The sequence below is a fragment of the Osmerus eperlanus genome, chromosome 8, assembly GCF_963692335.1.
Source record: "Osmerus eperlanus chromosome 8, fOsmEpe2.1, whole genome shotgun sequence".
Lineage (NCBI taxonomy): Eukaryota > Metazoa > Chordata > Actinopteri > Osmeriformes > Osmeridae > Osmerus > Osmerus eperlanus.
Window position 1 is genome coordinate 19,957,204 of NC_085025.1, and position 72,089 is coordinate 20,029,292.

Here is a 72,089-nt window from a genome sequence, read left to right on the forward strand (position 1 = left end):
GTTCCTCTCAAATGCCAGCATGGGATATGAGTAGGAGGTAGCTCAATCTGAATTTTAAAAACTCTGTTTCACCCAATATAAGAAAAGACAGTCAGGGAGTGCACTGCAGTAAATAGAGTAAGCGTTTGACATGAATAGAAATAAGCTGTCCATGGTATTTTAAGGTGCCGGCAGACATACATTTCTGTCACAGGAAATTGAGATTGAGCAGGCAATCCTGCTGAGATGTAAAAGTGCAAGTGCATGAATATACCATTCCATGCGCACACATTGGGAAAGGATGAATAGGGGAGCATCTAGAGCTTCTAGCATGAGGCCCAGTTGTAAGGGTGAACTGTCCCCATCTGGAGGGGACATGTCTCTGTGACTCCTATCTGCTTAAGGGACAGATTGTGTGTAATGGAAGAATTCAAGTGGCACTGTGTGTAGATCTGAATAGTCAAGATGGCGGTTTCAATACAATTAATTTAGTTTGTACAACTTAAGAATACTCTGGACCCGTCATAGCGAAAGGCATGCAGATGTAACCTACAGGTTGTTCGAGAGAGTGGTGGAGAACAACCATAAAGTCCTGCCTTATATAAACTTAGAACATAGGATCTTCAAGATGTTCAATCAATCAATATAGCAGTCTCTGTGATTGGCCAGCACCACTCAGTGACAGTTTGACTCCACATCAAGTGTCCCACAGTTCTTTGATGTCCCAGCTCCTTCTCTAAATAAGGATAGTAAAGATACCCTTAATGAAACACAAACAAGACACAGGACACAATCTCCTTGGCCAAAAGGTCAGAGCTGCTAGATCAACTGATCCATCTACCCTTCTCCCTTTAGGCCATGGGAACTCAAGAATCCCCCAACCTCTGTGCCCCTGGCTTCTTAATTAGGCATCATAAAACAACACCATAAAGACCAACTGCTACATCCATTCTACAGAGCTTGCATCCTTCAAAGTCCCAATTCATTACATTACATATATATAAAACACATACATTGGAACTATATTCTAAATTTCCACCACAGTGTGTGTGTGTGCTGTATGTGTATACATTTCATGTATGTGAACGCTTATGGTATTTTATGTGTGTCTTTAGTAATCTTTACTTGTATGTTTGGTGTGTGTGCGTGTGTGTATGTGTGTGTGTTTGAGAGAAAAAAGGCCTTAACCATAATGCTTAAGCAATGCAGGTCCATCTCTAATAATTGAAAAAAGGTACTCTGTCTCAGCTCATCCCCCACACAGTTTGTCTGTGTGATCACTGCTGTACCTGTGGACGCAAATTAGGTGGGAGGAAAAATATTTTCACAAGTGGCTCGTCTGTTAAACTGGTTTAAGGAAATGTCAGTTATTGCCTGCATGCATAGACACCAGATAAACATATGAAAATGGTTTTTGAACTGCTGAGTCTAATGTATAATTATTGTTTAATTCAGTAGGTTCTAACTCTTGCCAACCTGTCTCTTTGATCTGTTTGGCAGGATCAACACAGGTAGACAAGTCATTCATTCTTCAGGGCACACAACTTAGCTGAGCCCAGTGTGAAATACACCCCAAGCCACTCTCTGTGTCGAATCCACATTACACATGAGAAGTTGTGAACACAGACAAACAATGAAAAAAATATATATCGGCAAAACCTCCCTAAAAGTCCCCAGAAATGGTGGTAAACATCAAAAAAAGAGGTAAGAGCAAACACTTTGAAAGCCATGCACTATCCACTCACAGAGGTTGTTCCTTTCACCTCTGAACCATCCATTCAGATGGAGGTGGAGGCCGTCCTCCAAATCTAGTCATCCCACCTCATCATTTCACCATGCTGCCCTTAAATAAAAACACTATAGTCCTATGACTCAGATCCCATTTTGACAAGTCACTAATGTGGGATTTGGATTCCTTTAAGTAGATTACATTATAAACGAATTATATGCTACAAAACAGAAGCTTGTGTTTTTCAGGCCACGCCTGGATGGGTGGGGTGAAAACAATGTTTTCAAGGCATTGTCTGAAAATAAAATCACCTGAGGCAATTGGAGAATAATGTTATCACTCCACTGCGTAGTTTTTGTTTGGTTTGTTTGTTGTTTGTAAATGCTTTTTTGTGTGCATATGTGTCTGGTGGTGATTTTTGTTTGTTGATATGTATTTTAAACGTATCACATTCAAGATTTCCTCCATTATTGCTAAAAAAATACATATAAATGTAAATTGTCTAACAACTCCACGTGTCCACTTAAGTTATTGAAAGGAATCCATTCTCATCTTCCTACATCCTGTTAGACCCTTTCCACAAAATTATCTTGTCATTAAGACAGAGATGAGTGAGAGGATGTCGGATGACCATCTATGTCTCTCTCAGTGCTATCTGCTTTCCACCAGTTGATACTGTCATTACTATTATTCCTCCATCTGTCCATCAGTCTGCTACAGCCACTTCGTAAAAGTTGGGTGCGTTTTCTCTTCTCACACTTGCCCTGCTATCATATCTAGGATATACTGTGTGTCCAGTATACACTATATGTGTTTTAAATCAACCCTGGTTGTCCTGTTTAACTGGATAACATATGGGAAACCACCTTTGTGTTTATCTCCCCATCATCGCATGGCACAATTAGAAAAACAAGATAAATGGATCAATATTCATTTAATCTACATACGTTTGCATACATAAATGATGTGTGGCTTATGTGTGCAGTTCTTTGCAGGAGCAGAAGGAGGATTTGCGAAAGCGGCTGTCCTATACCACCCACAAGCTTGAGCTGCTGGAAAGTGAGTTTGACTCCACACGCCAGTATCTGGAGACAGAGCTCCGCAGGGCCCAGGAAGAGCTTGAAAAGTTTACAGAAAAACTACGCAGGTGTGCCATATCTACTGCATATCACTGACTTCATTTCTGACACATAAATCAAATAAAACCAAATACATGACAGATAGATGCAATCTTAACGTAATTGTCATTTTAATTTCTATGACTGACACGCCAAAGGTTATTATTCAGTTGTATTAGTTAATCACATATTTATGTGTGTGTGTGTATACTGCGCTGTTATTTTTAACACCTCTAAGAATACAAAGCAGCTACTCAGCACTGCAAAGGATCAATCAAGATCTTGAGGAGAGGAATCACAGAAATGTAAGTTATAAAACCCTTGATCCTATAATGTATGTCAGTACAAGTGTTTGTAAGAGTGTGTAAGTGTGCACCAGAATATGTTCATAGGGGATGCAGGAAAGTGATTGTGTTTAGAAAAAGTAGTGAAACCACTGAACGTTTTGGAATTCGAATGCATGGTTGTTGGGGAAGCTGACGTTAATTACAGCCTTTTGCAGTAAACTGTCCTCTTTCCAATAGCAGAATAATGAGCTTGTACACGCCCTGTGCATTTAATCATTTGTCATACACAGCTTTGCTTCAGGAGAGGTACAATTAACCAAACTACCATCAAGAATTGTACGACTGTCTCTTGTCTGAATAGACAACTGATTTTGTCTCAAGGTCATATGACCTTTCCTACTGTAGATTTAAAGAAAATACAACACTAATAATGATAATCAGGGGTATGTAAGGGGCAAAAAGAAAATAGTATTAAGGAATAGTGGGTCTGACTTTCTCTCATCACATTCTTATACCTGATATTTTTCTAATGCAGATTTAAAAACTTGAATCAAAGGCATCTATAATGAGTAATCTATTAATCACAAATGCATGCTTTTTGCAGTGAGTTGAAGAATGAGTACCTCTGTAATCAGTAGCTGATTTTGTCTCATGGTCATAGTAAACTCATACGACTTGTAACCCCATAGACCACCAATTCCAGTTCAGTCAAGACAGTCACGTGTTGATGTGTTGATTACCATAGATATGAGAATAGGTTTGACTTTGGTGGAGTGGTGCAAGGGGAAGCAGTCCCTGCCTCAGAGCACCTGCAAGCAAATACATTCAAAATGAGGCAGGGAGCAAACAGACTATAAAAATATATATCACTTTATTCACTAATGAGTTGCTTTTGTCCTCAGTCACAACACCATGACGACGAGAAGCGAGCCCTTAGCAGAGAGGTTATTGTCCTTAATAACCACTTGACGGAGGCCAAGCTGACCATAGAGAAACTGCAGGAAGACAATGTATGGTCATGTTAAATACCTACAGTATGATGTCTCGGAAACAAAACAATCATTCTTAATGTTGTTCCCATTGTTGTGTAATATTTTGAAACAGGATCTTTATAGAAAGGATTGCAACCTGGCTGCTCAGCTACTCCAGTGCAACAAGTCACACTATAGAACCCAGTTGTCTGAGGTGAATACTCTGCAAATCTATCGAAACCGCTACTATTGTGACACTGCTAAATCTTCCATCCTAAAACTATTTCCAATTAAATGTTGTTTGGTGCAACACTCCAAGACTGTATATTTAATACTTATATTTATAATTTCTGGGGCCGGTTGCACAAAACACCTTAATTTTTTCCTGAATTATGACACTTACGGGTAAATTTCTCCTTAGCTAAGGGATTTACTTGAGAGTGTTGCACAGAATCCTTTAAATGGTTTCCTTAGCTAAGGTGAAACGTTAAGGGATTTACTACATTGAACGTGATTTCACAGCAGTAAAATTCGACCGTTTCCACGGAGACCACGTTTGTTCAGTTGTATCGCTATTGCGTCACCTTACAAAAGCTAGAGCTAGTTAGCTCCAGCTTATAGGCTAGTGACAAATGGTCAAAAAGGGCTTAAGTTTTTGAGATACCCCTACCGGAAGTAGAACTAAACCCAACAATGTTTTTCATTATCTCTAAGGTCTCCCATATATGAAATGGATTCTTGGCTAAAAATATTTTACTGCTAAGATTGTTAAATGGGGGGAGTCAGATGGCTGAGTGGTTAGGGAGTCAGGCTATTAATCAGAAGGTTGTTGGTTCGAGGGTTAGGGTTATGCCAAATGACATTGTGTCCTTGGGCAAGGCACTTTACCCTACTTGCCTCAGGGAGAATGTCCCTGTACTTACTGTAAGTCGCTCTAGATAAGAGCATCTGCTAAATGACTAAATGTAAATGAACAGATATTGTCATTTACATTTAGTAATGTTATACACCCCAAAAAGTACTAAAATATAGCCTGTCTGTATGGGAGCTCTAGCTAGATCTATGGAGAAAAAAAATGAAGAAAAGAAGGCAAGAAAACCAAATTGGTCAGAGGAGGAAAATATTGTACAAAACAAAGCACATACTAAAAAGTACATTTGATCCACAAATAACTGCAAACAAAAAAACTTGCAACAAATTGCAACAAAAATAAACTCAAGGAGTTTGCTGAAGTGGTCTATTCAAGAAATAAAAAATATATATGATAACTTGACTTATGTCCAAAAAAGAGATAACCAATTAGAGGAGGGAGTCCAATAAAACTGGTGATATCAACTTTACTTGTAGGTCTTGTTGCTACACAGTAACGTTTAAGTGAGAGCTACTTCTTCTTACTGTGTAGATCAAAATGAGATCAACAGTTACCCTGCATTTACCGCGGTAGCCGACACTTCAGTCAAGACACTCACGTGATTGATTTCACCATTTATTCATACACATGACAAATGGTTTAACATTGGCGGAATGGATGTACATGGGGAAGCGCTCCCTGCCTTCACTGCAGCATGCATGACATGAGGCAGGGAGCAACAAGTTAAATCCCCCACGGGGAGAACAGATAGACCACATGGGGGAGAAGGGGATGGTGGTGGGTGGCAGCAGCGCAGAACACAAAGGTAATCGAGGACGCGTGTGCGTGCATTTGTGCGACTTTATAGCGCCGCCTATCAAGCCAGGCCTATGGGCTGAGAACACGGCGATGGGTGATATGGCGCGCGCTGCCCGAGTGCCATGCCTGAACTAGCTCCGCTCATATAAATAGCCTTCATGTTTAGACTGCAGCACAATAGCCTAACAGAGTTCTATAGGTGTGGGGTGGGTTAATTTTTCTCCTTAAACTCGGCCATGTTGCGGTAAAGAATAAGTCAGAGGTACCTTAAGTTTTGTTTCTTACTTTGTTTGCTAAGGGCTTTCGTGTAACGTTTTAACAAACTTTAAGGGAATCCTTAAGTATAAGACCAAGATAAGGAGAAAACCATAAATACTTTAGGGAACATTTCAGGAAACCTTAAGGAAAAGACTTAAGGGTGCTTTGTATAACCGATTATATTTTAAGGAAACCTTAACTCTGACTTTAAGGAAAATCTTAACTTAAGGTGTTTTGTGCAACCGGCCCCTGGTACTTAATTATACAAATAATTAGTTTTCTAATTTCTTGTTCCTGTTTATTTCTGTTGATTATGTGCTGCAATAAGTATGTTACTTGTTACTATGGTGAAGCAGATACAGAAGATTAGGGGAGCACTGTCTTTCTTTGTGAAAGATACCCAGAATGGCACAGTTCAAACTCATGATCTTGTCTAAGTTTTCCTGGTCTTCTTCTTGTGATTTTTTTGGCAATACATTAAATGCCAGATAATCTGAGGTTTACTAGTTTAAATTGACATGTCACAGACTGAGGTCAGGTGTGGTAACTTTAATGGTCACCCTTTACTTTCTCTCAGCTGCCTGCCGAATTCCAGGAGCGTGTTACCATGCACATGGAAGGAACTCCTCTCTGCCACACTCCCTACTCAGACTCTGTTTCTGCGTCTGTCATTGCCAAGGTTCTAGAGAAACCGGATGATACATGCAGCAGTCAAGCTTCCAATTCACCTAGCCCCCAACCCCAGGACCAAGGCTTTCTTCTAGATACCATTAGCAGTGGTGAATGCTTAGGCCTTCAGGTGGCCTACAAGTCAGACTTGCACAGTAGTGACACAGCCCTATACTGCCCTGATGATCGACACCGTGAGCGCAGGCCCAGCATGGACCTCCATGGCCAAATAAAGTTCTTGTACGGGCCCCAGAACTCTACAGACAGTAATCCAGAAGAGAGCTCCATAGGACTGAGGCCCAGCTTCTCCCAGGACCATTTTGCTAAGTTTCCTGCCTCACTAGGCGCTGCCTCCAGCTCCTATTCTAGTTTCAGTGGAGGTGGGTCTGAAGACAAGGGCAATGGTCCCCCTAGCAGCACAGCATCCTCCCCCCACCACCATTCCCTCTACATGGACTGGAGAGACGGGGGCGACTATGAAAGGAAGAGTGACTCATCCTGGGAGAGAGACAGTCCTGGTGGTTTCAGCAAGACCCACAGCTTCCAGCAAGCAGAGATGAGCCACCGCCAGAATGACAGCTCGCCTGTCTACAGCCGCACCATGTCCTCTTGCTTCAGTGAGCCCTATGAGCCTCTGCCACCGTCCTCCTCGCCCAGTGTCGCCTATGGAGACAGTCGCCGTGGCAGCATGCTGGTCCCTGAGGAGGAGGAGCTCATTGGGCGCTGGAGGCAACTGAGTGTGGAGGACCTGAGTGCCCACTACCACAGCCCCGGCCGTGCCTCACCTTACAGTTTCTCTGAACAGCATTTCTCAGTGCGACCGGCCAAAATTCACCTGGGGCCCATTTACAGCAGTTTTCAAGAGGGGGCTGACTACTACCACCACACTGGAGCCGTCATGGACCCAGTCTGCTTCTCTAACCCCAGCCCAGAATGCAGCCCGGGGCTGCACCAGTCCCACAGCCCAGCCCACCTGTACCACGCTAAGGAGGACGGTCAGGAGTCTGAGACCAGCATATACCACTCAGGCAGCTCCAAGGACACAGAGGGTAGTATTGCAGCCGGGGGGCATACAAAAGAGTATGTGGACATCAGTCTCAATAGCTCCACAGAATCCCTATCCCAGAGATGTCTGGAGATGGCAGCTGACCATCACTACCAGGCCGAGATGCATAGTTCACCACCCCAGAAGAACCCTCCACTGCCCCCACCTTCACCCCCTCCCCCTCAGTATAAAACATTTGGCACCTTGGGACTTTCTCGAAAGGACAGTCTGACCAAAGCTCAGTTGTATGGTACACTGCTGAACTGATTAAGGCCCCTAATTTGTCAATTTCTCTTTCCCTGCTCTAGTATAGTTGTATATCGTGGAGCTACTCCCCATAGGGAGCTCTTCTCCTTGTGGTTTACCCTTCTGTGTACGTGCAGCCAATCAACTGAAGCTTAACTGTATCCACTGCAGGTGTCCTAATTGAGGGCACCATGCCGCTGCTCATGCTCCCAAAAACGTCAGCACGGGTTGAAATCTGGAAAGAACAATTTAGAAGCTTCAAGACTTGTTTGTGACTGGAGCATCTGCCACTCACTTCGTTGTTGAGATGTCTATCCCGCCACCATCACATGGGGCTTTCTCAGGGCCCATGGCAGGATGTTGCCAATGGGGAACTGCAAAAACAGGTATGTTTTTCTGAGAAGAGGTGTCCTTCTGATGTCTTTAACAGAGACAGCTAAACTGAAGAGACACCTCATATTCCCATAAGAGCAGATATCCCCTGTCCCTGCAGCTACACCTCTTTCAGAGCTGTGCAGATGCCGTCTTGTTAATGGCAGGGGACATTTGCAAAATCGTTCACATGCCTCGTCATTGTAGTTTCTTTATTTACTACCAAAGCATTTATTATTAATACAGTTGAAATTGGGAATTTTTTTGTTGCAGGTCGATTTAAGGTTTGCGCCCCTAAATGTTCTGACTGCCCCTAAAATGTTCATTTAGGGGCTACAGTGCCCCTTGTTAAAAAAGAGTTTGTCTGGAGCCCTGTGTAGTCTTTCTCAACTGTCAGAAAACAGATTACTCTCTTTGTGTGGCTACAGAAACTACACTGCTAACTGCCAGCATAGGCTCCCTTGGTTTTTCCATGGCTGAAGGCCTCTGAGGAAAGAAGAGGCTTACTGGCGGAAGAACTAGAACTAGGATCTTGTAGGGTTGTTTTGGCAGCCCCTTTGTTACTGGTCACCCAGCCACTCGTCTGGGACAGTCGTTGATTTACATGAATGCTAAAATGACAATCACACCTTAATGACCACAACTGGAAAGGTGGTCTCAACAGTTGAAGAGGAAGGTTGACCTAGGAAGACGAAATTATCATTAAAAGTTATAGTAAATATAGTTCTAAACAGCTTTTAATGTCATATTTGATACGATTTTGTTTCTTATTTTACGTATTACATTCTAGTAATAATTGTAATGCTGTAACATGTACATGTACAGGGTTTACAGAGTTTGTGCTTGCAGCAGACCAACATGTGTTTAACATATTCCCTTGTCTTGCAAGGGCACCACTTGGTCTGCTGCAGCCTTGAGTAATGATCCAATTTGAATTTGTTTGCGTCAGACAACTTTTCTGTCATATGGCCGGTGTCCCTATTTTAGTCAGGTTTGGGTGTATATAGGAAGAAGTTTTTACCAATCACTTTGAGTTCTGTTTACGATACAGCTCCAGTGCGTTTAGGCGCCTAGTCTTCATTGGGTGTGCTCAAGCCTTCGGCGAGAGCACAACCTTTGTTCTCTCACATATATATTATTTATTATTGTTTATTTTCGCCCCCCTAAAACTCAGTCAATATTTGGCCTACATACACAACGGCGGTGTCAAAAGGTTCGTCTTGGTAGCGATTGCGTTGCTTCTATTGGAATTTACGTTCCGTTGCATGGTTTGGGCTTAAGTTAAGTTTTTGTGGCGAAAAGTGAAGCTAACGGTGGCTAATTTGCTAGCCACAGTCACTGACGTTACTAACGTCACTACGTCACTAACGTCACGAAAACACGCGTGACTACCTGTAGCAGAACATTCGTTTCGCATCTGTTAACTTGGGGGATAGCTAGGCTAACTATAGCTTTACTGCAAGGCAGCTGCAGGAACGCCACAAGCAAAGAGGCCAGGGTGATAACTATTTACTCATTTTACTTTGTGATATGACACACAATTGTGATGTGTAATGTACAATATAAGCTGATATTATTAAGGAAGTACATCTACTTTCGGAAACAGTAGTCTACTATTTCACTGAAATATTAGCATCATGACATTAGCCTGTGTTGCCCGGGCAACACATACTACAGTGGTCTATGATGTATCTGTTTTCAATCGTTAAAATAAACATTCCTCACATATACATTTTCGTTGTAGGATTTATTATGACATTAGATTACAAGTAAACGATTTGTGGGTGAAATTATCATTACCTGTGGTTTCAATCCAGTGTATCACTGCAACGCTGTAGCCTACGCGAGACACTACAAAAACATTTACACAGCTGTAGGAAGTCAAACGGCGACAGAACATGTTCGGCACTCCCCTTACTTAAATCAAAAGTCTATCTAACTACTAACCTGAACTTCATTGCCACAGCCTAAACTTTGTCAACCTGTTCATGAAAATAATTAATTTCAGCCTAAACCGTACAACGGAACGTTAAATCCAATTCAACCAACGCAATCGCTACCAAGACGAACACAGCAGTAGTCTAGTCTGTACTACTACTGTACCGTAGTAGTACAATTTACCGGGGCAGCTTCTCCACACAGGGCTATATCGCATTTTGCGTTGTTACTGACAATGATCGCTACCAGTGAGCTTTTTATGAATGAGCGATTTTCCACTAAATAAATGTCAAGCTTATTTACGTTTTGGGGGGCATATTTTCAGTTAGCAGATGGTACTGTTTGAATCGCGATTCCATCTTCTACTGCCGGGTAACGTCGTAGAATAATCTTCAAAGGGGGTTCTTTATTAATGAATGAATGCAATGAGTAGGCTAAATGCATGAAAATATCACGAGAAGGGAAAAACTTAAAAGGACGTTTAAGTCATAGAGATTAGGTCAATTTGTACACCGGTCTGCCAAATGTATTCGTTTTGATTCAACGATGAGGCTGCCTCTTGCCTCTTGGGGAAATGAGAAGACATCCATTTCATTCTACACTTCACTCGTATTTTCAGTTGTAAATGAGCAGCAAAAAAAATGCTTTTAAATCTGTCATCTGTCATCATAAATAATAAGTATGCATTTTTATATAAAATACAGAAATATCAGTTGTAAAAATGTCATTAAAAAACGGACCCCTGTCCAACCGACGCAAGCAAGCACACCCTACAATTTCCCCAGAAATTGTACCCTCTCTAGTTGTTAATACCTTTGTTAACCATTGCTCTGAAGGTATGTTTTGTATTTGATGATATTTCACTATCATTGTATTGATTATCTTACTATTTAGATAATAAACTATTATTGTGCATTTTAAGTTACTTGGTCTCCTTGAAACGTATCTATCACGCTACGGCGGTGAAAACTTTGATCTAGTCTGGTTGATGCGGCTAATACTGATTATAAACATAAACTTTTATAAACTTTTAAAGTAGATTTTAACTTAAGGCCTCTCAGTCACTTACAGTGGATCTCCACGCTCCGAAGGAATTTACCAGAGCCTCTGAGTGATCGGTTTACATACTAGGTCGGTGGTTAAATCCATATTATAGTAGAGATAAATGACTGATTAGTGAACACGCATACTTTAGGGTAGATGCTCTGATCAAGCAGACGATTTTTACCTATGCCAGAGTTTCATGTCATTAACTGTTTAGCGCTCAAGGTTACAGGTAACGCACTTGTGCACATTTCTAAAATTGGAGTCAGATATTAACGAGTCAATTATCTCCCTGAACATCTAACCAGAATTGAATTGGGTTTCCCAAGCCAGGGACAAACACCAAGCGTCTCCGGCCTTACGATTCACCACCTACAATCTCTCATTCATTGTATGTTTTTTAATGAATGAACAAAACAATGGTGACTATTCAGTGTCCGGCATTGCACTTGAGACTGCTGTTTCATCCCAGAGGGTTGATATTCAGCGTCTCAATAGTGTTGGTTCAGAGCGCGATGTCTTGACCACAAGCAGCACCGGACAAATAAGATCCCTTCGAGCCAACCCTGCCACCAATTGGTTAGTGTCAACTGAGCATTCAGTGCTTATTACTGTCCCGATGTTACATTGTTCTTCTTTCCTAATGTTTGGTAACCTGGTAGGTTAGTTTTAGTGCGTGAGGTCTCTGGATCGAGCGTAACTAAACCATCAAGCACTGCGCATTTAGCGGAGTCTGGCCCAGCTAAAAGGCATCTGACGGTGTCCCCGGTAAGGGCGGCCCAGTCCAGACCTCCAGCCCCAGCTTGGAGAGATATGCAGCAACTTCAAAGTGTTTATATGACACGAATGTCGCCAGCTTCCACATGTAGAAATGCCAGTACGTAGCAACTTGACAGTGTTGATTTGACACCAATGTCACCAGCATCTGCATCTGAAAATGCTGGCCATCAGCGACTCAATGGTGTTGGTGTAACAACTGAGTCTGCCATGTACGCATCTAAAAATGCCGGCACAAAGCGGTTTGTGACACGAGAATTGCTAGCGTCTGCCAGCACGCAGCACTTTGCTGCGTATGTACGCGTCTTGGCATACCTCAACAACCTGCTGGTTCTAGCCCAGTCTCCGGACAGGTCTTTCCAGAACATGGACTCACTGCTGAATCCCATCACCCAGTTGGAATTCGCTGTCAACTGTAAAAAGAACAAACCGTGGCCAAACTGTTTGCCTGTTTAGGCATACAACTGAACACTGTAGACAAGAGAGAGCCTTTCAGCACCACAGAGGGAGGCACTAGCCCAGGCTCTCCGTGCATTCAGAGTCTCACACGCAGTCACCGCTCTGTCGGTGATGTCCCTGCTGTGGATGATGACTGCAGTAAGTCTACTCTCCACCCACGCTGTTGTTGAAGTGCAAAAGGGAGAGGGGCACAATGACACGGCACATACCCCGTATTTTGAGTTGGATCCCTTTGGATGCCCCAATGAGATTCAGCATTTTAGGACCTGGGGCCTGTTCCACAGAGTGAGTTTACCGAATAAGCCAGGTTTCATGTAAGGGAAAGTAACTGACATAAGCCTGACTTCTTTTGTAAACTCGATTTATGGAACATGTACTTGTACGCTGGGAGTATATCTGGCCTCGCTCGCTCCGCCTAAACCAGTAGGAGCAGAGCTCCCTGTGGGGCAGAGCTCCACAATATAGAACAATGGTTCTATGAGTGGAGCAGACGGCCCATAGGCCTGCTAGCCCAGCTTGCCTTATTTCAACCCAGCTGTTTTTCAATAGTTTTGGTAGAATGAGCAGCAGGCTGGTTCCCTCTTATATAGGGCACCTGCGTTAGACATATTTAAGCTTTGGTTGATTTACTGCATGTACGAAAAGGGATAAACCGCTATAGATCACATATAACTGGAGTTATTGTTGCTTGGGGAAGAGCTTGCCAACCACATGTATAGTTTGATGGGAATCTGAGCATGATGGAGTGTACAGGTGGGAGATTTTAGACAAGCTAGCATCCAGTACAGAACAACTGGCATGAATGAATATGATTGTTTTAGTTAGTTTGAGGCGTTAATTGCCAAATTCATAACTGAAGAAGACTGTGAGGTTGATGTGCTTAGTACAAATGTGAATGTAGTTAAAGGTAGTCTTCAAATATTTACACCTCTTTAATCAGAATAATAACCCTATTAGGATTACTGAATATTTTTATAAAAATATCAGTGATATAATTTGTTCGTAGCATTTCGCTAAATATTTTAATCTGATCATTCATTAATACAAAGATTTATTGAGATGGACTTTGTAAATTTCAGTAAATGTCAAGAGAACAGCTTTCAACATGCAGAGTAAGAAAAGAATACACTGAAGATATTTTTTGCTTTCTTTTTCGAGGCTGAAACTGTGAAGGATTTTAACACAGGAGTGTTCGAGTAAGAAAGCAGAGGCAGTGAATTGTCCTAAAATGACAGTGAATAATGATTTAGTACTTATTATAGTACTGCTTAAATACTTTCACAAACGTTTACTACATTAATATATGCTTGATGTGTAGGCTTATGTTATTAATTACATTTTTTAAGATGTACCCTGAGATGTCTCATCGGATGCCATTATATCTGAATTTCCACTGAAGGGTTCCCTGTTCCCTCCTACCTCAGATCTGGATGCCAACTTGTCACCCTCTTTGACTTAATGATGTATGTTTCTATATTTTAGTTGTTTCCTTTACCTAATAAAGTACAAAAGATGCCAAAACTATTTGAAATGTTCTGGGAAGGATGCATTTTCTTTGGGTGCATGTGTGTGTAAGGAAATTGGAAATACAAGATTGTTGAGGTAAAACTGAATGCATCAAATATTAATCGAACACTCGGGATTGAAGACTACCAAAATACAATGTGTGCAATAAAAATACACATGTTAATGAAGTCTGGAAAATGTACACAATATAAAAGATCTGAATATGAATAGGACAAACTTTAATTAGAATTTGACCTCAACACGTGTGTTAATAAATTGTATACGGGCGGCTGTGGCTCAGGGGGTAGAGAGGGTTGTCTGTTAATCGCAAGGTTGGCGGTTCGATCCCCGACTCCTCCTAGGTCATGTGCCGAAGTATCCTTGAGCAAGACTCTGAACCCCAAGTTGCTCCCGATTGGCAGGCCGGCGCCTTGCATGGTAGCTCGCTGCCGTCGGTATGTGTGAGTGAGAGTATGAATGGGTGAATGAGAGGCAAACATTGTAAAGCGCTTTGAGTGCCGCTAAGGTAGAAAAGCGCTATATAAATGCAGTCCATTTATACACTGTCGACTCGTCAGTACCGGTCCTAGCACATCTGATGCCCTACCACCGCCAGCCTACCACCTTAAAAACTTAAGTTGGCCTAGGCCTACTTCGCTCATGCTAACGCACTGTGTTGAAAAATGAATATGCCTATTATAAGAATCACATCCAAATCGAATGACATTATCTTCTCCGGCCAAGACAACAAAATCTTTCTCTGTTGCACTGTTCCCCACTTGGCTTCTACGTAAGGCCGTGTTCACACTTGACTTATTTTTTCAGAAAAAAGCACTGCCTTCAGCGCCTTTTTACATGCAACCCTATGGGAAAAGGAAAAAGGCGGACGCCTTTTTTAAAAAACTTCTAAAAAAGCGCAGCGCCCGATGCCTTTTTGAGTTCAATTTTCTCAACTTTTCAGAAAAGCGCTGGGTGACGTCAAGCGCCTTTCTGACAACTGACCAGTCAGGACGAGGAGAGTAGGTACCAGGGATGGAAATAAAAAATTTTGTCCACCGGCCACTGTGGCTGGTGGATTTCAAAATCTACCAGCCACTCAATGTTTTTACCAGCCACTTTCTTGTTTTTAACCGACAATGTGTAACTGCATGTGAAAATTAATACTACAAGATCTACAATACTTAACCCTTGTGTTATCTTCGAGTCACCCATCAGTTGTTGTGACCCACCGTCGTATTGCGACAACTTTACCGCATACAAAATCAAAGTGAAGCATTTTCTTTTAACCGTATGGCTGTCTCAGACCCCCCACATTGCGAAGGTTAAAATAAAATTATTTTTATTTGTTTTTGTATTGGGTAAAATTGGGTAAACACAACGATGGTTCGTTATGAACCTTTGGGTCATGTGACCCGAAGGCAGCACAAGGGTTAAGCAGTTTATTTCATCTCAAGTCTCAATGAAACACTGACACTTTCTCTTTCTCTCTTATACATACACAAACCACAAACTGATATACATTTCATTAAATGAGTAGGGCAGATTAAACAACAAACTAACATTCCTCCACCCATCCTCCCCACTGCGTGGGCGTTCCTAAACAGTATTTTCATCTTATCCAACTGGGCCGTCTTCAGGCTGGTAAGTGCCTTCATGGCAGCCGTATTCTCCGGGGCTGCTTTTCCCTGTGCTCTCTTTTTTACCTGGATGCGGCATTTTGATGATTCGTGGTCTTTTATGGCTTCCAGTTTTAGGTTTTTAGTCCCAACAATGAAACTATTAGTTTTGGCATCTTCTGAAGCGTGTTGACGGATACAGAGCAGTACATTATCAGATTTGTCTCGTCGTAAACTAACCAATCGCGGGACTCCCCATTGTCTGCTTTTCTCCATCGTTATTTACATTTACATTTAGTCATTTAGCAGACGCTCTTATCCAGAGCGACTTACAGTAAGTACAGGGACATTCCCCCGAGGCAAGTAGGGTGAAGTGCCTTGCCCAAGGACACAACGTCAGTTGGCATGACCGGGAATCGAACTGGCAACCTTCGGATTACTAGCCCGATTCCCTCACCGCTCAGCCACCTGACTCCCTCATCCCTCATCTTTAAAAAAACGTTTTTTGAATTTCGCCACTGGCTCCTCCTGAGATGTTTTCTCAGCGGACCTCTTAACCCTTGTGTTATCTTCGGGTCATTCTGACCCATCAGTCATTGTGACCCACCGTCGTATTGCGACAACTTTACCGCATACAAAAACAAAGTGAAGCATTTTCTTTTAACCGTTGGGCTGTCTCAGACCCCCCACATTGCGAAGGTTAAAAGAAAATTATTTTTATTTGTTTTTGTATTGGGTAAAATTGGGGAAACACAACGATGGTTCGTTATGAACCTTTGGGTCATGTGACCCGAAGGCAGCACAACGCCTGCGATGTAACGCCACATTTTATTGAAGGTGTGCCGCCTCTAAAGTGTCCGGGTGAAACAGTATGCTATAAAAGCGAGTTTACCCGCCACAACACAAAATCACCCGCATTTGGCTGGTAGCGGGTGCTAATTTCCATCCCTGGTAGGTACGCGTGTACCTTCCCTAGTAACCTTCTACCTTAGTTACCAGGCTATGGCTCCTCAAACGCCAAAGCTAAAGCAAGTAATTGCATTTTATTTGCCATAGTAGCTAGCTGTCAATAAGTAACCAACGGAAAATAACGGATAACAATGTATCGCTAGAATGTATGATTCCCGTTCAGGTTACAGAATTCTCGTCAGAAAGGCGCTTGACGTCACCCAGCACTTTTCTGAAAAGGCAAAAGGCGCTCAAAAGGCGCTGAAGGCAGCACTTTTTTCTAAAAAAAGAAGTCAAGTGTGAACACGGCCTAAGTTCGCATGATGCACGTTTTCAGGCAGTGATCAGCGCGCTCTGATGATTTGCATGTTAAACAAAACAATATTTTAAATTTGTAGTACATTGTAAGAGATAATACATAAATATAGCTGCAAGCAGCGATGCGGGTTCCTCCGCAAAATGGCTAAATATTACAAAAACGTACATTGTAGAAGGTCAAGAGTTGGACAACAAGAGAGCAAAACTACTTCATGTTTGGCCAACAACAATAGGCTGACTGAGAATTTGAACTCATGAGCATAAGGTTACAAGTCAGTCTCTTTATTCTCTCTGCTACACACCAACTGTTGAGATCTTATGAATAGCTTTGGTCAGCTTTGGGACAAAGGTTAAGAAACGGTTGACATTTCAAGGTAAAATTGCATGAAATTGCGCATGGTAAATGAATGTTGTCACCTTGAAGCCAATAAGGTTTGAAAAACCATCAGTCAAAATTATATTTGATTTATTAACACAAAGATATTGAGGCAATGTGGACATTTACATAAATACACCCTTTTCAGACATATTGTATTGCATTCCTTATTCAATTTGACCCTATAGAAAGTCGATTGGATCTATGGTTCATGAGGAGAAGGGTTTTGAAGGTTGTACCAAATTTGGACAGTACAGCAAAATCTATCATGGCGGACCTTATGGGTTCTTGAGGCTTTTTTGTTCCCCATGAGAAATAAGGCATGTGTACCAATTTTCAGGCATTTTGGAATAATGGGGCGCTGGGGAAATCACGTAGACTTTGGGCGTGGCTTATAGCGCCACCTATGGGCGTACATGGGCCATTAGCGGTCTGGGAGTAGTGAGTGACCTGGTGTATCATTGGGCCAAATTTGAAAAAATCGGGTCAAGGACTTTTTGAGCTATTGGGACATTTAGCGGAGAAATATAATAAGAAGAATAAGAATACTAACAAAAACAATAGGTTTCCTCCTACTGGAGGAACCCTAATGAGAAGAATACTAACAAAAACAATAGGTTTCCTCCTACCAAAGGAACCCTAATAATCAATCAGGCATTTTGTATTATATCGGCATACGGTAACAACAGGACTGGAGACACGAGACTTATTATTAGTAATTAGCGTATTTTATTCACCTTATTCCGGAATTCACGATGGGCGCGGCCATCCGCGTATTCTCATTTCCGGTTTAGATACTTTCCGCTTTATAACGGTACTAAAAGAGTGTCTTAAACAGGCTCTGGTACTAATTTAAGGCTAATAGAGATGCCCAGCATCAACTGCAGTTTGTGGCTGCCATAACAGCTGGAGAAAACGGAATCAGACCCTGTATTATCATTGTTTTGACTATGGAAAGAAGAGGTCCGAGTGTTGTGGGCCGACATACTTTGCATCGACCTCCAACCAAAGTTGAGGATCTGCGTCCCTGGCTGAAGGCGCTGAATTTAAAAGACCCACCGAAGTTTCCTTTTGGCTGGTGTGAAGATGTGACAGTGATTCTGCAGCACTGTTCTCCTGACCTGGAATCATTTTTTATTAACTGTAGATCGTTTTACTCGCCACGAGAGTTTGCATCATTCATTGTGTTTGGCGTCTACATGCCTCCGCAGGCTAGCGTCAACGAGGCTCAACGTGTGCTTGCCAGCCAGATACTGAGTGTGGAGCATGAAAATCCGGATTCCTTGGTTATTGTGCTAGGCGACTTTAACAAAGGCAATCTCACTCAAGAACTCCCAAAATATAGACAATTCATCAAATGCCCTACCAGAGAAGGAAACACCTTGGATCACTGCTACTCTACAATCAGCAAAGCATACCATGCGGTCCCCCGAGCAGCACTGGGTCACTCTGACCACGCCATGGTCCACCTGATTCCTGCATACAGGCAGAAGCTAAAGCGCTGTAAGCCTGCTGTGAGGACATCAAAACAATGGACCAGTGAAGCTATGGAGGATCTGCGGGCGTGCTTGGACTGCACTGACTGGGACATGTTCACGACTGTTACCAATAGTCTGGATGAGCTCACAGAGGCTGTGACATCATACATCAGCTTCTGTGAGGACTGCTGTATACCAACACGCACCAGGGTGAGCTACAACAACGACAAACCCTGGTTTACAGCTAAACTCAGAAGGTTGAGGTCAGCGAAAGAGGCCGCGTTTAGGAGTGGGGACAAAGACAGTTTCAAGGAGTCGATGAACAGGTTTAGCAAGGCGGTGAGGGAGGCTAAACGACTGTACTCGGAGAGACTAAAACACCAATTCTCTGCAAACGACTCTGCTTCTGTCTGGAGAGGGCTCAGGCAGATTACCAACTACAAGCCCAGAGCCCCCCACTCCACTAACGACTCCCGCCTGGCCAACGACCTGAATGAGTTCTACTGCAGATTTGAAAGACAATTAGACAGTCCTGAACTACCCCTTCCCACCCAGGAGGCCTCCCACCTCCCCCCCCTCTACAGTGACGACTCTCTACATTCAGGAGGGTGAAGTTAACAGAATTTTCAAGAGGCAGAAACCCCGCAAAGCAGCTGGGCCGGACTCTGTCTCTCCAGCCACCCTCAAGCACTGCGCTGACCAGCTGTCTCCGGTGTTTACCTACATCTTTAACACCTCCCTTGAGACATGCCATGTGCCAGCCTGTCTCAAGTCCTCCACCATCATCCCTGTGCCCAAAAAGCCAAGGCCAACAGGACATAATGACTACAGAGCCGTCGCCCTGACCTCTGTGGTAATGAAGTCTTTCGAGCGCCTGGTGCTGGCACACCTTAAATCCATCACTGACCCTCTACTGGACCCCCTGCAGTTTGCCTACAGAGCCAACAGATCTGTGTACGATGCAGTTAACATGGCCCTCCACTTCACCCTACAGCACCTGGACTCCCCAGCATCCTATGCCAGGATCCTGTTTGTGGACTTCAGCTCTGCCTTCAATACCATCATCCCCGCCCTGCTTCAGGACAAGCTCTCCCAGCTGAACATGCCTGATTCCACCTGCAGGTGGATCACAGACTTCCTGTCTGACAGGAAGCAGTGCGTTAAGCTGGGAACACAAGTCTCTGACTCCCGGTCCATTAGCACCGGATCTCCTCAGGGCTGCGTCCTTTCCCCTCTGCTCTTCTCCCTGTACACCAACAGCTGCACCTCCAGTCATCCGTCCGTCAAACTCCTGAAGTTTGCGGACGACACCACCCTTATTGGGCTCATCTCTGGTGGAGACGAGTCTGATTATAGGTGGGAAGCGGCCAACCTGGTGCAGCCAGAACAACTTAGATCTCAATGCTCTTAAGACAGTGGAGATGGTTGTGGACTTCAGGAAGAACACAGCCCCACTCACCCCCATCACCCTGTGTGACTCCCCAGTCAACACTGTGGAGTCCTTCCGCTTCCTGGGCACTATCCTCTCCCAGGACCTCAAGTGGGAACTGAACATCAGCTCCCTCATCAAGAAAGCACAACAGAGGATGTACTTCCTTCGGCAGCTGAAGAAGTTCAACCTGCCAAAGACAATGATGGTGCACTTCTACTCAGCCATCAGAGTCCATCCTCACCTCCTCCATCACCGTCTGGTACGCTGCTGCCACTGCCAAGGAAAAGAGCAGGCTGCAGCGTATCATCCGCACTGCTGAGAAGGTGATTGGCTGCAAAGATTGTGGCCAACTCCTCCCACCCTGGACACTCCCTGTCTCAGTCACTCCCCTCCGGCAGAAGGCTGCGGTCCATCAGGACCAATACTTCACGCCACAAAAACAGTTTCTTCCCTTCCGCTGTTGGCCTCTTCAACAAGGCCAAGGGACCACACTGACTCTAATGACTTCCTGCTTAAAACACACTGCTTTTTGCACTGCATTACAAAATTGTATCTTGTACATTTGTATTTTTTTTATATTGTAAATTACGGCAACTTATATTTTATTTTATTGTATATTTTATGTAATTCTAATTCCACTTAGTACTGCTAGTTTATGTACCCTTAGTATAGATAGTCCACATATTTAAATTTTAGGTCCCTATATGTTTATTGTATGCACCTTCCTGCCAAAACAAATTCCTTGTCTGTGCAAACTTTCATGGCGAATAAATCCCATTCTGATTCTGATTTTGTCTGCTCGTATCACTTGCAACATCAAGTGTGTAATAAGAGATAAACTAGCTATATTTGGTGGCCAAGCCGCAAAGCGGCAAAGCCACCTTAAGGGTTTCTACTTTTTCTTCTTCTTATTATTATTAATGTAGCTGCAAGCAGCGATGCAGGTTCCTCTGCAAAATGGCAACATATTATAAACATGTACACTGTAGAAGACCGAGACTTGGACAACAAGAGAGCAAAACTACTTCATGTTTGGCCAACAACAATAGGCTGAACGAGGATTTGAACTCATGAGCATAAGGTTACAAGTCAGTCTCTCTATCTGCGCTGCTACACACCAACTGTTGAGATTGTATGAATAGAAAGGGCAGAGTATTAGCTTTGGTCAGCTTTGGGACAAAGGTTAAGAAACAGTTGACATTTAAAGGTGAAATTGCATGAAATTGTGCTTGGTATTTCAGGATGATGTCATCCTGTTTAGCTAAACAGATCAAAATTATGACAGGCCAAAAGATAATGGCTGGATTCCAACCAACTACCTTATACTTTACAGGTCACTATCCCAGCCCATTGAGATATTCTCAGTGTTGAATATTTTCATGTTCAGTTACTGTATAAAAAAGTAAGCACACAGGCTATATCGCATTTTGCGTTGTTACTGACAATGATCGCTACCAGTGACATTTTTATTAATGAGCGATTTTCCACTAAATAAATGTATCAAGCTTATTTACGTTTTTGGGTATTTTCAGTTAGCAGATGGTACTGTTTGAATCGCGATTCCATCTTCTACTGCCGGTAACGTCGTAGAATAATCTTCAAAGGGGGTTCTTTATTAATGAATGAATGCAATATGAGTAGGCTAAATGCCTGAAAATATCACGAGAAGGGAAAACTTAAAAGGACGTTTAAGTCATAGAGATTAGGTAAATTTTTACACCGGTCTGCCAAATTTATTCGTTTTGATTCAGCTATGAGGCTGCCTCTTGCAGGGGAAATGAGAAGACATCTATTTCATTCTACACTTCACTCGTATTTTGAGTTGTAAATGAGCAGCAAAAAAAAAATGCTTTTAAATCTATGTAATCTTTATAAATAATAAGTATGCATTTTTATATAAAATATACAACTGATATATAAATATCAGTTGTAAACATTTCATAAAAAAACGGACCCCCCCCTGTGCAACCGACGCAAGCAAGCACACCCTACAATTTCCCCAGAAATTGTACCCTCTCTAGTTATTGTTGATTTGTATGTCAACATTGTGTAATCAGTAATGGGATATTTTTTTATTTGTGTTTGTTGTCACACCCTAAAAGGGTGTGAAAGGAGGGATTTATTAGAACTTTAAAAATATCCACTTTAAATCCTCGAATGGGTTCTTGATTTCAATATCTGTGTTTAATCATTGGTGTTCGACTGTTCGCATCTCAATTGACTCAGTTACTGCTTGATCATGGGAGATAAGGTGATGCTGGGACTGTAACTCTTTTCTGCTTCAGGACGAGTCAGACCGGCGGGTCTGACTACCTTTGGATATACAACCCCTGTTCTAAGGCCCCATTCCCCTGGAGACCCTGTTCCCCCCCTTTCTCACTGGATAATCTACCCCTTCCCCTTGGAGACCCTGCCCCATCTGCCCTTATGCCTCATCAGACCTAGGAGTGGTCTGCCCCCCCTTCCCCTTGAAGACCCTGTCCCACCTGCCCCAATACATCATCAGATGTTCGGGGAAGCCTGTTGTACATTTATGGACAGGACCATTCAAGGTCATCGAGAGAACCTTGCACGCCCTAAGGGTGCTGGGGAAAGGAAGTACGTGGTACCACTGGAGCATGTGTTGTGCTGCTCCAGAATCCAGTCATACTTTCCAGGAGTTGGTGGAGAAGGGCCAGGAGGGGCAGTGAACCGTTTGCTATTGCTACGAATGTGAGAGTCCGGAAAAGAGGGTTACGACTAGGTCAAGAGTGATACTGCTTGACCACACTATAATTGTACTGGACTAAGAAGGTTTCCGCTATTTTACTTAAGAGTGTGCTATATCAATATCAACATGATTGTTGTTGTATCCCGTGTATCAGGTCCCTGTGCAACCGGATCATTGTCTCGGCTGTGGAGAACCCAAAGACGGGGTTCCAAATGCCGTTGCTGGCTGACCAGGATGAGGAGGCGGTAGCTGGTCCGGGCTATGTTGATTGATCTCTGGTGTTTTCAGAGATCAAAAGAGGGATTAAAGAATATATTGGGCTTATTAAAGTTATGCATTGTGCTTATTAAAGTTATGAACTTAGAAGTGTGCTCAGGCTTAAACATTGGGTCTCACACTGGGTGTGGGAAGCAGGCTGTTCTTTGTGTCTCTATCTCTTCATTTTCAGAAACAACCTTGAAACCGGGTGGAGACGGCACCCGAGCAGGTGGGACGCGTAGGCAAGAACAACTCCCTGATGCACGAGAGAACAAGCTCAACCCTTTTTTCATCTTTGTGTTTTAATTACACTGTATATTATATGCTGGGGCAGGGAAAGATAGCCAGTTGGACTTCGTGAACCAGCCCAAAACTCTGTTGCGGGTAGGGAAACTTAGACAACCCCAGAGCTCTGTACTTGTTGATTTCCAACTGCTGCATTAAAGCTGATATTATTGGACCTCTGCGACTCCAGACCACTCTTTCTAGAACACAGATTTGTGTCATTGAATACCATCATTACATATTGGAATAGACACATACATTTTAAGTCCTTCAAACTGCACATCAATCTATGCGTCGTTGCTAACGTGGTGACGTAGCTAGCACTGAGTACCCTTCGTTGACTAAAGGCACTTTTTGCCACAAAAACGTTGTAACCTCCTAAACCGTGCAACGGAACATAAATAAAAATGCAAGCAACGCAATCGAGACCAAGACGAACATTTTGACACAGGCGTTGTCTATGTAGTCCAAATATTGACTGATCCTTAGGGGGGCGAAAATAAACAAAAATAAATAATAAATATAGCTACAGGCAGCAATGGCGGGTTCCTCCTCAACATTGCAAACCCAGGGCTCTCAAGTTTTAAAGACAGGCAAGAGTGACATTCCCCCCCATACCCCCCCACACCAGGGGGTCAAAATTAATTAATTATAAAATATGACATTATTTTAAAAGTGACCTATAACATCGACTATGCAAAACACATACAATTATTACGCGTATTTGGAAAGAGATGTTTATAATGTGACAATATGTCAGTCATTGTGTGATAACGAAAATATGACTAGGCTTATTATATGTATCAGACGAAATATTGCAAGCTCCGGCAAAGGTATCAGGCCTATGTTCGTCCCGCACTGGGTTTGAACCTGCCACCTCTGACATTCCAAGCACCACCACTACCAACTACGCCAACGAAAAGCTAGCTAACCGTCGTCGCGGGTGGCCTTTTACATACCTGAGGAGTGAGTTTCGCCGAAATATAAATATTTACCTGGCAAGAGTATTTACCTCTAAACTGGTCAATATATACACATCTGACAAAAGACCAGCTCGACCTTTGCCTGTAAACAGTGATTCTGACTGTCAGAGACCTTTAAATAGCCTGACTTACTGAAATTGGCAAAACTAGCCTGGCTAACGTAGGTCGCTTTCTCAGGGCATATGACGAATGAAACAGGCTCGCCTTGAAAAATCAGATATACCGGCTATCTTTAGCAGGCCCTTGTCTACAAAAAGCAGTCCTCCCTGACGTTTTTGGAGTAGAATTGAGTGAAATACAAAATTGTTTACACACTGCCAGTGGGCGAGCCGAGCCTGACTCTGAGGCTAACGTCAAAACAATGTACCCCCGGGATGCAGTATCACTCCAATTGCAAGTCCACAAAACACAAAAATAATCGGAGCATCTGGCTAAAAGCACAATTCCCACAGCTCCTAAAGGCTTCCCTCCTCGACCTTTTTCGTGTAGACGTAACTGTAAAATGGTGAACTTATGAACATGACGCAACGAAAGCATGGCTGCCGCCTAAGCGCCTATGCGGTCTCCCTGCCGCATAGGCTTATTACAAAGACTTTCACGCCCCAAATCAAAATTACGAGCCGACAGGTCTGTGGGGAATTGCTTTTTCTCCTAAAGGCTGCTCTCCTCGACCTTTTTGATGAACAATTTGCCGAGATGCAAAATGACGCACTAATTAAAAACACAGAGGAAAAAAGCTAGAGCTACAGTAGCTACTTTTCGAGTTCGGTTTTCCGTCACTTCAGAATCACGATCTAAAAGGTCTAAAAGTGCTAAAACCTTCACCATAATTCAAGAGTAGTGTACTTTCACAAACCCAATCATTAATTCTAGCTTAAAATGTGTAAAAATAGGACTTACCGAAAGTGGCTGCCTCCAACACGGCTATCACGCGATTCCAGTTGAAAACAACAATGGCCGCCGAAAAAGAATTTAAATTCATAACGGCGAGCTGCGATTGGAAGCGAAATGAAACAGGGGCTAAAAAACGAAGGTGGGGGCTTGGTCAGCACACAATTTCAAGAAAGCATGTGTGTGTCAAGGGAAGGCTGAGTGTGTGAGAATTTGGAGCACGCGAGGGGAGCAATTAGCCAAGCATGCATGTTTCAAATATTCACTAAAAATCGAGTTTTCATCTTACAGTCAACTTTTTCTCAGATTTGTGTACTAAACATTCTCAAGAGTCTTCATATGAACTTGTGATTGAATCAGAGTATCAGTTTTTGACTGGCGGATTTGTAAAGTATTATTTTAGCGTTAGTGATAAATTCGATTTGCTTTATATCAACCATTTTTAGAGATATGAAGTTTCCTTTGCACATGGTAACATCTTGTAGTGTATTCCTTGTGACATACCAAGTTTGGTGTTGATATCTCAAAGATTTGCTGAGATTTGACCCAACTTCCTGTTTGGTTGCTTTGTTGCCGATTTTGATTGGCTGTAACGGCCAAACGGTTTAGAAAATCAAAACGCCATGGGATAACTTTTGTGAGGATTGGTCTGAAGATCATCTCTGGTAATTTTGAAGAAGATATGACAAAAATTGTAGGAGGAGTAGAGAAAAAACGGTTTTCAATGAATTCAAAATGGCGGCCGCATCAATTCGGCTTTTATCACAAGTTATCATGTGTCACATACGGGATGTCCCAAGATATCATGAGACAAAGGAATCACTTAATAAAGGCAAACAAATCAATAGCTATTGGCCAAAACGCATTTTTGCTTCCTGCGGCCACGCCCAGTAATCACATGACACCAAATTGTGTAGACATCCTCAGAAGAGGGTTCCGAGTCATCATACCAAGTTTGGTGTTGATATCTCAAAGATTTGCTGAGATTTGACCTAACTTCCTGTTTGGTCAAACCATTACAAAATTGACATGACACAGACATGTATTTCATACATGTACACAACATTTCAAGACAATTGGATCAATGGCTGATTTTAAGTCATTTTTTGAAATTCTTCACAAATTGTCACTGTAGAGAAATATCCATGCTGCCGACATTATGGGTTCTTGAGACTTATTTGTTCCCCATTGGCAATAAGGCATGCGTACCAACTTTTAGACATGTTGGACTGACAGGGTTAAAATGCCACCCTTTTGAAAGTGACAACTTTGAAGCGTGTTGTGTCAGGCCACCTGTGCTCTGGTCAGGCCCATCATGCAGAGATCCATTCTTTAAAAGCTTTGATTACAACAATAACTTTATGAAAGTGAGGATACACTTCACTAAAGGAAGTGTGTAGGTTATGTACTACTACTGCTTGCTCTGCCCACACACTTTCCCCATCCATGCTGTTTCCCTCTATCCCAGCGCAGGTCATGCCATTAGAAGTAGCCCAAAAAACATACCATACACAGTCACACTGTTTTCAAAACTGAAACTGGTTAGAAGACCATGGCTATTAGAACTCTACCTGAATTGAGCTCTCTCTAGAGTCTCAGTCAAACAACTGTCAAGAGTCATGTAGGGAACTGGACCAAGGTATAGCTAATGTCCAGCTGTTAGCAAGTGTACCTTGTGATGGTACAGCAGCTTAACAATACTTTGTCATGGTCAGACTCTCTGATCCCATTAAACTACACAACATGCACAATCAGGGTGACCAACAGTATTATCTTAAGTAAAAAACAATAACATTACACACATTTAAGTGAACGAACACAACAACTGAAATCCCTTGCACAGCTGTTGTAACCAAACTATTTTCCACAGCTATTTGCGTTTTTGGTGTGCACTGCATGCTGGGTACCCAAGGGCGCTGACGCTACAATATTTATTATCTAGCTGTCTTCCGGCTGTGTAATATGACGAGATGCTAGCGATGCAAACATGAAAGCTTGTCTCGGGGGGTCATGCATGTGATCTCACTACAAGCTTTTGATTACACGTGAGGACTGTTAGCAAAGTATTTCTATTCGTGTTTTGTTAGTGATTGAATGGTAATGTCAGCTAGCTAAAAACAATGTTAGTTAGCTTGGCTAAAATGGTTTTCATAGCAACAGATATCAACAAATCAGATCAATCTAACTTTATTCAGAAGGGGGGGGGGGTGGGAACATATAAACTAGAGGTGAAATGGTAGGCATTGTTCTGCCTTGAAGCTGCGTGCGCATCCTCATTGTTTGTAACCACCAACCCATCTATATGTAAAGATAACATCCAAGCTAGCAATTTCGCCAAATTTGACTGCAGATTTTTTACACCATATGTACTTTGTTATGGTTTTTGAGTCAAACAACTTGCTAAATGATTAAATGTCTGTTAAATGTCAAATCCAACTTTAAATGTATAAAAGAGAGAATTAAACCTAGAGGTTGAAAAGGCTACGTTTGTCTAAACTGACATGCACAAACTCAGAGCACTGAGTTTCAACATCCATGTACACATTTTGTCTCTATTTTTTACTCTACTCTTTAACGCATGACTATGTTTAACTTAATGTCAGCACCTCTCTGTCATCAATTGTCTCTGGAGTGGGGGATGGGGGCTTCTTATCCAACAAATTACATCCCTGAACTTTTAAAACATATCAATGGCCTACTACAATTGTAAACATCCTTTGGCCTTCCCATGCTGGGAAGAAAACTACAGTTTTTCTTTGATTAAACATTGACCTTGAATAAACGCTGCACCAAAAATGAACATTGTGTAATAAATGGCACCTTCGATTAAACGCCTCCCCACAAAAATCAGAAAACGGTTATTTAATTGGTTAAATTAAAACACAGTATTTATTACACAAGTAATTTACAAGTGTAGCATACTATTATCCCATGAAACACTGGCAGGCACAAGTGTCTTTCTTGCTACAGATTTATTTGAAGCTTTTTCTCCAAATCCACCGTTAAAACTAAACTCACGCTGTAATGAGAAAATAAAGACCACATTAGCTTTATATGAACATGCAATGACATGCGCAGCATGTAAATAACATTCACCAAAGTCAAATACAGACACAAAACAACATACTTTGTTGGCTGCATGCTGTAGCCTACACAAGGGAATAGAGGTTTCCTTAGATTGCTAACAACCTCTATAACAACCTTAAACTTATCACTTAGAGTGAATGTGCATAAAGCTCCAGGACCTGACAACATCCCTGGCTGTGTTCTCAAGGCCTGTGCTCCTGAACTGGCAGGTGTTCACTGACATCTTTAACCTCTCCCTGTCGCAGTCTGTCGTCCCCAATAGGTTCAAGGGGGCCACCATCATCCCAGTCTCTAAGAAACCATCAGTGAGCTGTCTCAATGATTACCGCCCTGTTGCCCTGTTGTGATGAAATGCTTTGAGACGTTAGTCAAAGACCACATTACATCCTGCCTGTCACCTGCATTAGACCCACTCCAGTTTGCATATAGGCCGAACAGGTCTACAGATGATGTTGTAGCTTTGGCCTTGAACACTGCTCTCTTTCACTTGGATCAGAACAACATATACGTGCGGATGCTCTTCATCGACTTCAGCTCCGTTTTCAACACCATAGTACCATCCAGGCTCATCATAAAACTACAGGACCGGAACATCAGTCCTTCCATGTGCAGCTGGACAGGACACAGGCAGTAAGGCTAGGTAACATCACCCCACCAGTCTAACACTCAGCACTGGTGCCCCACAGAGTTGTGTGTTAAGCCCACTGTTGTACTCTGTTCACCTATGGTTGTGCAGCCACAAAAAGGTCCAACACTATCATTATGTTTGCTGATGACACCACTATTATCGGCTGCATCAAGAATGGTGATGAGTCTGCCTACAGAGCAGAGGTGGCAACAATGACATCCTGGTGTCAGCATAACAGCCTGTTGCTTAATGTAGCAAAAACCAAGGAGTTGATAGTGGACTACAGGCGGCTGCAGGGAGAACATGCACCCATTCACATCGCGGGCACAGCTGTGGAGAGTCAAAAGTTTCAGATTTTTTGGTATCAACATCAGTGAGGATCTGAGCTGGACCACCATATTGGTGTGGTTACAAGGACAGCGAAACAGAGGCTCTTTTTTCAGCGGCGACTGTGGAAATTTGGCATGGACTGCACTATACTGACCAATTTTTACCGGTGCACCATTGAGAGCATACTGACTGGTGGCATTACAACATGGTTTGGCAACAGCACTGCCCAGGACAGGAAGACACTACAAAGAGTGGTCAAATCTGCACAGCGTATTACAAGGACTGCATTACCATCCATTCAGGACCTTTACAGCCAGCGGTGCAGGAGAAAGGCCAAGTGGATCATTTCTGACCCTAGTCATCCCTGCCACAGTCTTTTCTCCCTCCTGCCTTCTGGAAGGCGATACAAGAGTATAAGGTCCTGTACCAGCAGATACAGGGATAGTTTTCTCACACATGCCATCAGGATGCTGAACTGTCCTTGAAATATCTTTTTGCACTACAATTTTTCTTATTTTTTCTACCCTTTTTCCCCATTCTTTAGTATTTAATTTTTTTATTCTGCAAGTTGAACGGACATTGAGCACAAAGAATTTCATTATTTATAAATGCTGTTTATGAGTATATGATAATAAACTTGAACTTGAAACTTTTATCAGAGCTTTAAATTGTCTGTGCTTCGCTTGCTGTTAGGTTGTCGACTCTCACTCATGAGCGTCCCAAAAGGCCTTCAAAATAAAGTCACGTAATAATTCTGAATACAATTATATAATTCAAAATTAAGACATTGCTTGAAAAAAAATTATACATTACTATAATGCAATTGCGACAATTGCATTCAGGCCTATAGATAGTTATACATATTGTATACAATATGGCGAGGTAGCTGACTTAACCATTCCTGAATGTGCTTTTCATCAACACCAAGTTTGCGTGCTATAGATCTGTTGCTGGTGGTGAGTGCTTTCTGCACAGGTTTCTGTTTGAAAGCTAAAGTGTAAGAATGTTACGGCATGCTGCGTCAGATTTGTACACAAAGTAGAGACACGCGCGGCATACATTTTACACTGGGCTTTTGTTTGACTTCCTTGTCTATTCTGTGTTTGTCTATGGCTGCACTGCAGCTACAATTCACTGAATCTCTCTTACCAATTAAACGTTGCCCTTGAATGAACGCCACCCTCGAATAAACGCTGCACCACTAACTGCTCTATTAAAAGGGTTCACTATGAAGCAAACCATTCTAACAAAATAATAACAACATTTACAATGATTTCAACAAGAAGTCTCTCTGACTTGACAACTCTCTAAACAAGCAACTTTCCAAAGCAATCTCTGAAACAGCTGACCAGTGTGGTAATTTTATGTTGACAACTAAACCGCTGATTGGAAGTGCGCGGCTGATTGCCAATCACGAGATAGGGAGACTGATAGCCAACCGCCAACAAACGCTGACTAGACCATACCTGCATGCAGCGAATAGAAAGAAAGAGGGGAGAAAAGAAAAAACACACAACCACAACTATACAGACTGAATTAGGACATTTTAAACATGGGTCCGTAACAAAGACGTTGTTAAAAATGCTCATTCACATTCATTTTTCTCAATTAATCTTATCACTTAAACACACTGGTTTAGCATTTTCCCCACAAGGAAGTCTAACCTCAACAGTGGATCCTTGGTCCCTGGATCTCTTGCTGGAACATGGCATCTAAAAAACACATAGAAAAACCATCAAAAACTATGAAATGTAACATACCACACTACTGCTTAACAATTTCATAGTCTTACATTATCATAACTTCATACTCAACAGTTCTAGTATACAGACCTTTAAGAAAATATTGAAAGGGTTAGGATTCTCAAAACACCAATCTCTGTACTTAAAAAAAATATTTAGACATCCATTATTTACCTTTATTCAATTTACACTGTCTACATTCAAATTTAAGTCTGTAAAATGTAAACATAGAGAAACGGACTCGACTATAAATACAAATTAAGACCAATTGAGAACAATTTATCTTGCAAATGGTTTTTACTTTAAATTCATGTTTCACCAAAAGAATCATCACAGTTTAACACAAATAACCAAACCTTACTGTTAAAATACTGCCAAGCCACTGACTCACATTAGAAAATTAAAACAAATAAACATAGCCTAGAAGATGTACCTGTAGGTCAATTACATAATCAAGAGCATGGAGTAGGAATGGATGGATGACAAAATACCCCGCCGAGCCCAATCCATTAAATATTTCCTACCCATAAGTTAATTTCCTGAAATGCAATAATTCACCAACATTTTGACAATTTCATGCTCCAAACTTTGTGGGAACAGTTTGGAGATGGCCCCTTCCTGTTCTAACATGACTGTGCAACAGTGCACAAAGCAAGGCCCATAAACACATGGATGAGCGAGATTGGTGTGGACGAACTTGAGTGGCCTGCACACAGTCCTGACCTCAACCCAATACAACACCTTTGGGATGAATTAGAGCAGGGACTGCGAGCCAAACCTTCTTGTTCCACATCAATGTTGGACCTCACAAATGCACTTCTGGAAGAATGGTAAAACATTTCCATAAACCTCTTAAACCTTGTGGAAAGCCTTCCTAGACGAGTTGAAACTATTATAGCTACAAAGGGTGGTCCGACATCATATCCTATGGTTTAAGAATGAGATGTCACTCACGTTCATGAGCGTGTAAAGGCAACCGAGCGAATACTTTGGCAATTTAGTGTATAAAATTGATACAAATATAAAATGTTATCAAGAGATGGGAAATCGTGCAGCATAGTACAACATGCCGATTACAAACGTATTGTAGCTCTATAGGCTTTCAATGGAACTCCTAAACGATCAAACCATGAACCCAAACAAAGCTAGCAAGCAAAACAACCATGGTACCATTGCTACTTGTTTAATGCTAGGTAGCTCTATCTGTGCAGCAAACTAGGCTACCTAGCTACAGTTTGGAAAAGAATAACTTACGATGTGAAGACCGTAGAAATAGAACAACCCAACCGCATAGTTACGCACAGTATACAAATTTCAAACGCGTCTCACAGAAGCAAGTATAATGTTAAAGATTGTACGGCTTGCTAGCCTGTAATACTGCCTGTACAAAGAGAAATCCTTAGCTCAGCTAGCCTAGATAGATTAGCTGCTATCCTGTTTACAACAGTATAAAAGTCTTCAAGTTATCATACGAATACAAACGCTAAAATACATGTTTTGTACTGCCGTTGTAGGCTCTTATTACTCACTGTCAAATGTAACAATGAAAATCTCTGAGGGCTGCAGGAGTCTCGTCAGTCGTTGTCTTCAAGTCTTCTCCAACTATAAAATGGTCTTCTTCTTGTGCGTCATACCAAGCTCGCGCGTGTGTCAAGGGGCTCTGGCCCCTTGTGTGTGTGAGAATGTGGAGCACGCGCGCACAGGAGCAAAGGGAGAGAGGATTTGGGGAAACAGCCCTAGAAATTAGCCAAGCATGCATGTTTCAAATATTCACTAAAAATCGAGTTTTCATGTTACAGTCAACTTTTTCTCAGATTTGTGTACTCAACATTCTCAAGAGTCTTCATATGAACTAGTGATTGAATCAGAGTATCAGTTTTTGGCCGGCGGATGTGTAAAGCATTATTTTAGCATTAGCAATAAATTCAATTTGCTTTATATCAATCATTTTTTGAGGTATGAAGTTGCCTTTGCACATGGTAACATGTTGTAGTGTCTTCCACGTGACATACCAAGTTTGGTGTTGATATCTCAAAGATTTGCTGAGATTTGACCAAACGTCCTGTTTGGTTGCTTTGTTGCAGATTTTGATTGGCTCTACCGGACAAACGGTTTTGAAAATCAGAAATCCCTACGATAACTTTTGTGAGGCTCAGTCTGGATATCATCTATGGCAATTTTGAAGAAAATTCAACCAAAAATGTAGGAGGAGTAGGGAAAAAACGTGTTTCCTTAATCTTTATTGTACAGAAAAATCCAATATGGCGGCCGTTATAGCTTCTTGAGGCTTTTTTATTCCTCATGAGAAATAAGGCATATGTAATGAATTTCAGAATTTTGGGACTTATGGCCTGCAAATGGCATCAATTTGAAAATTGACATATTGGGGCGTGGCCTGTAGCGCCACCTATTGTCTCACATGGCCCATGTTTGGTATGGTAGTTACTAATGGTCTGCAGTTTCAACATGCCAAATTTCACAACTTTTTACGGTACTGGTCTAGGGGCTGCCATTGACTCCCATGGGTAAAACATAATAATAATACCACCAATAACAATAGGGTTCTCCTACCGGAGGAACCCTAACTAGAGAGGGTACAATTTCTGGGGAAATTGTAGGGTGTGCTTGCTTGCGTCGGTTGCACAGGGGTCCGTTTTTTAATGACATTTTTACAACTGATATTTCTGTATATTTTATATAAAAATGCATAGGGCCTACTTATTATTTATAAAGATTACATAGATTTAAAAGCATCTTTTTTTTGCTGCTCATTTACAACTCAAAATACGAGTTAAGTGTAGAATGTAATATGATGTCTTCTCATTTCCCCTGCAAGAGGCAGCCTCATAGCTGAATCAACGAATACATTTGGCAGACCGGTGTAAAAATTGACCTAATCTCTATGACTTAAACGTCCTTTTAAGTTTTCCCTTCTCATGATATTTTCAGGCATTTAGCCTACTCATATTGCATTCATTCATGAATAAAGAACCCCCTTTGAAGATTATTCTACGACGTTACCGGCAGTAGAAGATGGAATTGCGATTCAAACATTACCATCTGCTAACTGAAAAAATGGCCTCAAAAACGTAAATAAGCTTGACATTTATTTAGTGGAAAATCGCTCATTCATAAAAAGCTCACTGGTAGCGATCATTGTCAGTAACAACGCAAAATGCGATATAGCCCTGTGTGGAGAAGCTGCCCCGGTAAATTCTACTACAGTACACTAGACTACTGCTGTGTTCGTCTTGGTAGCGATTGCGTTGGTTGAATTCGATTGAACGTTCCGTTGTACGGTTTAGGCTGAAATTAATTATTTTCATGAACAGATTGACAAAGTTTAGGCTGTGGCAATGAAGTTCAGGTTAGTAGTCAGATAGTTTCACCTATTGAAAGACTTTTGATTTAAGTAAGGGGAGTGCCGAACATGTTCTGTCGCCGTTTGACTTCCTAAACAGCTGTGTAGATGTTTTTGTAGTGTGTCTCGCGTAAGCTACAGCGTTGCAGTGAGCAACACTGGTTTGAAACCACAGGTAATGATAATTCCACCAACAAATCGTTTACTTGTAATGTAATGTCTTAATAAATCCTACAACGAAAATGTATTTGTGAGGAATGTTTATTTTAACGATTGAAAACAGATGCATCATAGACCACTGTAGTAGCTATGTGTTGCCAACAGAGGCTAATGTCATGCTAATGCTTCAGTGAAATAGTAGACTACCGTTTCCGAAAGTAGATGTGGGCCTACCTCCTTAATAATATCAGCTAATATTGTACATTACATTTCACAATTGTGTTTCACATCACAAAGTAAAATGAGTAAATAGTTATCACCCTGGCCTCTTTGCTTGTGGCGTTTCTGCAGCTGCCTTGCAGTAAAGCTATAGTTAGCCTAGCTATCCCCCAAGTTAACAGATGCGAAACGAATGTTCTGCTACAGGTAGTCACGCGTGTTTTCGTGACGTAAGTAATGTCAGTGACTGTGGCTAGCAAATTAGCCACCGTTAGCTTCACTTTTCACCACAAAAACGCAATTTCTACTTAAACCATGCAACGGAACGTAAATAAAAATACAACCAGCGCAATCGCTAACAAGACGAACCTTTTGACACCGCCGTTGTGTATGTAGTCCAAATATTGACTGATCCTTAGGGGGGCGAAAATAAACAATAATAAATAAATATATATGTGAGAGAACAAAGGTTGTGCCCTTGCCGAAGGCAAAGCACACCCAATAATAACTAGAGAGGGTACAATTTCTGGGGAAATTGTAGGGTGTGCTTGCTTGCGTCGGTTGCACAGGGGTCCGTTTTTGAATGACTTTTACAACTGATATTTCTGTATATTTTATATAAAAATGCATACTTCTTATTTATAAAGATGACATAGATTTAAAAGCATTTTTTTTTTGCTGCTCATTTACAACTGAAAATACGAGTGAAGTGTAGAATGAAATAGATGTCTTCTCATTTCCCCTGCAAGAGGCAGCCTCATCGTTGAAACAAAACGAATAAATTGGGCAGACCGGTGTAAAAATTGACCTAATCTCTATGACTTAAACGTCATTTTAAGTTTTTCCCTTCTCATGATATTTTCAGGCATTTAGCCTACTCATTGCATTCATTCATTAATAAAGAACCCCCTTTGAAGATTATTCTACGACATTGCCCGGCAGTAGAAGATGGAATCGCGATTCAAACAGTACCATCTGCTAACGGAAAATATGCCCCCCAAAACGTAAATAAGCTTGACATTTATTTAGTGGAAAATCGCTCATTCATAAAAAGCTCACTGGTAGCGATCATTGTCAGTAACAACGCAAAATGCGATATAGCCCTGTGTGGAGAAGCTGCCCCGGTAAATTGTACTACTACGGCACAGTACTACTGCTGTGTTCGTCTTGGTAGCGATTGCGTTGGTTGAATTGGATTTAACGTTCCGTTGTACGGTTTAAGCTGAAATTAATTATTTTCATGAACAGATTGACAACGTTTAGGCTGTGGCAATGAAGTTCAGGTTAGTAGTTAGACTTTTGATTTAAGTAAGGGGAGTGCCGAACATGTTCTGTCGCCGTTTGACTTCCTACAGCTGTGTAGATGTTTTTGTAGTGTCTCGCGTAGGCTACAGCGTTGCAGTGAGCAACACTGGTTTGAAACCACAGGTAATGGTAATTTCACCAACAAATCGTTTACTAATGTCAGAATAAATCCTACAACGAAAATGTATATGTGAGGAATGTTTATTTTAACGATTGAAAACAGATAACGCTACATCATAGACCACTGTAGTATGTGTTGCCCGGGCAACACAGGCTAATGTCATGATGCTAATACTTCAGTGAAATAGTAGACTACTGTTTCCGAAAGTAGATGTACTTCCTTAATAATATCAGCTTATACTGTACATTACACATGACAATTGTGTGTCATATCACAAAGTAAAATGAGTAAATAGTTATCACCCTGGCCTCTTTGCTTGTGGCTTTCTGCAGCTGCCTTGCAGTAAAGCTATAGTTAGCCTAGCTATCCCCCAAGTTAACAGATGCGAAACGAATGTTCTGCCAAAGGTAGTCACGCGTGTTTTTGTGACGTTAGTGACGTAGTGACGTTAGTAACGTCAGTGACTGTGGCTAGCAAATTAGCCACCGTTAGCTTCACTTTTCGCCACAAAAACTTAACTTCAGCCTAAACCATGCAACGGAACGTAAATTCCAATAGAAGCAACTCAATCGCTACCAAGACGAAACTTTTGACACCTACTTTGTCTATGTAGGCCAAATATTGACTGAGTTTTAGGGGGGCAAAAGAATAATAATAATAACTAGAAAAGGCTGTTCCTGCGAAACAGCAGTGAGAATGCTGAAAACCTGAATGGGGATAGCTGACCATGCTAAAAAAGCTGAAAATAGTGAAAATTTAGTAGAAAGTTATAAGCTGAAGCTTCAAAGCAACCGAAAGGTATTTTTGAAAGGGGCTGGAGCAGCATTCCAACAATGATTTGAAAGGATTTACCATTACTTTTAAAGGGAGAATAATTTGCACAAAAACCTTAATATTTTAAAAAGTATAAAAGTGAGAAATGAGAAAATACCCGCAAGCTGAAATGAATTTCAAAAATGTGTGAGTCACACAAAAGAGGCAGTGTGGAAGCTGAACTGCATCATCTTAACAAAGCTAAGAGCTAAAATAGCCTACAATGTGGGAGAAGCTGAAAGCTGAACTGTTAAACAGAAGAAGAAGTAGCCCAGCTAACACAGTTACGTTGCCCTTACGTTGCCGCAACGTCACTCGATGACCAAACATACGTTGCCGCAACGTCTTTGGCGACGTTGCGGGACCGTGCATCTGTGGGACGCCAGAACGTAACCGCAACGTAATCTTGTGACGTTGCCAGTCCGTAACCGCGACGTCGTGGCAACGTTATTTTTCCGACGTTGCCAGTCTGTAACCGCGACCTCCTAGCAACGTCATTTTCCGACGTTGCCAGTCCGTAACCGCGACCTCCTAGCAACGTCATTTTCCGACGTTGCCAGTCTGTAACCGCGACCTCCTAGCAACGTCATTTTCCGACGTTGCCAGTCCGTAACCGCGACCTCCTAGCAACGTAATTTTGTGACGTTGCCAGTCCGTAACTGCAACGTTAACTAAGTAACCTATATTTCTCAATTCTACTGCTTATATTGGGGCGGTTCATATGCAGACCTCATTTGCCCAAAATGCTACTTGTTCTTGTATAATAGGCTACATGGGAGCCAACTTTAGGAGGTTTGTATGATGTGTAGCCTAACTCCAGCTAATCATAAACAAGGCAGCATTTCCATGTAACATTGTCATTTTATTTCAAACAAAGTGCCAAACAGTGAATTAAAATCTTCTGCCAGTCCCCGCTACAGGTCCTGTCTGTTGGCCCTGACAATGAAGCACAAAATAAGTTAGTGTTCTATCAACATAATTGCACGTGTAAAAAGGCGCTATACAAGTCATAAAAAAATCACATCTAAAATAATATACATCATCAAAAAAACACGTGATTCTAGATTTGTGTCACATAGCCATGTGAAAGGTTGGATATGGAAGCTGCAATCATGATTCATTCACCTGGCTTGTTTTGAACGGGCTGCCGGGTTGTGTTTGAGTGTCTCCTCTATGAGGAGCTCCACAGCTTTCTCTCCCAGTCCCGTCTTCCACTTCATCACAGCGTCTGGAATTAGAAGTCATGAACTTATTGTCAGCACCAATGTGAACGTTGAACGCTGCGTGTAAGCCATAGTTCATGGCATCTCCAAACACTTACCACTCTCTTTCGCAACTCCAGCACCTTAAGGCGCTCCTCGCTTAAGGCGTCTTGGAGTTCAGCCTGTGTTTGGGCCACCTGTAGGTCCATCACTGGCACCTCTTCAGTGTGTCTGCCCTGTAGTCGCCTGAATAGGAGAGCCTCTCGCTGGTTCTCCTCCAATGTCTCCATCTTCCGGAGCATAACCTGTAATGTGTCTGTCATTAAAGACAAGTAAAACAAGTTTACAAGAGTTAGCATGATTGGCATACACTGTGGTTCTTCTAGATTAGCTGTAACATTTATGTAAATAACAAATGTTACCTTGAACGGTTGTATACAAAGCATATATTTTTTTGAGTGTCTTATATTTGCACTTGCCTGGCTGCCAGCTGTTTTCCTGGGCCCCCAATTGGTTCACCTCCACCAGACCAGAGTTGACATCTAGGGGTATGGAATCTGGTGATGCAAAAGTTTTAAGTCATGCTTTTGCTTCAAAACATAGCCTTTAGGTTGCCATGGCTCATACAATTATTGTCACTGTTTTAAACGGTCATTCATTACTTTACCATCATTTCCCAGGGACACAGTGCTAGGCCGTGTGACGGTGGTAGGATAATCTGTACAGAAATGAAAATGGAATGTAGTTCATGTACATAGTTATAGCATATTGGTATAAAAGGAGTAGCATTGCACATATGTGATCGTTCGAAAGCAGGGCCCCACATCGTAGCGTCGCACATGTGTGATTCTGAACATTCCAACCGACTGTTTTCCGATAGACAAAAACTATATGACAAACGCTATAGTATGGCTTCAAAATTTACAATTAGTAGGCTAACAAGTAACACTAGCAGGTAGTAGCATTGCTACGAGTATTATGCTAGGTTGCTAGGTAACGGAAGCTAATTAAAGCAACCTAGCTGCCGTTTTGGAAAAATAACTGGTGGAAGCGTCGGAAATATTTAAAACTCACGCATCTAAAAGGTTAAAACGAATAAACTTATCCAAAAAAAGATGCCATGTACAAATTGGAAAAATTTGTGACATGATACTTTTATAGACGCCATTGCTGTGATTAAAACGTGATCAGCCACGCTAGCTCCACAGTCTTTGAAAATTCCGGGCTAAATAAACTATTTTGGGACAAGGTTTTTTAACAGTTCTGAACGTTTATTTTCACTGATTCTCTTGTGGGGGATTTGTGAGAAGCTAAACTTTGAAAACATGTAGGCCTATGCATTTTCAGTATTTCAACATAACTTTCTGGAGGGTTTAACCTCTACTGTACTGTAGCTATCGAAATCCTAACGTAAACAATGTGAATCTGATAGCACATAAACAGGCTAAATGGCCTACATTTCAAACATATACGTATAAGTATGCCCCATAAAATTTCTTAAAATATGTTTATATATTTCTGTAAAGAAACTCACCTTTGAAGTAGCTAATTTCCAGTTGAAATCCAATGCGTACAAGACGGTGTTGAACCCCTGCAAAATCTCTTCTGAAACCCCAATTTGAGCGATGCGTTGAAATGGGCATGCGCAAAGTTGTTGCTCAGGGGCAGACTGAGGGGCAGGTTTGCTAAGGAAGAATTGTAATATTCTGTGATGACTTGTCTTTGGAAATGAAACTCTTAAGAGTCGCTTACCTTTTGGTCACATTTAACAATTTTGTATCACAAAAATTATTGGAGCACAAATTTGCATTGCGTGTCATACAGCTTTGGTGTGCTATACAAAGAATGTTTGCTTAATCATGTTACACATCACACATTGATTGCTTTTGTACATGTTTATAGTAAAGAATGAAAGACTAAATTATATTCCAGATTCAGTCTTATTTATTAAAGCTATGTTTCTGCATATGAGAAAATTGATGACCAATGACATGCTGGGGCTGAGCTGCACATTAATTACATGCATTGTCTACATTTATACGTGCTGGGTGCAACATTTAATATTGTGTGTGATTGAAATTCATGTAGACTATGGGTACATTGCAAAAGTGTCAGAACTGAGAGCAGTCCAGTGTGATCTCTCCATCTCTGGATAAACCACTATATGCACTCGAGATCCGTTGTCCTGCGACCAAAGAGCGACTTAGCCGCAACTTAACCCATGGTACCAAAATTAATGTATCCAGCCGACCAAGGTACAACGTCTCGGCAACGTTGTCCACGGGACCAAAAAATAACGTAACCAGCCGACCAAGGTACGACGTCGCGGCAACGTTGTCCACGGGTCTAAAAATAAGGTAATTAGCCGACCAATGTACAACGTCGCGGCAACGTTGCCCACGGGTCTAAAAATAACGTAACCAGCCGACCAAGGTACAACGTCGCGGCAACGTTGTCCAGGGGACCAACAAATAACGTAACCAGCCGACCAAGGTACAACGTCGCGGCAACGTTGTCCAGGGGACCAAAAAATAACGTAACCAGCCGACCAAGGTACGACGTCGCGGCAACGTTGTCCAGGGGACCAACAAATAACGTAACCAGCCGACCAAGGTACGACGTCGCGGCAACGTTGCCCACGGGTCTAAAAATAACGTAACCAGCCGACCAAGGTACGACGTCGCGGCAACGTTGTCCAGGGGACCAAAAAATAACGGAACCAGCCGACCAAGGTACGACGTCGCAGCAACGTTGTCCAGGGGACCAACAAATAACGTTATCAGCCGACCAAGGTACGACGTCGCGGCAACGTTGCCCACGGGTCTAAAAATAACGTAACCAGCCGACCAAGGTACAACGTCGTGGCAACGTTGTCCATGGGACCAACTGGCAACATTCCCTTTATAACGTAGCTACGACGTTGCCAGAAGGTAACGTCGCGGGTTACCAACTGAGCACTTACTGGCAACGTTGCCGCCACGTCATGTGTTAGCTGGGAGGCTAGCTAGTCATAACAAGAATATTATCGTTTTAACAGATTAAATTATAGTTGGGATAGTATTAGCAGTAGCAGATGTAGCCTATGCGTTTACTCGGCTTTCTTAGTTGGATTCAATGTGTTGATGGAATGAAACATACAGCAGTAGGGCCGATACAGGAAGACACGGCGACACTTTGTTGCAGAAGGATGATGGTGCAAGTTTTGTCCGTGGAGCATACAACGATTAATAAAAAAGAATCATGTAGACGTTTTTATTGAGTAATCGCATAACTAATTACACATGTAAACGGAGTAATCGTATTATTGGCATAAACCGACAATTGCTAGTAATCGTGTTTCTCATGGTCAAGTAAACGTACCAATCACCTGTGTGAGAGACTGAGTGGTGCGTGTCTGTCGTTACGGTGATGGTGCAGCTATGATTGCTAATGCGCTGAGGGCAGAGAATAAGAGAAATGTAGCTAGAATCCACACCTCAAACAAGATAACCTAGACGCAAAACTGTACGTCCAATCCAAAATATAAGGATATTTTCCGAGACCCAAGACTCTGCCGAAACCAGAGATATTCTTTATATGTCTGTGCAGTCAGAAATACGACTCTACCTGCAGTTTCAAAAACGTGTTCCTTTTGCTTTCCTGGTGCTTGTTTGTTTGGTTGCCACGGTGATGGGCGCAGCTGTGATAGCTAACGAGCTAGGCAGAGAGAAAAACGAACATTTACCTAGCATCCACACCTCAAACAAGTTGACCTAGACGCAAAACTATACGTCCAATCCAAAATATAAGGATATTTTCCGAGACCCAAGACTCTGCCGAAACCAGAGATGTCCTTTATATGTCTGTGCGGTCAGAAATACGACTCTATCGGCAGTTTCAAAATCTTGTTCCTTCTTGCTTTCTCTGACTGATTTTACTCACCTCTCCATTGAAGTTAGTGAGAGAATTTGAAAGGCTGCTCTCGCTTCAAGGCTCATAGCTGAAAATCTGTAAATGTGAGCTCTTTAGTAGTTACATTGGCTGAAAGAGGACAATTTGTCCTACATTTTAAGGTATAACTTGTTTCTGTAAGTTAAACTATATGAACGTTAGAGGAATTTGTTTGACAAATTAGTTGAATATCAGAAAAAGAGCAGCAAGCAGAGTGACTCTGCTTGCTGCTCATTCATAAAAATCAAGAAGGAGCAAACATTTTAATGTATTTCAAACTGTCATAATTCAAAATTGGCTGAACATTTGAAAAAGCTGAATCATTTGGGAATAGCTGTATGTCTTGTGAACATTTTAAAGGTTGAATGGTTTCTCTAGCTGAAAGTAAGCTGAAGTAGTTACGTTTGAAAGAGGAGGAAGCTTTTTAATGATTTGAAAGGATTTACCATTACTTTTAATGGGAGAATAATTTGCACAAAAACCTTAATGTCTTAAAAAGTATAAAAGTGAGAAATACCAAAAGTCATAGCCATCATCTCCTGAAGGAGCTGAACGTTTTGATACAAAAGTTGTAGGAATCGGTTAAAGTATGCAGAACGAGTTAAAGGCCAAAAAACGGCGGAAGAACTAAGAAGTTGATATAACTAGAAAAGGCTGTTCCTGCGAAACAGCAGTGAGAATGCTGAAAACCTGAATGGGGATAGCTGACCATGCTAAAAAAGCTGAAAATAGTGAAAATTTTGTAGAAAGTTATAAGCTGAAGCTTCAAAGCAACCGAAAGGTATTTTTGAAAGGGGCTGGAGCAGCATTCCAACAATGATTTGAAAGGATTTACCATTACTTTTAAAGGGAGAATAATTTGCACAAAAACCTTTATATTTTAAAAAGTATAAAAGTGAGAAATGAGAAAATACCCGCAAGCTGAAATGAATTTCAAAAATGTGTGAGTGACACAAAAGAGGCAGTGTGGAAGCTGAACTGCATCATCTGCATCATCTTAACAAAGCTAAGAGCTAAAATAGCCTACAATGCGGGAGAAGCTGAAAGCTGAACTGTTAAACAGAAGAAGTAGGCTAGCTAGTCGGAACAAGAATATTATCGTTTTAACAGCTGAAAATATAGTTGGGATAGTAATAGCAGTAGCAGATGTAGCCTACCATTGAGTGCGTTTACTCGGCTTTCTTAGTAGGATTCAATGTGTTGATGGAATGAAACATACAGCAGTAGAGCCGATACAGGAAGACACGGCGACACTTTGTTGCAGAAGGATGATGGTGCAAGTTTTGTCCGTGGATCATGTAGACGCGTTTATTGAGTAATCGCATAACTAATTACACATGTAAACGGAGTAATCGTATTATTTGCATAAACCGACAATTGCTAGTAATCGTGTTTCTCATGGTCAAGTAAACGTACCAATCACCTGTGTGAGAGACTGAGTGGTGCGTGTCTGTCGTTACGGTGATGGTGCAGCTATGATTGCTAACGCGCTGAGGGCAGAGAATAAGAGAAATGTAGCTAGAATCCACACCTCAAACAAGATAACCTAGACGCAAAACTGTACGTCCAATCCAAAATATAAGGATATTTTCCGAGACCCAAGACTCTGCCGAAACCAGAGATATTCTTTATATGTCTGTGCAGTCAGAAATACGACTCTACCTGCGGTTTCGAAAATGTGTTCCTTTTGCTTTCCTGGTGCGTGTTTGTTTGGGTGCCACGGTGATGGCGCAGCTGTGATGGCTAACGAGCTAGGCAGAGAGAAAAACGAACATTTACCTAGCATCCACACCTCAAACAAGTTGACCTAGACGCAAAACTATACGTCCAATCCCAAAAATAAGGATATTTTCCAAGACCCAAGACTCTGCCTAAACCAGAGATATTCTTTATATGTCTGTGCAGTCAGAAATACGCTTTTTAATGATTTGAAAGGATTTACCATTACTTTTAATGGTATAATGGAGAATAATTTGCACAAAAACCTTAATGTCTTAAAAAGTATAAAAGTGAGAAATACCAAAAGTCATAGCCATCATCTCCTGAAGGAGCTGAACGTTTTGATACAAAAGTTGTAGGAATCGGTTAAAGTATGCAGAACGAGTTAAAGGCCAAAAAACGGCGGAAGAACTAAGAAGTTGATATAATAATAATAATAATAATAAAGAGAAACAGGAAAACAATAGTGAGAATGCTTAACAGCATTCTCACAACTAGAAACGGCTGTTCCTGCGAAACAGCAGTGAGAATGCTGAAAACCTGAATGGGGATAGTTGACCATGCTAAAAAAGCTGAAAATAGTGAAAATTTAGTAGAAAGTTATAAGCTGAAGCTTCAAAGCAACCGAAAGGTATTTTTGAAAGGGGCTGGAGCAGCATTCCAACAATGATTTGAAAGGATTTACCATTACTTTTAAAGGGAGAATAATTTGAGCAAAAACCTTAATATTTTAAAAAGTATAAAAGTGAGAAAGGAGAAAATACCCGCAAGCTGAAATGAATTTCAAAAATGTGTGAGTCACACAAAAGAGGCAGTGTGGAAGCTGAACTGCATCATCTTAACAAAGCTATGAGCTAAAATAGCCTACAATGTGGGAGAAGCTGAAAGCTGAACTGTTAAACAGAAGAAGAAGTAGGCTAGCTAGTCGTAACAAGAATATTATCGTTTTAACAGATGAAATTATAGTTGGGATAGTAATAGCAGTAGCAGATGTAGCCTACCATTGAGTGTGTTTACTCGGCTTTCTTAGTAGGATTCAATGTGTTGATGGAATGAAACATACAGCAGTAGAGCCGATACAGGAAGAGACGGCGACACTTTGTTGCAGAAGGATGATGGTGCAAGTTTTGGCCGTGGAGCATACAACGATTAATAAAAAAGAAGACGTGTTTATTGAGTAATCGCATAACTAATTACACATGTAAACGGAGTAATCGTATTATTGGTATAAACCGACAATTGCTAGTAATCGTGTTTCTCATGGTCAAGTAAACGTACCAATCACCTGTGTGAGAGACTGAGTGGTGCGTGTCTGTCGTTACGGTGATGGTGCAGCTATGATTGCTAACGCGCTGAGGGCATAGAATAAGAGAAATGTAGCTAGAATCCACACCTCAAACAAGATAACCTGGACGCACAACTGTACGTCCAATCCAAAATATAAGGATATTTTCCGAGGCCCAAGACTCTGCCGAAACCAGAGATATTCTTTATATGTATGTGTAGTCAGAAATACGACTCTACCTGCAGTTTCAAAAACGTGTTCCTTCTGCTTTCCTGGTGCGTGTTAGTTTGGTTGCCACGGCGATGGAGCAGCTGTGATCGCTAACGAGCTGGGCAGAGAGAATAACTAATGTAGCTAGAATCCACACCTCAAACAAGTTAACCTAGACGCAAAACTGTACGTCCAATCCAAAATCTAATGATATTTTCCGAGACCCAAGACTCTGCCGAAACCAGAGATATTCTTTATATGTATGTGCAGTCAGAAATAAGACTCTACCTGCAGTTTCAAAAACGTGTTCCTTTTGCTTTCCTGGTGCTTGTTTGTTTGGTTGCCACGGTGATGGCGCAGCTGTGATAGCTAACGAGCTAGGCAGAGAGAAAAACGAACATTTACCTAGCATCCACACCTCAAACAAGTTGACCTAGACGCAAAACTATACGTCCAATCCAAAATATAAGGATATTTTCCGAGACCCGAGACTCTGCCGAAACCAGAGATGTCCTTTATATGTCTGTGCGGTCAGAAATACGACTCTATCGGCAGTTTCAAAATCTTGTTCCTTCTTGCTTTCTCTGACTGATTTTACTCACCTCTCCATTGAAGTTAGTGAGAGAATTTGAAAGGCTGCTCTCGCTTCAAGGCTCATAGCTGAAAATCTGTAAATGTGAGCTCTTTAGTAGTTACATTGGCTGAAAGAGGACAATTTTTCCTACATTTTAAGGTATAACTTGCTTCTGTAAGTTAAACTATATGAACGTTAGAGGAATTTGTTTGACAAATTAGTTGAATATCAGAAAAAGAGCAGCAAGCAGAGTGGCACACTCTGCTTGCTGCTCATTCATAAAAATCAAGAAGGAGCAAACATTTTAATGTATTTCAAACTGTCATAATTCAAAATTGGCTGAACATTTGAAAAAGGTGAATCATTTGGGAATAGCTGAATGTCTTGTGAACATTTTAAAGGTTGAATGGTGTCTCTAGCTGAAAGTAAGCTGAAGTAGTTACGTTTGAAAGAGGAGGAAGCTTTTTAATGATTTGAAAGGATTTACCATTACTTTTAATGGGAGAATAATTTGCACAAAAACCTTAATGTCTTAAAAAGTATAAAAGTGAGAAATACCAAAAGTCATAGCCATCATCTCCTGAAGGAGCTGAACGTTTTGATACAAAAGTTGTAGGAATCGGTTAAAGTATGCAGAACGAGTTAAAGGCCAAAAAACGGCGGAAGAACTAAGAAGTTGATACTAGAAACGGCTGTTCCTGCGAAACAGCAGTGAGAATGCTGAAAACCTGAATGGGGATAGCTGACCATGCTAAAAAAGCTGAAAATAGTGAAAATTTTGTAGAAAGTTATAAGCTGAAGCTTCAAAGCAACCGAAAGGTATTTTTGAAAGGGGCTGGAGCAGCATTCCAACAATGATTTGAAAGGATTTACCATTACTTTTAAAGGGAGAGTAATTTGCACAAAAACCTTAATATTTTAAAAAGTATAAAAGTGAGAAATGAGAAAATACCCGCAAGCTGAAATGAATTTCAAAAATGTGTGAGTCACACAAAAGAGGCAGTGTGGAAGCTGAACTGCATCATCTTAACAAAGCTAAGAGATAAAATAGCCTACAATGTGGGAGAAGCTGAAAGCTGAACTGTTAAACAGAAGAAGAAGTAGGCTAGCTAGTCGTAACAAGAATATTATCGTTTTAACAGATTAAATTATAGTTGGGATAGTATTAGCAGTAGCAGATGTAGCCTATGCGTTTACTCGGCTTTCTTAGTTGGATTCAATGTGTTGATGGAATGAAACATACAGCAGTAGGGCCGATACAGGAAGACACGGCGACACTTTGTTGCAGAAGGATGATGGTGCAAGTTTTGTCCGTGGAGCATACAACGATTAATAAAAAAGAATCATGTAGACGCGTTTATTGAGTAATCGCATAACTAATTACACATGTAAACGGAGTAATCGTATTATTGGCATAAACCGACAATTGCTAGTAATCGTGTTTCTCATGGTCAAGTAAACGTACCAATCACCTGTGTGAGAGACTGAGTGGTGCGTGTCTGTCGTTACGGTGATGGTGCAGCTATGATTGCTAACGCGCTGAGGGCAGAGAATAAGAGAAATGTAGCTAGAATCCACACCTCAAACAAGATAACCTAGACCCAAAACTGTACGTCCAACCCAAAATATAAGGATATTTTCCGAGACCCAAGACTCTGCCGAAACCAGAGATATTCTTTATATGTCTGTGCAGTCAGAAATACGACTCTACCTGCAGTTTCAAAAACGTGTTCCTTTTGCTTTCCTGGTGCTTGTTTGTTTGGTTGCCACGGTGATGGCGCAGCTGTGATAGCTAACGAGCTAGGCAGAGAGAAAAACGAACATTTACCTAGCATCCACACCTCAAACAAGTTGACCTAGACGCAAAACTATACGTCCAATCCAAAATATAAGGATATTTTCCGAGACCCAAGACTCTGCCGAAACCAGAGATGTCCTTTATATGTCTGTGCGGTCAGAAATACGACTCTATCGGCAGTTTCAAAATCTTGTTCCTTCTTGCTTTCTCTGACTGATTTTACTCACCTCTCCATTGAAGTTAGTGAGAGAATTTGAAAGGCTGCTCTCGCTTCAAGGCTCATAGCTGAAAATCTGTAAATGTGAGCTCTTTAGTAGTTACATTGGCTGAAAGAGGACAATTTTTCCTACATTTTAAGGTATAACTTGTTTCTGTAAGTTAAACTATATGAACGTTAGAGGAATTTGTTTGACAAATTAGTTGAATATCAGAAAAAGAGCAGCAAGCAGAGTGTGCCACTCTGCTTGCTGCTCATTCATAAAAATCAAGAAGGAGCAAACATTTTAATGTATTTCAAACTGTCATAATTCAAAATTGGCTGAACATTTGAAAAAGCTGAATCATTTGGGAATAGCTGAATGTCTTGTGAACATTTTAAAGGTTGAATGGTGTCTCTAGCTGAAAGTAAGCTGAAGTAGTTACGTTTGAAAGAGGAGGAAGCTTTTTAATGATTTGAAAGGATTTACCATTACTTTTAATGGGAGAATAATTTGCACAAAAACCTTAATGTCTTAAAAAGTATAAAAGTGAGAAATACCAAAAGTCATAGCCATCATCTCCTGAAGGAGCTGAACGTTTTGATACCTAAATTGTAGGAATCGGTGAAAGTATGCAGAACGAGTTAAAGGCCAAAAAACGGCGGAAGAACTAAGAAGTTGATATAATAATAATAAAGAGAAACAGGAAAACAATAGTGAGAATGCTTAACAGCATTCTCACAATAAAGAGAAACAGGAAAACAATATTGAGAATGCTTAACAGCATTCTCACAATAACTAGAAAAGGCTGTTCCTGCGAAACAGCAGTGAGAATGCTGAAAACCTGAATGGGGATAGCTGACCATGCTAAAAAAGCTGAAAATAGTGAAAATTTAGTAGAAAGTTATAAGCTGAAGCTTCAAAGCAACCGAAAGGTATTTTTGAAAGGGGCTGGAGCAGCATTCCAACAATGATTTGAAAGGATTTACCATTACTTTTAAAGGGAGAATAATTTGCACAAAAACCTTTATATTTTAAAAAGTATAAAAGTGAGAAATGAGAAAATACCCGCAAGCTGAAATGAATTTCAAAAATGTGTGAATGACACAAAAGAGGCAGTGTGGAAGCTGAACTGCATCATCTGCATCATCTTAACAAAGCTAAGAGCTAAAATAGCCTACAATGCGGGAGAAGCTGAAAGCTGAACTGTTAAACAGAAGAAGTAGGCTAGCTAGTCGGAACAAGATTATTATCGTTTTAACAGCTGAAATTATAGTTGGGATAGTAATAGCAGTAGCAGATGTAGCCTACCATAGAGTGCGTTTACTCGGCTTTCTTAGTAGGATTCAATGTGTTGATGGAATTAAACATACAGCAGTAGAGCCGATACAGGAAGACACGGCGACACTTTGTTGCAGAAGGATGATGGTGCAAGTTTTGTCCGTGGAGCATACAACGATTAATAAAAAAGAATCATGTAGACGCGTTTATTGAGTAATCGCATAACTAATTACACATGTAAACGGAGTAATCGTATTATTGGCATAAACCGACAATTGCTAGTAATCGTGTTTCTCATGGTCAAGTAAACGTACCAATCACCTGTGTGAGAGACTGAGTGGTGCGTGTCTGTCGTTACGGTGATGGTGCAGCTATGATTGCTAACGCGCTGAGGGCAGAGAATAAGAAAATGTAGCTAGAATCTACACCTCAAACAAGATAACCTAGACGCAAAACTGTACGTCCAATCCAAAATATAAGGATATTTTCCGAGACCCAAGACTCTGCCGAAACCAGAGATATTCTTTATATGTCTGTGCAGTCAGAAATACGACTCTACCTGCAGTTTCAAAAACGTTTTCCTTTTGCTTTCCTGGTGCTTGTTTGTTTGGTTGCCACGGTGATGGCGCAGCTGTGATAGCTAACGAGCTAGGCAGAGAGAAAAACGAACATTTACCTAGCATCCACACCTCAAACAAGTTGACCTAGACGCAAAACTATACGTCCAATCCAAAATTTAAGGATATTTTCCGAGACCCAAGACTCTGCCAAAACCAGAGATGTCCTTTATATGTCTGTGCGGTCAGAAATACGACTCTATCGGCAGTTTCAAAATCTTGTTCCTTCTTGCTTTCTCTGACTGATTTTACTCACCTCTCCATTGAAGTTAGTGAGAGAATTTGAAAGGCTGCTCTCGCTTCAAGGCTCATAGCTGAAAATCTGTAAATGTGAGCTCTTTAGTAGTTACATTGGCTGAAAGAGGACAATTTTTCCTACATTTTAAGGTATAACTTGTTTCTGTAAGTTAAACTATATGAACGTTAGAGGAATTTGTTTGACAAATTAGTTGAATATCAGAAAAAGAGCAGCAAGCAGAGTGGCACACTCTGCTTGCTGCTCATTCATAAAAATCAAGAAGGAGCAAACATTTTAATGTATTTCAAACTGTCATAATTCAAAATTGGCTGAACATTTGAAAAAGCTGAATCATTTGGGAATAGCTGAATGTCTTGTGAACATTTTAAAGGTTGAATGGTGTCTCTAGCTGAAAGTAAGCTGAAGTAGTTACGTTTGAAAGAGGAGGAAGCTTTTTAATGATTTGAAAGGATTTACCATTACTTTTAATGGGAGAATAATTTGCACAAAAACCTTAATGTCTTAAAAAGTATAAAAGTGAGAAATACCAAAAGTCATAGCCATCATCTCCTGAAGGAGCTGAACGTTTTGATACAAAAGTTGTAGGAATCGGTTAAAGTATGCAGAACGAGTTAAAGGCCAAAAAACGGCGGAAGAACTGAGAAGTTGAAAAGCAATAGTGAGAATGCTTAACAGCATTCTCACAATAAAGAGAAACAGGAAAACTATAGTGAGAATGCTTAACAGCATTCTCACAATAACTAGAGAGGGTACAATTTCTGGGGAAATTGTAGGGTGTGCTTGCTTGCGTTGGTTGCACAGGGTTCCGTTTTTGAATGACATTTTTACAACTGATTTCTGTATATTTTATATGAAAATGCATACTTATTACTTATAAAGATTTAATAGATTTAAAAGCATTTTTTTTTTGCTGCTCATTTACAACTGAAAATACGAGTGAAGTGTAGAATGAAATAGATGTCTTCTCATTTCCCCTGCAAGAGGCAGCCTCATCGTTGAATCAAAACGAATAAATTTCGTCAGACCGGTGTAAAAATTGACCTAATCTCTATGACTTAAACGTCATTTTAAGTTTTTCCCTTCTCGTGATATTTTCAGGCATGTAGCCTACTCATTGCATTCATTCATTAATAAAGAACCCCCTTTGAAGATTATTCTACTTTACCCGGCAGTAGAAGATGGAATCGCGATTCAAACAGTACCATCTGCTAACTGAAAATATGCCCCCCAAAACGTAAATAAGCTTGACATTTATTTAGTGGAAAATCGCTCATTCATAAAAAGCTCGCAGGTAGCGATCATTGTCAGTAACAACGCAAAATGCGATATAGCCCTGTGTGGAGAAGCTGCCCCGGTAAATTGTACTACTACGGTACACTACTGCTGTGTTAGTCTTGGTAGCGATTGCGTTGGTTGAATTGGATTTAACATTCCGTTGTACGGTTTAGGCTGAAATTAATTATTTTCATGAACAGATTGACAACATTTAGGCTGTGGCAATGAAGTTCAGGTTAGTAGTTAGATAGACTTTTGATTTAAGTAAGGGGAGTGCCGAACATGTTCTGTCGCCGTTTGACTTCCTAAACAGCTGTGTAGTGTAGATGTTTTTGTAGTGTGTCTCGCGTAAGCTACAGCGTTGCAGTGAGCTACACTGGTTTGAAACCACAGGTAATGGTAATTTCACCAACAAATCGTTTACTAATGTCAGAATAAATCCTACAATGAAAATGTATATGTGAGGAATGTGTATTTTAACGATTGAAAACAGATAACGCTACATCATAGACCACTGTAGTATGTGTTGCCCGGGCAACACAGGCTAATGTCATGATGCTAATACTTCAGTGAAATAGTAGACTACTGTTTCCGAAAGTAGATGTACTTCCTTAATAATATCAGCTTATACTGTACATTACACATGACAATTGTGTGTCATATCACAAAGTAAAATGAGTAAATAGTTATCACCCTGGCCTCTTTGCTTGTGGCGTTTCTGCAGCTGCCTTGCAGTAAAGCTATATTTAGCCTAGCTATCCCCCAAGTTAACAGATGCGAAACGAATGTTCTGCCAAAGGTAGTGTCGAACGATCGTGTGGGGACTCGAGGTCGCTGACCGGGGTGCTGGTCCCCCGGCAACAAATATACTGTTACGCCTCGCTACGCCACCCAACTCTCGCACGGGGTCTCACGAATTTGTATAGGCTACGTGTGCGGAGAACACACGCTTGGCTACGAGTTAGTCCGAGGCTCCCTCCCTCCCTGGAAAGGAATCTCCGCACCCAACCAAACCACGGTGTCACAGACGCTCACCGGGGCCTCCTGACGCAAACCTGGAGGGATCTTTTATAGCAGCAAACGTTTATAGGCCCTTTTTTGGGCAAAACATCATAATTTATCGATCACTTATTCCTATGGCTACGTTTCGCTCCCGGTTACCGCGCCCTTCCCACCCGATAACAAAAACGTTCAAGGGCCCTCCTCCGCCCTTATTCCCCCCGTTAGTTTATCTGTGAGACGCAACACCGCACCTATCGAGAGAGTATATGTGTCTGAGCAGATGAACACTTCAAGACCCTGTTTCGCGTAAACACCAGCTGGGCAGTTTTCGTGCCTAAATGACTGGTCGCGATTCCCGGGGAACTCACCTGAGCATCGGTGTGGGGCGCTGAGTGGATCCCTTGGTCTCGAGCGGGGGGCGCACAAATGGGCGGTAGAGCAACGACTGTCTTTTCAAATTTTTATTGGCAGATTATTGGAACAGATACAAAAGTGTAAAAAAGGAAAAGAAAAAGGTAAGCTAAAGCCTCCTTGATTAAGGCACGACAAAAAAAATAGGAAAACGCGGACCCTGGGTCACTAGTAAAACAGCAGCACAACTGACAGAAAAGAAACTCTTTTCTAAAATAGGCACAGGCGGACACTCTGCAAAAACAGGCTCAGGAACTAACAACCTCGACTACTCGACTCACGAAGTACAACTCCCAAAAAGCTTTCTCTCTACCTGTAGCTACACTGGTTCAAGTAATTAAGTCCACGAATCAAACAGATGTTCCTTGATTTATTTGTATCTCTCTCTCTCTCTTCAAGTGACACCGTGAAAACTAAGAAAGCAAAAGACAAAAGTTTTCATCATTGATCTGCCATCTTAGGTGGGCTAAGTGGCGCAGCATACATTGAAACATGCACAAACTTGAATCACTTTACAAACTTAATTACATGACATCATGGCTCCAATCAAATATAAAACACATTGACGGCAAAATAAAATAAAATACCGTGTACGCCTTTGGTGAACCATGTGCAGATTGTAGTTGTGACTCGTTCTTCTGCAGCCATTAACTCCTCTCTGACCCACAATGCCCTGTTTAACCCTTTGTAGCTCTGGTCACATGACTCGATCAAATAAAAGCATTAAACCGAAAACCAAAACATATTTCTTAGTTAGTAAACCCTATTATATCCTTTGTTAAATTAAAACAGATGACTTTACCTTAAATAATTCTTGAAAACTGAAACCTGTCTCTCCAAGACAGTTACACTCCCACCAAATTACTATGATTTATGATAACCTTCAAACATTTGAATAAATCCAGTAATTTCCAGAACCAAGCTATTTCTGTTAACACTTAGACCAAGCCTGATACCTTAAACTCTATGCGGAAGTTTAGAAACTAATTCTATTAGAATACTCTTTAATTATTTTCTACAAGTACGACTAGTTTATGGATAGGTCGCTCAAGAATAGATTGATTAGTGAATTGTTGACTATCCTTTCCAGGCTTTCTATTTCCCATTTTTATTGTAGCCTTTCGCACCAGTCCATCCTTGTCTTCACAGACATTAAGTACTCTTCCAAGTCTCCACTCATTGCGTGGAATCCCTTCCTCCTTGACGATAACAACATCTCCAATCTTCACGTTCCGCTTTGGAGAGTGCCAACGTTGTCTGAGGATGATATTTGTCAAATATTCTTTCCTCCATCTACTCCAGAATTGCTCTGTCAAATATTGTACTCTGCGCCATCTTTTCTTAGCAAACAAATCTTCTGCCACAAATTTCCCCGGTGGAGGCAGAGGAACAGAAGCTTTCATGGTCAGTAAGTGATTTGGGGTAAGTGGCTCTAAACCTTTTGGATCATTAATATTGTCAATGGTGAGTGGGCGGCTATTTATGATTGACATTGCTTCATAAAAGAACGTTCTCAAAGAAGCATCATCTAATCTTCCAGCACTCCGGGACAGAACACACCTTAAAACGCTCCTGACAGTTCTAATTTGACGTTCCCAGACTCCTCCCATGTGACTGGCATCAGGTACATTCATAGTGAAATCACATTGTTTTTCAGCCAGGTAAGCAGTCAATCTGTCTTTGTTCACTTCCATTAAACCCTTTGACAGTTCATTTTAGCGCCTACAAAATTTGTACCTTGGTCTGACCTGATTTGTCGTACAGCTCCACGAATAGCTATAAAACATCGCAAAGCATTCATAAAGGCATCAGTGGTTAGATCCTCTAACATTTCTACATGAACTGCTCTTGAGGATAGACAAGTGAATATAAGACCATATCTCTTATACTCCTTACGACCTTGTTTAGTGTGAAATGGTCCAAAACAATCCATTCCACAGTAGGAGAATGGTGGAGAGGGAGTAACACGACTGGCAGGTAGATCCGCCATTCTTTGTATTTTTGTTGGCCTACGGTTTCTCCTGCAAGTGACGCATTGCTTAATGTGGTTTGCCACAACTTTGCTGCCCCCGACAACCCAGTACTCATTTGCTCTCAGTTCATTGAGGGTTTGTCCTCTACCTTGGTGCTGCGTCTTTTCATGGTAGTAGTCTAAAATAAGACGAGTGATTACACCATCTCTTGGTAAGATTAGTGGATGTTTTAAGTCAAAAGGCAAGGAAGCCATCCTTAATCGACCTCCCACTCTAAGAACATCATCTTGCAATATTGGGTCGAGCTGGACCAACTGATGACCATGTGGCAGTTTTCCTTTGCTCAGTATTCGCATTTCCTCTTTGAAAGTGTCCCTTTGTGCCAGTTTTACAAGCACAAGGCTGGCCTTTCTTCTGTCTTCAACACTTATAGGTTCTGTTGGTTTGACTCTTTTTGCTAGTTGCTGGATCCGAGCAACAACATTCAATGCTGTATGCCATTTGGAGAACCGTTTGAGTCTCTCCAAAAAATGGTCCTCTCTTACTACATGTGTTTGTAGTACTTGCATTGTTTTAACTTCAGGGTCACCTACAAGGAGTTCTGAAGTCACCGTTGGTGTGACAATTTCTCTCTCCCACAGAAACTTGGGCCCTGCAAGCCAATTTGACGTAATCAACTCTTCTACCTTGAGGCCTCTAGAAGCGTGATCCGCTGGATTTTGATTGGTGTCTATATAATACCATTGTTCTGGCACAGTTGTATCTCTGATTCTTTGGACTCGATTTGCGACAAACACGTGAAACCTGCGGGCTTCATTGTTAATGTAGCCCAAGACTACCTGTGAATCTGTCCAAAAATACTCTTGGTCGATTTTGAGTTCTAGTTCTTCCTTTAGCAGACTACTGACTGCAGAGGAGACCACTGCAGCAGTTAATTCCAGTCTTGGTATAGACACGACCTTTGTTGGTGCAACCCTTGCCTTTCCTATGATTAAGGAGCAATGTACCTTGTATTCACTCACTACTCTGATGTATGAGCACTGGCCATAACCATAAGTACTTGCATCGGAAAAATGATGCAGCTCAATTCTCTGAACATTGCCTAGGTTTTCAGGAATAAAGCATCTAGAAATCTGGAGTTTTTGCAGGTTTTCAAGATCATTCAACCAACTCTCCCATTGTGGCCATAATTCTTTGGGTAGTGGTTCGTCCCATCCAATGCCCTTCCGGCACATTTCTTGCAGTACCTTCTTTCCCAATAAAAGAAAGGGAGCCAAGAAGCCTAGTGGGTCAAACACTGAGGCTACGGTTGAGAGAATTCCCCTCCGTGTTGCTGGTTTCTCATCCAGTTTGACATTGAAGGAGAAGGTGTCACTGTTCGCATTCCACTTAACTCCCAGTACAGTCTGGGCTGGAAGTTCATGATGACTGAGATCCACATCCTGAACTCCACTGGCTCGTTCACTATCTGGAATAGACTCTAAAACTTCTCTGTTATTGGATATGAACTTGTGAAGGTGTAATCTCCCTTTTGCACACACATGTTGCGTTTCTCTCACTAGTTTGATGGCTGTGTCCACGGATTCAAGACTGATCAAGCCATCATCAACATAGAAGTTTTTCCTGATAAAGTTAGCTGCTAAGGGATATTGCTCTTCATGTTGACTTGCAAGATACTTCATTCCATAATTGGCACATCCAGGAGAGGATGCTGCTCCGAAGAGATGGACCTTCATGCGACAATCCATTGGCTCTGAATTGGTATTTCCATTTTCCCACCAGAGGAAACGCAAGTAGTCTCTATCTTCCCTTCTTACATGAAATCTGTGAAACATTTTTTCTACATCACAGATGACTACTATTGGGTGTTTACGAAATCTGCAGAGCACTCCTGTCAAACCGTTTATGAGATCAGGTCCAGTTAGTAAATGATCGTTCAAAGCTGTGCCATCATACTTAGCAGAGCAGTCAAATACAACCCTAATCTTCTCTGGTTTTCTAGGGTGATAGACCCCGTGGTGAGGGATATACCATGCATTCCCTTCTTTAGGCTGACATTCCACTCTTTCTGCATCCCCATCCTTAAAAACTCCTTCCATAAACTTTACATAGTCATCTCTGAATTTGGGATTTTTCTCAAATTTTCCCTTTAGGTGCTTTAGCCGCACTATAGCTAGACGTTTATTTTCTGGCAATTGAGGGCGTGACTTAAAGGGGAGGGGCATTTCCAGGTGACCATCAGCATTCTGGTGTATCTCTCCATTCAGTAATTGCATGAACTGTATGTCATCCTGTGATACGCTCCTTTCTCCATGATTTGTATCTTGAAAATCTGATTCAAGAGCTCTGATGATAGTTGCTGGTGTCAATGGTGGAAGTTCTTTGACAGACACACGATGACACAAGCCTGTCACTTCGGTTGACTTAACAACTTGTGGTGACCTACCAACAATGCTCCAGCCCAGGTCAGTCTTGATGGCATATGGTTCCTCATCACCTCCTGTGATGACCTGTCGTGGTGCCAATGCTCTGGAGCAGTCGTAACCTATTAGCAGTCCTACGTCACAATCCATCAGTGCAGGTATTTCCTGTGCCATTTTGTTAAGATGTTTCCACCTTTTGCCTGTTTCAGGGGTAGGAATGTGAGATCGTTCAAGTGGGATGAAGTCCCTGGTGTAAGCAGGTGGCAGATTGATAAAGCTTTGTGAGGAAAACCCTCTAACTCTAAGTCCACTAACTCTTTCACTCTCTACTATGGAATCTCTTCCCATCATAGTGGTAAGCTTTAACTTAACTGGCTCTAAACCTGCTCCTACCTTCTCACATGCCCCTTTATCGACAAAGGTGTTACTACTCTGTGTATCTAGTAAGGCGTATACTAGGGTCTCCTTTCCAGGAGTAGTGGTCATGGAAATCCATACAGGCACTATCATAGATGTGCTCCCACCATCTCCTTTGTTTACACAGCAAGAAAGGGACGAAGTGTTTTCTTCCATTTGTATGGTATTAGATGATGTGCCTACAGCAGAAGACGTGCGGTCTTCATGAAGTGGCGTGGGATGATGTTTATGACATATGCTACAAGTAGCTTTCTTTTTACAGTCCTTTGACTTGTGTCCTCTTCTGAGACAACCAAAACACAAGTTGTTATCAAATATGAACCTTTTCTTTTCCTCCACAGGTTTGTTGGTGAGCATCTGGCATTTGTGAATGGAGTGACTTTCTTCACAACAAATGCATTTAACTGGGACTGGCGATGAAAGGAAGGTTATCACTTTCTTGGAGGTGTTTGAGTGATTATCAGCAGCACGGTCTGTCTCTGTTGCTGTACTTGATTTATCTAATGCCTTCACAGTCGTGTTGAATGCATTAGCCTTTGAACGTCCTTTATCCTTTAACGGCTTCTCTTCAGTGTGTTTTAAGGCATGAAAGGATGTTATAGGATTGCATGCGATTTCTGCTTCTTGTGCCATAAACTCTGCAAACTCTTTGAAAGTGGGGTATTCCTCTGTTTGTCTTAACTGTTTTGTAACATAGCGATTCCAGCCGGAGATCACCCAGTCAGGGAGTTTCTGGAGCATTCTTTGATTCTCTTCACAGTCGTTTAATGCTTGAAGTCCCTTGACATGTGGCATGGCATTACTGCAGGCTAATAGAAAATCGCTGAACTGTCTCAGTCTTATTGACTCCCTTGAGCCGATCTTTGGCCAGTTATTCAGTTTTTCTCTAAATGCACGCTGAATTACAAAAGGGTGACCATACCGATTATTCAAGGCCTCCCATGCTTGGTCGTAGGCTTCATCATCATTTCTATAAAAGCTTCCTTCTAACACAGATCGTGCCTCACCACTAATGTATTTTTGTAGGTAGAACAACCTATCAGCTGGATTTGTGCACCTGCGTTCTATCAAAGCTCTAAAACTTGTACTCCACTCTAAGAACTTAAGTGGATCTCCTAGGAAGACTGTTGGCTCAGGTGCGGGAAGTCTGGTGAGAACCATTGTGTCATGTAGGGCTTGAACTAAAGTTTCATTATTAGTAGGTCTACTATCTGGTTGTTCATTATTATTGTCATTATAGGTTTGTTCACCCTTAATTTCTCTATGAAGTACTGGAGGACAATTGACAACATTACTGCATGTTACTTTACTGTTATCGCAAGCCTCTCCAGAGTCAGCTTCTGAGTAGACCTTAAGCTTGGCAGCTAGGACTTGAAGATCTCTTTGATTTTCCAATTTCTTAAGTTCTCCTTGTTGTGCAATAATTGCCTTGTCCATCTCCATTTCTGCTTTCTTTGCAGCGTACTGTGCAGCGTATTCTACTCTTTTTGTTGTTATACTTTGCTGTTCTGAACCATTTGAATGGTGACTACGAGTAGATTTGCAAATTGTAGTCCCGTATATTGACCGTGCGTACTCTGTGTCAAGCACCATGTGCAGCCGGGCGTTTTCTACTTCAGGATTGAATTCTTCTTGACCTAACTCCATCATTCGTACCTTCATCAGCTTCATCAAGTCTGCGATTACTGCTGTACTAGAGTCCATCTTTCTTCTAACTTCTGTAGAAGGTGCTGATTGAAAACGAATATTTTCATACGCATCTCTAACTTGTGTCTCTAGCTCTTCAACGGCATCCATCATGTTACACAAGTCTTTATCAGAGCGCTCATCTTTGAGGCTTGTACGTATAACTCTGACTTGGTCTTTGACACTTTCATATAGCATAATGAATTTATTCTCCCTCTGAGACACTTCATTTTGCTTCAACTCTAACATCTTTGGAGTTAACTTTCTTTCTCTTAAGGATTTCCTGGGCTCAACTATGTTTGAAGCAGCGGAAGTATGCTCCATCATTGCTATTTTGTTTATTTCTATTTTAGCATGAACATCACCTATAAGTGATTCTAATCTTTCCTTTTCAACCTCATTAGTTTCTGATTTTAATTGCTCACTTAACCTAGTCAATTCTAATTGAAGGAAATCAATTTGTTCACTAAATTCACCTACTTGTGGTCTTTCTCCATTAACTGACATTGTGTATATTTTAGAACTATGTTGATATGCATATAACCCTTTGAACTCTTAATTACACATTTGAACACTGATTAAAACACCATTAGAACGTATAGAACAATGCCAATATAAATTTCTCCATTCAAATATTACACAACGTCCATCAAGTTGTGGAGGTAGGCCTATAGCAGTCAAACCTGACTCAAACTCTTCCTTTGCGACCCTTGATGCCATGGAACGAAACAGTCACTGTAAAAGCTGTTTTTCGAAGCTGCAGTTGCGTTGATTAATTAGCATCCTCAAAACGAAGATATGATCATGAACCGACACTCCCGTCTTCACCCATGGCCTTTGCTGCTCCAACGGTCGTGCTTCGATTTGTCCCGTGCTCGAATGGACTCTCGTCGATGCTAGCAGTAGGCTACGTTTTCACTGTAGCTACACTGGTTCAAGTAATTAAGTCCACGAATCAAACAGATGTTCCTTGATTTATTTGTATCTCTCTCTCTCTCTTCAAGTGACACCGTGAAAACTAAGAAAGCAAAAGACAAAAGTTTTCATCATTGATCTGCCATCTTAGGTGGGCTAAGTGGCGCAGCATACATTGAAACATGCACAAACTTGAATCACTTTACAAACTTAATTACATGACATCATGGCTCCAATCAAATATAAAACACATTGACGGCAAAATAAAATAAAATACCGTGTACGCCTTTGGTGAACCATGTGCAGATTGTAGTTGTGACTCGTTCTTCTGCAGCCATTAACTCCTCTCTGACCCACAATGCCCTGTTTAACCCTTTGTAGCTCTGGTCACATGACTCGATCAAATAAAAGCATTAAACCGAAAACCAAAACATATTTCTTAGTTAGTAAACCCTATTATATCCTTTGTTAAATTAAAACAGATGACTTTACCTTAAATAATTCTTGAAAACTGAAACCTGTCTCTCCAAGACAGTTACACTACCCCCAACTTTCATTCTTATTTCTTTTAACACGTGATGGCCCTGTCTAGACTTTGACGCAGGTATCGGTCTACACGTTTCCTGTATTCTCCAAAAAGTTAAATGTGGTTCCATCTATTCAAGCATTTCCTAACCACATCCTCTGCATTTATCATACTGAAACACTCTGTCTTAAACTTTTACACATTAGCAATACTACATATCCATTTTAAGATGCACATCTTCAAAGTTTTTTTTTTTTAATTCAAAAAAGGTAAAATAGGTTCTAAAACATTTTCCAGCTATTTCTTAACATTCTTTAAAATATTATGCAAGCCCTTTCTTAAAAAACATTTGCCAATGCACATTCTTTCTAATAAAACACATGCGTATGTTAGAGGTCAAAACTCCTCTTAAAAACACCAAACTTAAAATTGCAAAACCTTTATATATGTATGCAAGCATCTACAACTTTTTAATGCACAACTTGGATATACGTATGCACAAAGTCAAACACATTTGCCAAAATGCACACTTTTCATTATTAAGCATTATTCTTTTTTTTTATTTTTTTTATTGTTTCTCCAAAGTCCATCAAAACGAATGCTCCTTCAGGGGCGTTCGACACCCTCCTCTGGAACTTTGGAGAAAGAAAGACATAAGTCCTTCACTGCTTCCAGGTCATTGTGTACGGGTCCCAGAACACCGGAACAAAGAACCCGTCCTCATTCACATATCCAGGCTTGTTGTCTGCTCCCTGGACCATGAGCCTCCTGCCCATCTGGGAGCAGTCGGATTTATCCCACTGCTTGATATGCCTCCGCAGGTGATGCGCGGGATCACGAAACACCCCGGCAAGGTAAAACGGCGACCCTCCAGCATTACGGTTCTCCATTCGCCTCACTCTCTTCTTGTGCGCTCCCGGCACCGGCTCAAAGATTTCCACATGGCCCCCTTCCCAAGCAATGTGTCCCCACACTCTTTCTCCGTCGGCCCCGTACTCCCAGATGGAAACATCACAGGCCAGCTTGTAACGGCCTCGCGCAATGTCATACTCCTCCTTGGAAAACTCCTTGCGGTTCTGATGGAGGCTTATCAATCTGGAATTACCAAAATGTTCCATTAGAGCGTCCCACTCCAACACTTTAAGATGTCCTTTGTCAGAGGGCTTGATTACTCCGGGTTTCACCAAGCGGATTGAGACCCACTCGTATGGATTTGTCAGGTACTGGGGGATCGAGATCCTCTCTGGCCAGGGTACTAAAAAAGGCCTGTAAGGTCCCCCCGCTTACATTTTCCCACATCTGAAAAGCCTCAGTCTTTCATCCTGCTTCTCATCCTCCTCAGAGGAAGTACTCTGATCAGGTACTACCGCTCCAGCTTTTATTCTCCCCCCAGCAGTCTGTCTTTCTTTTTCAGCCTCACCGCGCCATTCTTCCCTCGTTGAAGCAAATCCCTCACGGGGGTCTATTGGAAACTTCTGGTGATATTCTGCAATCCTCTGGGCAGCTACTTTGGGGTCCATTTTGACAAATTTCCTTCCGACAGGATCCACGCGCGTCTTCCGATACTTTCGAACCTCCTCCCAGGTGGTCAATGTCACTGGTGGGTCGGAATCGGAATCGTCCTCTGAACTCGATGAATCACTGTGCGCCTTTGCAATGGCCTTTTCCAATATAGCATGAATCACGGGATCCCTTTTGTACTTTCTCATAACGGGGTGCTTCGCAATAACAGCCCGAATTGCTTCAATGTCCGGTTCTAGATCTACTACTTTGTCCACAGCTGCCTTCATTAAGTCCGTTTCCATGGTAATGTTGAGTTTCTCATTAAATTCCTCCCAGTTGGGAGAATCCTCCCTTTTTCGTCCCCTGCGCTGACGATAGGGGCTCTCGGTAAATTGTGCATAGTCCTCATCCAACTCAAGAACATCCTCCAGAAAAGAGGACGACTCTTCAGAAGAATCCTCTTCACTAAAAGTGACGATCCTCATCTCCGTCTCCTCCATGGTCTCAGGCACCCAGTCGTCCTCTGCATCACCCTCCCCGTCGGCTTCACCGAGTGCCCGCTCCGACAAAAGTGTCAGAGAGGCTACCTCCTTTTTCTTCCCCTTGGAGGCCCCCACTTCCACCCGTCCAGGTGGCAGGCCATCCTCAGTCCCAGGGCTCGCTCCGAGCTCCTCCTGCTCCTGCTCCAGGGCCTGAGTTCGGTCCTGCTCCCTCTCCCCTGGTGGGTTCGACCCGCCAGGAGTTCTGGATTTTGGGGCCTATAAGTTCCGGGTGTAATTTGGTTATTATCAGGTGAGTTGCTAGCAGCGCCATTGTCCAAGGGAGAGTCAATGTCTGAATCGGAATTGTCATCACTGGGTGAGGTTTCGAAATAGCCAATTACGCACTCTATGTTAGTGCCTGAAAATATTTGGAGTTTTCCTCTTTCGGGGCTGAGACCCGGACTCTCCATAAAACAAATTAAACATATTGGATCCCTTAAAACGCCGTCCGGATTCTCCACTGCTACCCCACACTTCCTTAATCTATGTGGAGGACTGGCCTGACATCTGCCTGCCTCTCGGACCATGTCGTAGGATCCGTCTCTTTGCTCGGCCTGTTATAAAATACACGTACATCAGGGCCGGATATAAAGGATAGCTACCCGCCAGGCTCATTGCTACCCCCGCAGTTATAAGCACTGCCCATTCTATCAGTAACCTCCTCATGCTTCTCTTCATGACCTGATTGGTTCCGTCGTTCTTCACGTGAGAGTTCACGAACAATTTAATCACTAGGATCATGAGCGCCCCCACAATAGGTTCACATATATACGTAACAAATCGTTCTGGAACTCCCCCGAATGTTAAAAACTGTCCTACTGTAGATATAGCCCCAAGGCTATATATCAAAGTATTCCACCCCTTTATTACGGTTATCCCGTTATGACCCAGTGCTAAAAACACTATTCCTAAGCTGGGTCTTGTTTCTTTCAAAAGAGCAAACCTTAATATACTTAAAAGTACATATACTGTTGTTTTAGCAAAATACATCAAATAACTATGCCTTAAGGCAAACAGCATCAATATTCCGGCGGTAAGGGTAATTCTTACCAAAGAAATCATAGTCTCTGCGACTTCTTTGTCGCGGTCCGTTGATTCAGTACCATTATTGAAAGTACTGTTGACCGTCGTATTTTTCTCTTGGATACTCATGATTAGTCTAGGTGCTTTCGATCCTTCTATCACAAGTAGGGTTATGTCGTTCCTACCTCTCCCCTTTTTATCTAAATTTTTTTTTATTTTTTTTTTTACAAACAGGTGCTGACCCTTGGTCATGAACTATTCCCCTTTCGTTTCTGAGGCGCAAAATCTTTGGTTCAGCGTCTCAGAAACCTTTCCCCCTCAGTTGAACGGGATGTGGTTAAAGAAATGGGCCCCTCATCTCTCTGTTTCTTCGACTTCCTCCTAAACCGGACCCAACGGTCTTTTGGGCGTTCGGCTCTTTTATTGCTCTCTTCAACAATAGGGCTATATACTCCCCACATCTTATTGACACATAGTTTCACCCCTTTTCTCAGAATTGTTAAGAGAACAATAAGTCCTACTATAACCATTCCTGCTATCAGGAGTGGCCATTTTACCGAATTCCATAGGCTAGAGAGGACTGTTGTTATCGAATCCCTTGTCCATTCCCATATCTCGCGACTTATATCCACTACAGCATCTCCCATGGTTTCCGCTACAACCCCCCCCAGGGTTACTCCTACTGGTATGGCTTGTTGCCAGGTATAATTTGCCTCCCTTCTTGGTTCTATCCACACCTTCTCAGGCCTACAGCCAGCCTCTCTTTTATACTGCCATCTCCAGTGTTTTGTACCATTAGGGATCATGTTGTGCATTTCTTTTGATATCTTTGGGGGTTCTGTGGGCTCTAGAATATTATTAAACCATACTCCTCCCGCATCTATTACATCTGTCCAGACTCTCTCCACCCCCAGATAAGTATACCTCTGTTCTATTTCTCTCTGACAGAAAGCAGTGGTTATCCCCATCCTGGTGCCTATATTAAAATCGTCGTAGCCCAAAGAGGGCCATTCCATACTATCACATACAATCCCTTGGCTGTCACTGTCAGCCATTTCTTTTATTGCTCCTTTTGTCATGGGTAGTACACGATGATCTAGGTTTAGGAAAATATGGTAAGGATTAAGGCACACTGTCCCATTTCCAAAATCTGGTACGTTACTCCTGCTCAAAGAAGGCCGTTTTTGTATTATGTCCCCCATAATGATTCTTTGTTCTATGGTTTTTGACTGCCACTCCCGGCTCTGAGCAATACTTTTATCTCGAGCTACATCATACCGATATCTAGCTGTTCCCCATTTTAAACCCTTTACATCCAGTTTATAATAAGTTCCCCAAACATCTTTCCAATCCCAATCTGATTTCTTTAGCAGTGTATATTTCCAACCATCCTCGCCTTCTTTAGTGATAACGATGAATGGAACATTCATAGTTTTTCTGGTTCCCAGACTGTGGTGGGTGGTTATACCTATGTGAATGGCTGTAGGAATACCCGGATAGGCCTTAGTAATATCTTCCTCTGGATATGCATAAACAGCTCCGACCAGAGTCATGTATTGACTAGTCCAGTAAGTTCTCATCTTATGGGGGAGACTTCGAAATGGTCTTTTTTTTGCTATTGGGCCTGCAGTTGATTTTTGACATCTTCTTAAACCTTGTTCCCATCTTCTAAGGGCATATTATAATGACGACATCCTATTGGTATAATATAGCAAAAGTTATCATCCCACTCTCCCTTATTATGTGGAGCTATCTGTCCATCATAACTCCTACATTTGCTATAAGCGGAATGTGATGGTAAAATTACTTCTTCTTGTTTTATCCATAAAATGGGAAAAGTCCCATTCCAACTTTCTATTTTTCTTGCAACTATCCATTTTGTTTCTTGCACATGATCAACTAAATATAAGGTCACAGTTATTAAAATAAGGGTTAACAAAATAGCTATTTGATCCCCAATTCTCTTTTTCTTTTGTTTTGAAGTTGTCCGAATTAATCTCTCTAGGTCATCTAATCGTGTTGTCACTGACCTTTCCTCATCCACATCCCTCAACACCCCTCCTTCCAGGTCAGGCAAAGCCATGGACCTGGAACAAAAAAGAGGGATGTGACTTATATCGATGCCCAGTCCAAAGACAGCGGTGTGTAGCCGTCTTTCAACCAGGCATAAACATGAAATGCATGTGGTGGCGCTTTCTTGTCTTTACTGTTGTAATAGACGCTCTTAGAAATATGCATGTAATGCCACTTTTCATCAGTGCAAAAAACCTTTACTTTAGCAGTGGTGGTCACATATTTAACCGACTCAAGCCTAGGAGCCGTTCCTGTGGTTACCCAGTCCCAAATACCCCGTGAAGTCGGCTTATATGGGTTTACTGAATGCTTCACCACCCTCCTGGCGTTACTGATCAGCCCACCCCTGAGGGCATCCGTGATGGCACACCCTAGTCTCTGTATCTGACCGTGCCCCATCATGAACCGCCCCTTCACTCTCACTAGGCCTGGATATTGCTTTTTGCAAATCAAATCTTATTCCGCAGATCTATATCTATACCCGTTGTTGTAAATCAGACTACCTAACTGGAACAACTCTGGTTTACTACCCTGGTTGCAAGACACAATGCTATAAGTGTTTCTGTAACAACACTGGAACGGCAGTCTGCCATCAGCATGATCCAGTCTGCAGACATCATACTTTAAACCTTGGATGTCCGACATATAGTTATTTTATAGTCCCCTCCTAATTCTTGCCCAACAGGATATCCCCTCCTGTCCAAGATCGGTGGGTTCACTGCCATGACCCCCCTCTCAGACCTGGGACCCTGCCACAAAAGATCATATAACTTCAAATCACATATAGCACATTGGCCTGGAATATAAACTCTCCATTTCAAATGACTGCCTTTGCTCTCCCCTGGGGCAGAGTGCCCCAGGTATATGCCCCCCGCTCCCCCAGAGACCACCAGCTTGCCCCGGGAAAGGTGGTTCACCTGTTCAGACACTCTCTCAGATTTTTTTACTTTTTCTCCCTTTACGTTGCGCAAAGGGTTTTTTTCCGTGGGTATTTCACCCCCTACTCGTTTAATGCTCATATTTCTAAAGTTAGCAATCATATTTTGTCCTCGACGCGACGTTTTATACTGATCTGGTTCGGGTGCACCTGCCCAAAGTGTTCAAGAGTAATTTGGTTATTATTGATGCCAATCACCGTGTCCCAATCTTCTAGATTACTCTTCACGACTCCGGCACCTTTCTTGGGCCCCCTCTTCAACCACACCTGGTCCCCTATATGAAACACAGAGTGGCCCAGATTAGCGTTGCTCCCCTCTGACAGAACCTCGTTAATTTTGACTTGTTTCAAATTTTCCAACGAAATATGTTTATTGAGAGCCGCCAGGCCTGCCGCCGTGTCCCACTCTCTCCCCAAATTAGTTCTAATGTAGTCCTTCGCGATGCCTATCCGTCTCTCCGCAACTCTGTTTGTATTGCTTTTGTACGGGATAGACCATATTATCTCGATGCCCATACTCTCTAACAGAGTAATGACCATGTCGTTTTTGAAATGGGTGCCATTGTCCATTCTTATGGACTCAGCACTCTGTCGACCCCCCAAGAAATGTGTTAGCCTATCTGCCACGGTCAGACCTGTGGCCCGTCTCAGGGGAAAAACCTGAGCATCGCCCCCCGCGTTATCGCAAATCAACAAGAACATTTTGTTTCCGCCACTACCTGCCTCAGCAGTTTGACCTATGTCTGCAGAAAAATGCTTTCCGCTCTCTACGCACCTAATCGGAAATTCTGCATGCGTGTTAGGTTTCTGTCCCCCCTTCTCTTGACATAAACGACACTCTTGTTTGACACGTGCCAGTTTTTCCATCATGTGACTTACATGTATTCTGTTTGTGGTTAGAAATTTTCGCATTCTTTCCACTCCTATATGGCCTAACGCCTCATGATAGTTTCGAAGGTAACTCTCGCCTTCGTTATCAGGGATGTCATGACCCCCTTGTGGGTTAGCCCACGACTCTGGAAACACACAATATTTGTTCAAAATTAAGCCCCTAGCTTGAGCAAGAGCATCCGCTTCTTGGTTACCCATGTGTTCCTCACTCGTTAAGTTTGTGTGACTATTAACATGCACCATCTCAATTTGTTTCCCCTTTTGAAGCGCAGCTATAATTCTCCATTGTTGAGAATGGCCTAGATCCTTCCCTTTATAGTTAGAAAAATCTGTGCCCTCCCAAATCACCAAATCTTCGCGCATCGCGTTAAAAACATACATAGAGTCTGTAACAATTTTAATCCTTTTGTATTTGCATTTGTCTGCGTGGGCAAGGGCTTCTGCCACTGCCAGAACTTCAGCGAGCTGGGCACTGCCCAGAACAAATCCACAGCCGTGGAAGTCTTTTTTGCCTCGGGGCTTAGCTATGAAGGCCCACTTTGCATGCAACTCTTTAGCAGTCTTACTGCCATCCGTATAGTAAACCACATCGGGAACCATTGGCATGGCCTCTTTTAACTTTGTTATCTTTGGTTTGTTATAAACCCCCGTAAATATGAAATCATCATCTGTCAACATTATTTCCCAGTTCCCCCATCTTGAAGCCAGCGCTTTACTCCCATCTTCAGTGTTCTTAGACACCTGCCTAATCATCAGATTATCAGTCTCCACATAGATTTTTGGAGGCCTACCACAAGCTTTTAACATCGGATATGCTTTAAAAAGGAGATGCAAATACTTCTCATTTTGTGTGTATTTTTTCTCGGTACTAGAGAATGCGCGGGATTGAATAATGCATGGCTGCTTGTCACCTGCATTGAAAACATACAAAGTACCGCCGTCATCACTCATCTCTGTCTTAACCACCAAATTTTCACCCGGTCTTCTTGATTCGAGGTGCGTTTTGTGCTTCCTGACATGTTTCAAAAGTATGTTAAATTTATCTATTTGGTCCTGGTTTAGTGGGTAATCCGTGGTTATTAATTTACCGTTTTCATTTCTTTTTCTCAACTTTCCTTTGACCTTATGACATTCTTTTGCCATTTCCGCGTAGTTTGGTATGTGTGAGGAAACGTACTCAAGTTTTCCGAGCAGGCTTTCTGCCTCAAGTGCCGTATTAGGGGTTTTTAATTTTTCCAAATAGTCGTCTGCTATCCGTCTTCCAATTTCTCCTATTTGAAAACCTAAATATTTACATTCTTTTACTCCGATCTCACATTTTTTTAAGCCAATTTTAAAACCTCTTTGCGTCAATTTAGTTATTACTCTGTCCAGACATGCCAAATGTTCTGACTCTGTATCATGAGAAAAGTAAATATCATCAATGTAAATAATAGCATCTTCCCCCTCGAGAGTCTGTTCTACCAGACTTTGAAAAACGTTAGGTGAGTTACAAAAACCCTGAGGCAGTCTTGTCCACATGTATCCCTGTCTATCAAACGTAAAACACGTTTTTAATGATGATAATTGACATATAGGAACCGACCAAAACCCATTTGCCAGATCAATGCATGTTTTGTATTTCTTATTCTCCGCAGTTCTTACAGCATTTTGTGGGTCAATTAATACTCTGTAGTCTTTGTGACTCCTTCTGTTAAGTTCTCTCAAGTTATGTACCAGCCTGTAGGTTCCGTCTGGTTTAGGAACCGCTTGAATGGACATAGTGCACGGAGGCTCATCAATTTTAGTCAATATCCCTAGTTTTTCAAGTTCACATACTGTTTTCCGAATTTCTTCTCTAGGATCAGGTTTGATTGAATATTCTTTTTCTTTCCCCGGCATCAACCCCGTTATTGTATAAACGTAATCTTTTACCAATCCGCAATCGTTTTTGAATTCCGCATAACTACCTTTGTTCAGTATACGTCTTAGCTCGGTTTTATTTTCCATTATGCTCCCGTTAATGACCTTTTCCATAACCTTTTCGTTATCTATCGGTTTTGACCACATATCCCCTCGTTCAATTGAGTTTATTTCAACTACTCTGGGTAACGATTTATTCAGATCTCTCAGTCCTAACAAGTCTCTATTTCCTCTTATAGCTATTAAATCACCGTCTTGATATAACTCTACCATCCTTCTTTTCCCGTCTGCAAAAATGACCTCCTGTTCCCAATCTAATTTTATACCTTTATGAGGTTGGATTACACTTATTTCAGCTCCAGTATCAACGACGAATTCCCTTACTTCGTGTCCCACCCGAACTAGTGTTTTTAACCAACCGTCATCTATGTAGCTATTTTTTGCAATTAGCTCTTTTACTTTGTGTGCCGGTGTGTCTGAGAGTTTTGGCCCTGGGAATTTGCTCGATCCCAAGCAGCTCTCCGTTGCATCAGGTCCTCTCTCTCCTCGTTGCTCATCTCTTGCCACCTGTCCCTGTTGACCCCTGGTTTTACATTTGTATTGGACGCCCCTGCAGTTCGACCCGCATGTGGAGGCGCTGAATGAGGCTGCCTTTCTGCCCCCCTCTGATTCCCTTGCGGCTGTCTCCTCTGTGGGTCCGAATAACCCCTCTGATTCCCTGTCTGGGACCTCCTGTCCTCTACTCTCTGGTCTGTGTGATTCTCGCGGTTGTGTTGGCGAAGAGTGTCTGGGTGTCTCTTCTCTGTATTTTGCCCCTTCACGGGGCCAGTCCCGTTTTTTGTCCGTTGCAACACGCTACGTCTGTCATGAGATATAAGACTACGGCTTTTCTCTTGGGGAGACATCAAACTCCAATCACTTGCCAGCTGAAAACCCCCTGGAACCTCAAGTAGCAGCCTTTCTTGTCTGGTTGTATCTCCCCCTTTCATTATTAACATTCTCATCGCCGTTTGAAGTTCCACTTTACCATTGTTTACCAAACTGATCAGTTCTCTTAACTCTTTTTCCAGACCATCAACCCCAGGGGTATGTACTCCTGCATGCATAAGCTCTCTAAGAGATATCCCCTCTGGACCTTTTACACCTTTGGTCACTTTCATGTGTAGGACGACCGCTGGGTCATCCAGAATAACCTCCGGTAGGCCTGCACTCACGCATCCCCTGAGGTATTCAACATCAGATTGATTATGTAGCCGCTCTGGAATTATCTTTGTGTAATCCACCCCTTGCATTGTTACCCCCGAAAATGGATTCATTACATTGTTTGGTGCTCCGTTAGTCACCATGTGTGTGTGAGTATTAGCGCTGGGGGCCTCTAACATTGACTCCCACACAGTCATAGGGGGAAGTTTCGGTGTGTTACTGTTTTGCACTAGGCGCGGCATTTCCTGCTCCATCGCCCTTCTGTGTCGTTCTACGGATTGATCTCTTTTTATGCAACCTTCCCTATAGTAATTTAATCCCGCCTGGGTATATGATGTTTTCCAGGGTCGGGAGATGCCAGGCGTCTCCCATAATTCTTCTGCTGTAGGAGCATAAGGAATAGTATTATACTCTTCATTTGTACCTCCGTACCACTCTGGAAGGTTGCTTGTTGCTATCTGAGGGGGTCGTGTCTGGTGTTGTGTAAGGGGTGTGAACTCCCCTCCTGTGGCCGTCACCCAGATGGGGTCAGTTGCTGGTGGTTTACGGGGGTCATACCTCCTCACCTCCACAGGTTTACTGCGTTTGTTTACTCCCCGAACACATTTTGGATTCCCACCCCCGTTAGTGGTACTTGTTTTTATTGGTGGTCTGATATGCCCCCTTGAACTCAGTTCACCCACTGTGTGTGGAGCCCCCTCATTTAACATAAACCTGGGCCTTGGCCTGCTGGGCTGTTCATAATCCCGCCATTGGTCATCCCACCAAGTCTCGTCGCGAAACTGAGCAGTGTCTGGGACAGCCAACTCCTCCTCCTCCTGCGAATCGTCGTTCGCCACCTCATCGTAATTATGTGGGGTTTGGGGTCTGTTAGCGACGCTCCTCCTATTACTCTCTGTGTATGATACATTTTGCTGTTGGTGAGGAGGTAGACTCCGTGGGGCTAGTAGACAATAGTCATCATCATCTCCCTCCTCTTGATTCCTAGTTTTATGTTGTGTCTCTAACAGTCTGGCTTGACACATTTCCAGACTTCTGAGTGTCTCTTCAATCATGTTCTTCTTGTCTACAAGAATTACTATGTTTTGGATCCCCGCAGCTGCCTCAAATGGCATGTTAACAGCCACTGCCACTGCCAACTCTCTTCCTGTTAACCCTCCTATGCGTTCTCCACCGGTACGAGCCCTG

The 72,089-nt window shown here is 41.9% G+C and overlaps 1 protein-coding gene and 1 long non-coding RNA gene across 2 annotated transcripts; both read left to right on the forward strand.

Moving 5' to 3' along the window:
- Nucleotides 1-1,028: 1,028 nt before the first annotated feature.
- Nucleotides 1,029-8,833, forward strand: si:dkey-174m14.3 (uncharacterized protein LOC563117 homolog). The gene is made up of 6 exons (XM_062468465.1): nucleotides 1,029-1,683; nucleotides 2,694-2,855; nucleotides 3,065-3,131; nucleotides 4,016-4,123; nucleotides 4,218-4,298; nucleotides 6,589-8,833. The coding sequence occupies exons 1-6, from the start codon at nucleotides 1,586-1,588 to the stop codon at nucleotides 7,990-7,992; spliced, it is 1,920 nt and encodes a 639-aa protein (XP_062324449.1). The 5' UTR covers nucleotides 1,029-1,585; the 3' UTR covers nucleotides 7,993-8,833.
- A 6,036-nt stretch (nucleotides 8,834-14,869) lies between these two features.
- On the forward strand, nucleotides 14,870-16,907 carry LOC134025440 (uncharacterized). The gene is made up of 2 exons (XR_009931018.1): nucleotides 14,870-15,090; nucleotides 16,639-16,907. It is a non-coding gene; the product is annotated as an uncharacterized LOC134025440 (long non-coding RNA).
- The last annotated feature ends 55,182 nt before the right edge of the window (nucleotides 16,908-72,089 follow it).

Coding starts and splice junctions, on each gene's coding strand:
- si:dkey-174m14.3 (XM_062468465.1), top strand. CDS start 1,586: ATGAGAAGTTGTGAACACAGACAAACAATGAAAAAAATATATATCGGC. Junction 1,684..2,693: donor GGTAAACATCAAAAAAAGAG/GTAAGAGCAAAC, acceptor TTATGTGTGCAG/TTCTTTGCAGGAGCAGAAGG. Junction 3,132..4,015: donor AGGAGAGGAATCACAGAAAT/GTAAGTTATAAA, acceptor TTTTGTCCTCAG/TCACAACACCATGACGACGA.